We start from the raw sequence: 69,455 nt of genomic DNA on the forward strand, positions 1-69,455 counted from the left end.
CACCCATCCAGTTACTGCAGTTGGGGAGAAATTGCTTCCTGACCCCAGCAGCAAACAGCTCGTGCCCTGGAGCATGAAGTTTGCTTCCATCTGGCTGAGCTCACAGAACTAAAATGCTAACCTTGGCCACAAAATTATCCAGCCCTTTTGTGTGTTTGACTCTATGGCCTCCGACAGGAGCAATAGTGCAGCTACCAAATGAAACTCCCTTCTCAGCCCTATTGCACCCACGCTGTGCTGTGCACACCTCTTTCCTTTCGCTCACCAGATCAACAGCACCATTGCACAACATGCTTAGTGAACAAAGAGTGGCCTCTAGGGGTTACGAGGGAGTTCAGCAGCCATAAAGAAACTACTCATCAAGGCCTTGTCTCCATGAGAAAGGGGCCTTAACCTCAGATGTCATTTTAACCGGATACTGTGAAGCTGGTTCAAAAGGCTGTGTAGACACACTTACTTCAGTTGGAAAGTCGCTTATTTTGATCTCACCCTGATCAATTTAAGCTAAACCAAAATAAGCCTGGTTAAAACGCAATGAGTGTCCACACAGCCTTTGAACTAAGTCAGTTTAAAAATCACATCTTTAGTTAGACTGGTGCAACTCTGCATCTAGACATGTCCTAAAACAGGTTAGCTTGGAGAGCGATCAGGAAATGTATGGGTGTAGCTGGAGCAGAATTCAGCCCTAAACTTCAGATCTGGGTCTAGATGTGGATCAGCCCAGAGCTCCGGCTCCAATAGGAGCCAGGAAGGGTGGATTTCGCTCACCTCTAGTGGTAATAAGGCTGATGATGGAGGTGAGAATTCTGCATTAATACAATAAAACAGGGCAGGAGAGGATTATTCCACAACCCAGCCCATCCAGGCTTGTAGACCTACACTTTGTCTTAAAAACTGCCGCTTTCTTTTCGGTGTTCTTCTGACCCAAGAACGAGCATTTATTTATTAACTCAACAAGCATCCATTACCCTCAGAATAAACTCTACCCACCTCTGGGGGCGGGGGGAAACATACTCATGGGACTGCATGTAATACTTTCACTTCCACCGGGTTTGTCTGCTCTGTTTCTGATCGTAAAGTAAAATGGGGCTACTGCTACTGACCTCCTTTATAAAATGCTTTGAGAACTACAGATGAAAAGCACTATATCAGAGCTAGGTATTAGTATTATTGTTATAGATAAAGTGAAATTTTATACAAGCATAGAAATTAAAGGGGAAAAAGACCCTCCCCTGCGCCATGCAGCCCATCTCTCTCCTGGTTACTGCAGGATTGTGCCCTGCAGGCCTTTTCTAGTGCTTTGTGTGGCCCGGAGCATGAATGTATATGAACGAGAGAGTGTGTGTTTGTATAATACAAGTGGAGTCTTGAACAGCGAAAGCCACAGCTCCGCAGCTGGGTCAGGAATCACACGGGTCAAGGGAGACTGAAGTTGGAGTCAGTGAAGGTTGCAGCGGTCAGACTCAATGTCTAATGCTGTTGATGCAGGTTTGGGTGTAGACCTGCAGACCAGCTGAATGACGATGCTACTCCAATGACGGTGGAGGGGCCTGCACTGCAGTCTGCTGGGGGTTGGAGGTCAAAGCTTCATCGGAGATCTGCTGTGAGGTTCTACTACGTGACATGCTAGAGGGTGGGTCAATATCACCTGATATTGGGATGGCAACTAAACAAGCGCAGGGCAACAGCTAACTCTCTGAATAGACCAGGGTCATTCAAGGGGCTTCGCCACAACTACTGAATGGGACAGAGAGGCGTCACCCTCTGCAAAATCTGAGACCTCCTCCGTGCTTCATATGAGACGGACGCCTTAGTGAAGGTGAGCGCATTCTCTACACCTAATAAACAGTGTTGGGAGGAGAGTACATGCAGGATCATAAACAGCACACTGGAAGCACTGGTCAATGCTCAGCATGGGAGCAGGAGAGCAGATTTTTATTCCTAGCTCTGTCTGTTGTGGGACCTTGGGAAGACATTTCACCTCTGTACAACTCAATTGCCCCAAATGTAAACTGGGAGCGGCTAACCCCACAGAGGGGGGTGAGGCTTAATTTATTAATGTTTATAAAGTGCTTTAAGATGCTCAGCTGGGAAGTACTCCCCAGCGATGGATGCTAGCTGGCAATGCAACCAACGATGTACCCTGCAATTGACGCTCTGGACACAAGAGGGCGCGCGCGCGGTGGCTGCTCCCATGTTGTTAAGGTGTGCAGCTGGTTGTGTGTGCAATGACCCCTCCCTTGTGTGAAAGGCCCTAGTGCAGGGGTTCTCAAACTTGTGCATTGGTGACCCCTTTCACCCAGCAAGCACATGAGTGCGACCCCCCCCCCCCCTTATAAATTAAAAAACACATTTTTTATATTTAACACTATTATAAATGCTGGAGGCGAAGCGGGGTTTGGGGTGGAGGCTGATAGCTCGCGACCCCCCAGGGAATAACCTTGCGACCCCCTGAGGGGTCGCAACCCCCAGCTTGAGAACCCCCGCCCTAGTGTCTCACGTCCGGCATCTCAGAGACCAACTCAACGAGTGTGTTAGCGCGTGACTGGTGGTACAAACCGAGCACCCCGCCGGAGAGCTGGTGTTAGAAAAAGGATCGTATCCAACGCACACATAAATACAGGGGCTGAGGAAGCCATGACAGGGCAGGAATCTGCATTTCAGTCTTTGCTGTACAGCCCAAATCAGTCGCACCAGAAGCGGCTCGGAGCCTGAGGACTCCAGATGGCCCATTGCACGCACTCACAACATGTGTGCACACGGGTACCGCATGGCACTACACGGGTGATTCACTATAGTTCAGGTGGGTCCTGATGAGCCCCTCAATGCTGAAACAGGACAGGCAGTGCCACCTCCACTCCCAGGCAATCCCTGGAATTGACGAAGGGTTGAACTGGAGTAGTCACAACCCTAGAATGGCCAGCGGGCAGAGGAGAGGCTGCAGAGACGTGCCTGTCCAGGCTTCATTCCAAGGCAGGGGATACTTTCTGGTAGGAGCACCTCTGAATCAGTTTGCAAGGAACCCTGATAACCCAGAAAGACCATGGGAAGAGCTGGGGGCACTTGGTGGCACCTCCAACAGGATCCAGGCCTGAATGTAAGCTCTTAGAGCACTTGTATGTCCCAGATCTGCGTGGGTCTTTCCTCAGCTACGTCCCAGAGGATGGCGTGATCTCGGTCATACAGTCTGCCCCCTGCACAGAGAGAGGGGAGAGTTTGATGGAGAAAAGATAGGAAGTATTTTCTCTCTCCCTCTTCCCCGCCCTCAACTCCACCCTCTTCTCCACGTAGTCCTGCCAATCTCCCAACGAGGACCCAGTGCTTTTAGTCACTATTTACAGGAGCTGAGTCATCGCCTCTCTGGTAGCTCAGTGCCCTTATTTTGCCCCTTGGGCTCTGCCACTCGGCCATGCAGCCTCTCCTCTGAGAAGTCTCCAGTGAGGAAGTAAAAAGCCTCAGGTTTTCCCCCTCTGCCCCACCTTTCGAAGAAACAGTTTTCCACCCAAAAACATTCATAGCAGTCAAACGATCCATCTCCAGTGGGCAGGGCTGTCTCTGCCACAGCCCAGAGATTTTGAAAGTGGATCTGAGGACCTGGGAAACTGCCCTCCCTGCCCCCCGAATTCAGAAAGTGGGCAGGCCCAAGCCTCACCTTTCACATCCAGGATCATGTCCTCGAACATCTGGCTACAGATCCGCCCGAAAGAATCGATTCTCCAGGTCTGGCGGGGAACTCGGCTCTCAGCCCACAGCACCACCTTGGCACCTTTCCCGGCCAGACCAATCACCTGCAGGCTCATGGTGGGGGCAGCCTGAAACCAGCAACAGCCAAATGTGAAAGTGAAATGAATTATATTAAAAAAATAGAATGAATTAAAGAATGTTGTATGTACCTTTAAGTAGAAATGAGAAATGCTGCAATCCATGTGGCAGGAAAGCAGACATTAACTGCTTAATGAATTGCCCCACTTAAGGGCAATTGGTGAAGCATTAACCTTAGATCGATAAAAGTTAATAAGGAAGCAGGATATGCATATTGTGCCCCATGCAAATTTTACAATTTTGCTCTCTCTGTCCCTTTGTTTAGTTCGCACCCTTTTATCTGTATAAATAAGACTGTTTGAATCTTGCATGGGGGCTCACATTATCTGAATGTATTAGCAGAGCGCTGTGCTAATAAAACAGAGTGGTCTGACAAACTAGGAGTCCTGAGTCTAACTTTGACACAAACCAGTCAGCCCCTCTGCAACCTCCCATGCCCGGCTCAGGCCTTCCAAGCTCAGACTTGCCCTCGCAGTCCAGTGCAAAGTGCCAGGGACATTCCTCCCTGAGATACCAAGTGCAGAACCGATGAAGGGGGACGTCAGTGCTGGGGGAGCCTTTTTCCAGGGGCACACACTGCTCTCTGCTGGCTGCCCCGCACCATAATGGGCTGGGGAGTAACCCCAGAAACTGAGTCCACAGGTGTGACGTCCCTCCTGGCAAGAGGAGAGCCATGGGTCCATTGCAATTCACCTCCCTGGGGAGCCATGATCCAGGGGGACCAGCCCCAAACAATCCCTCCAGCTCTGGGGGTAGGGTAAGAACTGAGAGATTAACAAGGTTGCCATGGTAACCACTCACGGATGTATGCACATACGGACATCGTGGCCATCAGCGGGGATTGAACCTGGGACGAGGGGTGTGGATCTGGGGTTCTGCTTTGGGCCCGTCTCAAGCCACCTACAACCCATGCAATCCAGGGCTCACGACATCCCCATGAATCCCCTCTGAGTCTCCAGTCACCCTCACGCACGGGCCAGGCCTAACCTGGTTTTTGATGAGCCCCTCCTCGTAGTACCAGATGGAGCTGCTCTGGTCACTCAGGTCCGAGACTACCACGCGTCCTGCTTTCATGTCCTCAATGTCGTCTGGGACAGAGAGGAAGAACTGCAGCTCTGCATTTTTTATCCGGAAGTAGATCCGTCTCTGGAAGAGACAAACCATGAGCTTCTGCTGCCCCATTTCACAGCATCGCTCACCGTGGCCACCCTCCTTCTGGTACAGCGCAGCAGTTACATGGCTTGGGTCTGTTCACAGGTGAGTGTAAAGAGCCAGCTAGTGTCCCTGTGCACCACTGCCCTCTACTGGATTGAATCAGAACTGCTCCAAAATGTGTCATAGGCTCTATATTGCTAACAGCTAATGGAGATCCTCTTTTAGCTCAAGGGGAAAAGTGCTGGGCTTTAGGCGCAGGAAGAGCTGAGTTTTGTTCCTGCAGTTGATATGAAGTTCTGACCATGGCATAAACCATGTAGAATAAATGTATTGCTCTGTCCCTTCCTCTTGCCGCTCCAGATGTCCTAATGACTCTCCGCACCAGCTGAGCAAATCCCCAGACTAGTGCACATCCGTCTACTCCAGCTCGAGTGTAGATGTACCCTGGGCCAAATCTTCCTCTACCAGCTCCATCCACGGAGTGTAACTAGGAATCTCCAGCAAACCCCAGTGAATTCCTAGTAAATCCCAGGACATCTTCATGCACTCCCGGTAATCTCAGCACATTTTCTCAGTCCCCTGGGCTCCTGGCCCAGACAGAGAGGGAACAGCCCGCTGGCAAAGTGTCAGTTCAGTAGGAACAGCATGGGCTGTGCTGGTGACACATGGCTGTCAGCATCACTTCTGTTACTCCCCCGTTGAGAAGGTGGGCTAGGAAAGAGCAGGGGACTTCCTCTCGGGTCTTCCCTACCTCCAGCACACACAGCAGCGAGGGAAGTTTGGTGCCCAGCACTCACCTGCCGGATGGGGTAGAGGGAGCCTATGTGCTGAAGCCCGCTGTAGGTCAGCCAGTTGGTGATCTCCGTACAGTCCAGCAGCCACTGGCGGCCTCGGAAGTTGCTGTGTTCACACAGCACCCATCTGGGGGGAGGAAGCAAAGACGTTCTGGTATCTTCCCCGTGCAGAAGAATGCTCCAAAGAGTGCACAGGCCAGGAGGGGTGTCGCCTTAGCGCAGGGGGTCTTAAACTTCATTGCACCACGACCCCCTTCTGACAACAGAAATTACTGTACCACTCCAGGAGGGGGGGCCGAAGCCTCAGCCCGCCCGAGCCCTGCCACCCTGAGCAGGGGTGCCAAAGACGAAGCCCAAGGGCTTCAGCTCCGGCTGGGGGACTGGGGGCTCAGACTTCAGCTTCGGCCCCAGAAAGTCTAAGCCAGCCCTGGCGACCCCACTAGAACAGAGTTGCGACCCATTCTGGGGTCCCGACCCACAGTTTGAGAACCGCTGCCCTAGAGACCCCACCAAGCTCTATGGTAGTTGCATGTTCGATTGGGTAGCAGCGGGGATAGCCAGGGACTGGGAGTCAGGACTCCTGGGTTTTCTCCCCAGCTCTTAGAGGGAGCACGGTCTAATGGCTACAGGAGGGGATTGGAAATCAGGGCTCCTGGTCCAGGGCTCCTGGGATCGGTGTGTGACCTGGGGCAAGAAGCTCAACTTCCCTCTTCCGAGCTATTTTTCTATAACTAAATGCACGGATTGACAGCAGCGAATCTGCTCTCAGCACCCGGCCTCGGGGAGCTAAGCCCGTCTGAAAAGGGGTCTCCAAGAATATTTCATCCCATCTTTAATTCAAGGCCAGCCTGCTCTGAGTTAACACCCAGAGGGTGTTACCTGGGGAAATTGCCAGGCCTGTGCGTTTCAGGTTATTCTTTAACCTTCACGTTCTTCCACAACTGGGGCAGGGCTCAGCCACCTGGGAGTGTTTGTCAACCTATTGTTTCGGCCTGGAAGCTGCACAGCCTGGCTTCCTGCCAGCATGGGGGCGGAGCCAAAACACACCTGCGTAGCTGACGTGTGGGGCGGGGCCCTGGGTCAGATGGGGAGAAGCAAACAGAACGGGTCTGTCCTGGTTCTGTTCCTTAGCAGCACCCGTCTCTGGGGAGGAGCCATAGAGGGGGCACTGAGCACATTGTGAAGGGGAGACCTGGGAGAGGCTTCCCCAGCCTGGCTGGCCTGGGGCAGCTGTGACCAGGCTCCTAGTGTCAGCTGTGGGCTGGGCTCTGGCACAGGCTGGGTCTGACTGTCCCAGGCTCAGGAATTGGTCACAGCAGTCAGGAGGCAGGCGGGGCTTTCCCTGCGGCTCTGAGCATGGTGTGGAGTGATTCCCTCAGCGTCTGGACACTTCCCTCTGTGTGACACGGCTCCTATCAGTCACTGTCCTGGGTACGTGTCAGGCATCACAGAAGGATGGCTACCGTTCCCTACTGCAGGGGGGTGACAGAGATCCGAGGTGGGTCACGACTGAGCAGTACCCAGGACGTGTGGTGGGGTACGGCACTGCTGGTCGTGATGGATGCGCACCCAGTGGGCGGAAGGTCACTGCTGGGCACTCTTCCTGGTTTATCCAGGCAGATCGCTATTTCCGGATGTCAGAGGGGGCCCCTGGGAGGACGCTGGCCCCTATTCTTGATGTGTGCTGCTGGGGGAAGTTTGTTCACTTACATCCCGCCTTTCACGCGCACAGACAGCACATGGTTATTGAAGCCCTCGGCCTGCAGGCTCCGCACCTCGCTGGTCAGCTCTATCTCCTTCCCTTCAAAACACTCCAGCCCATGCAGGAAGATCCAGGGCTCCGAGAAAAACTGCAGGGAAAAGGGAAAGGGATGGAGGCAGCAAAGGGGCAGGATGGGGTAGGCAGGGAGAATACACATGGTGATACGCATCCAAACGGACAGACGCGCTGGGGGCAAAGCCAAGAAACTGCTAATGGGGAGGAAGAGGCAGCATTGGGATTTGAAATACTTACAATTGGGACCTTCTGCAGCGACCGGATGGCCGTGGATGAGCCGCAGCCCATGGCGGTGAGCGACGGATACTCGCCGTCCGATAGAACGTGCTGTTCCCCCTCGAACTCCCGGCCGTCGTAGAGAATCCAGCTGGAAGTGAGATGCACCCACAGGCATGATTCTGTCCCCAGGGGCCTTCAGTGCAGGCAGGGGGCTGGGGTGCAGGCTCCCAGGGCTCTTCCCAAACCCTCCTCCAGTGCCAGTGAGAGGAACCCCCTGCAGCCCCCTCCAAACACAGAGAACCTCACCCCCTCCTCCCCTCCTCTTCCCCAGCACACCCTGCCACGCCTCTATCCAACCTGCAAGATACCTGCATTCCTCCGGAACCTACCAGCCCCCACGTCCTTCCCTCCTTGGAGCCGGCAGTCCCCTGCAACTCCCGTCCAGATCCTCCCCACCCCAACCCTCAAAAGCCCATGTGCTTCCCAGCCCCCTTGCCAAACACACAGGGCCCAACCCCCCAAATCTGGAACTGAGGACCCTACTCTTCAACTCCCCGAAGGGCCCGCTGGGGCAGAGCCCCCAGGCATTCCTGGCATGATCTCCCACCTTCCCAATCACCCCGTCAGAGCTCTAGGAGGTTCGTGCAGCTGCCAGCGTTTCGACGCCAGCTCGGCAGTCCCTGCTTAGTAAATATGGCGTGCGGCTCAGAGCATGTGCGGCAGCTCTGGCAGGGCTGAAGGACGCATTACCTGCCTCCGTGGACCCTGCAGGACTGGGGAGCGAAGGCCTCCGGCAGGGACACCTGATCGTCCTCAAAGGAGATGTGATCACCAAGGTAATCAGGACCTGAGAACAGCTGGATCTGGAGAACCCAAAGAACAAAACTGAATGAACCGGGCCTGGGCCTGGGCTTGGGCCAGCAGGGTATGGGATCCGGGGGGGAATTTAATGGAGATGGGACCCGGGGAGGGATACACGCGACTCCTCCAGCAGGCAGCTCATGGCACCTCGCGAGACAGCATCTCCCAGCAGCTCAAGCTTGTGCGTCCAACCCAGCACCAAACCAGTGCCCGCTCCCACTGACATCCCCTTACCAGAGGAACCCAGACCCCAGGGGATGGGCACGGCAGAAAGGCCTAGACTGCAGAGAGACAGATTACACCCCCGCCCCCAAGGATCCCACCTCTTACCCTGGAGACAAAATGCAGACTGTGCTCCCCGACCTGGAAGAAAACAAGCCACACCGGTTACTATCTCACCCCGCCTGAGCCGGGGCACACGCCCCACAGCGGTGAGCACTGCGCTCAGACGGGGCCTCAGCAACCCCCATTAATGTCTCCCCTCGCCTGTGCCAGGAGCACATGCCCCACACCAGCTCCCTTCACGCCCCGGGGGGCTTCCCATGATGTGCTGCAGAGCAAAGGGCCCCGATTCGGAGCAGCTCTGTCCCCACACCGAGCACGGGACGGGCGATACTCCCTTTGCTGGGAGTATTGCCCTGGGGCCATCTCCCGCCACTGGCCACTCCCTGTACAGCAGGAAGGTCGATGGCAACAGAGAATCAAGCCCAAAGAACATAGATTGAAGGACTTCTTTCCTTAACACCCGTTGGCCACAGGGCAAGGACAAGGCAGGGTGGGACACTTTTGCCCAGAGGGGCAGGCAATTGGGGTGATGTGGGCTCCCTCACAGGGGGCGGGTGTATGGGGAGACACAGGGCTCCCTCACCTGGAGGACAGGTTGCACAGAGGAGATCCGGCCAGCACTGGCTCCCCAGTCCTCGCAGTTCCGATACACTCCTTTCTCCAGGATGTACTGCTCGCCTGAGAAGTTTGTGTTCTCGTAGGCCACCCACCTGGCCAGAGAAATGGAACAGGGTGACTTAGGCACCCATCTGGCTCTCAATGCGCCCTGCCAATCATACAAGGGTTGCATGTGGGGGAGTATTACTTCCTGACCCCAATGGTGAACAGCCCTGAAGCATGTGGATTCCTACCCCCAGTCCTTAGCACAAATGTTCCTGCCTGTCACTAAGTTACCCAGCACTGGATTTGCCAAGACCCTAAACTCCTTTTCCCTCTTCTATACTGAAGCCGTCTCCCTTGTTCCCTGTTACAGCACTGTCCCCGCCCCCCACAGTCCAGCCTCACCCCGCCCTTCCCCAGGGTGCTCACACTCCACTCAGCACATGGATGGACTGGGTTGTGATTCCATAGCCGGCCAGCTCCACGTCGGGCAGCGCTTCGCTTAGCTCCACACTGGGCCCATCCTGGAAGTCCATTGCCTCGTAGAGCACCAGCGCCGGGTCCGAGAAGTCCTGTGGGAAGGGGGAACCCTCTCTCAGTCTGTCTGTCTGCCTGACTCCCTCCCCGGTGTGTCCCTGCTTGGCGGTGGGTGCCACTGGGGCACGGCGGGCTCCCTCCACAAACACAACCTGGGTCCCTAGTGGTGCTGGATGCTGCAGGTGATGGAGAATGGGATAACTGCTAGCTCACCCGGTTCAAATCCAGCCTGAACAGTTGTTACCAGCCGGTGCCCTGTGTGTAATGAGTTTGGTGGGTCTTCTGAGTCCCAGCGGGACAGGTGTCACAGCACAAAAGCTACTGGCACTGACTGGCACCCTTCTGGACAGTGGCCTCAGAGCGGGCAAGGGCTGGCTAAAGGTGATGAAGTCCCCTGGCGCTCTGACTTCAGCTAAGGCATGTGGGCGGGCAGCGTGGGAGAGCCTGCCCTGCCCAGGCTGGCGTGGGTAAAGGAGATGGCAATCCAGCCATCTGCCGGCCCCGCCGCTAGCTCCTCTCACCGTCCGGATCAGCCGTAAGGACATCAGCTCGTCGCTGTAGCCTCCCCACTGCGCCCAGTCGTGGTATTCGCCTTCCTCCAGCAGATACTGGTGGCCCCGGAACCCCTCCTTCTCGTAGCCGACCCAGCTGAAGGAATGGAGACAGACAAGCAGTCAGTCCCGTCATGCACCTTCTGGACCCACGCTCACCCCCAGGCTATTGAGATGCTTTTCCTATTGCTAGGGGGACCCCTTTCCCCTTTGTGTATAGGGGGCGCTTCCCCCAGAACAGCTCCCGGGCTTGCAGACCCCTGGGCTCCTTCTTCACCTTGGACTTCGGCCACCAGGGCACTTTGCAATGACGACAATCTCACCCTCCGGTCCCTGCAGTTCCTCCAGACACTCACCAGCCCCCCAGGATGCGCAGAGACCCCACCGTGGACATCACAGGGCCCAGGCTGTTCTCCTGCTTCTTCAGAGCATAGATGTCTCGGTTCACTTCGCAGCTGTGGCCCTGGAAACATGCCTTCTCGTAGATCACTGCCTGGAGAGACACAGGAAACACATGCGGGGGGGAGGGATAGCTCAGTGGTTTGAGCATTGACCTGCCAAACCCAGGGTTGTGAGTTCAATCCTTGAGGGGGCCTTTTAGGGAACTGGGGTAAAGTTCTGTCTGGGGATTGGTCCTGCTTTGAGCAGGGGGTTGGACTAGATGACCGGAGGTCTCTTCCAACCCTGATATTCTATGATTCTATGGCGATTGAGGAACCTCAGATCCAGACCTAGTGACTCCTGCTGGGACTGGAGTAGCTGGGAGCTCCCCCACAGCCTGTGCTCCTGCCCCGTTCCCTAAAGTGCCCCCTACTGGAAGAGGCTGGAGTAGCGGGAGCACTGCCACAGTCAATCTTCTGACACCGTTCTCTATAGTCACTCCTCCTAGCAACAGCTGGGAGTGGGTTGTGAGCAGTCCCCCAGCCCATCTCTTGGCGTGATCCCCAACAGCACCTCCCGGTGGGAGTGGCCGGTTCTGCAGCAGCTGTGAGCACTCTGGACACCCTTCCCTTTGGGAACTGACCCTTCACCTGATCAGTTTTAGGGACTTGGCTCAGCAAGTCCCTTCCTCTCTTACCTTGGGCTCCCCAGGTTTCTCTACAGCAGGGCAGCCCTGAAACAAGAGGAAACCAGAATGAGAATTGCCTGGCAGAGAGAGAGAGAGAGAGAGTGAAGCAGAGCACAGATTCAAGGCTAGAACCAGACAAGGCTAAGGGCGTGGGGCTCAAAAGCTACTAAAATCAGGCTGATTTATAGTCTTGTCAGGAAGGAGGGGGCTGTGTGTGAGCTTCAGCTTGTCTTCTGCCCTGTGCAGCCCTGGGGATTCAGAGCGTTCCTGCTTCATTCCAGTCCCCACAGTGCACTGGCCATTTCACTAGGTCCCAGACACCTTTCCGAAAATGCAGCTCGGGACAAACATCTCCATCAGGGGAGGTTCAAATGCCAATGGTGGTGGCCATCCCTTATCAGATATACTTGATCCTGATACAAGGCTGTCTATCTTAGAAGGGACGGAGTGATTAGCTGGTAGCATCTCCCAACGGGAGGGTGGGAGGCACCAATGCAAAGCACTCACCAGTTTAATAGGATGCATAGAGCAGACGGAAGGGTCCTTCGCACCCCAGGCTTTTAAATTGGGATACCCGCCAGGCTCCAAAACATAGGGGTCGTCATCAAAGAATGGTTTGGAGTAAATCAGCCACCTGGAGGACAGCGAGAAAACAATTACATACGGACAAGCTTTGGGCCTGATCCATTGCTCTCTGAACTCAATGTGAGTCTTTCTACTGATTTCAAAGGGCTTTGGATTGGGCTCCTTCTCTGGTTTTCGTCGCACTGGGAAGCCAAAGCAGGAAGAGAGGAACCCCGCCCAGACCCCAGCGCCACAGTGCGCATGTCTTACAGGCCAGAGTGGACAATGATGGAAGAGGCCTTCAAGGGCTTGCCACAGACCCGGGTGTCTTCTGAGGAATCCATGAACCTGACTTTTGTGCCTTCTCCATTCTCCTCGGTAAACAAACTGATCTCGGGGATCCGGTAATCCTGAAACAGGAGACAGCAGCCTGCTAGCCAGCAGGGACCAAGGTACCCTTCATCTCTCCCCGAACTTGTGCTAAGAACCACCCCAAGGAAACCTATCCCGGCCTCCAATCAGGTGCCAGCTGCTTCACTCTCTAATTTAGATCCCAAAGGACAAGTTAAGATCAACGTCCATCAAGGGCTTTTTCTCAGGTTGCGGAAAAGGAGTTCAATGACACCTTAGATTCTCCTTCAAATGGACCTGAAAGCCCTAGAGATTCCAAGAATCTGCCTTGTAAAAAAAATCCACTGCTCCATCCCTGACATTACTCTTATTATTGGCCTCATCGTTGTCTATGTTGACCTCCTACAACGAATGCTTCCATGGACAACGATCTCATCATCACTCCATTGGCACTGCCCCACTGCATAGCCCTCCCTCACACTCTGCTCCCGCACCAGCTGCCATGCAGGCCCTTCCGCTGGGCTTGGGCCACAAAGTTCACGGGAGTTGGGTCTAGAGCTTGGCCCCAACTCTACTGGGCATCCCATTGCTTTGGAGGAGGTGAAGTGTTTTCTAAAAGGATCAAACCCACCCGGAGACCAGCCTCGATGGGGTCCTGCACTTACCCTCACCACCCTCTTGAAGGAGCCGATGAGGAAGGGCGCGTTCTCAGGCGCCTCCCCGTCTTTCCCATAGGCTGTCCATGGATTGTTGATCTCCACATCCCCCTCGGCCAGCACACACTTCCGCCCATGGAACCGCGGCTTCTCGTACATCACCCAGCTGGAGGGAGCACAGCGTACGGGAGGGGGGCTTGCACCGAGAGCACTGCAGGGTAACCCTGCTGCCTGCCAGCACAGCCTCTGAGCCTGTGCCCATCTTGGGAGTCCAGCACCGCTTGCCTGCCCACTGGGACCCTGCCCGGGCAAAGGGAACCCTAGTGCTCATGTGGCGTCCCAGTGGTTCAGTGGGACTCTGTGTAGGAGAAAGGGTCTTACCTATGAGGATGACTTTGCAGCATCAGGGCCTTGGACAGTAACCCGGGGTCAACACACAGCAGGGAGCAAACCAGGGGAATAACCCGGGAGCCCCGATTAAACAGTGAGCTGATAACTGAGAGACTGTTAAATTCCCAGCAGAATGGGAGAGCCTGGACGATAATCAGAGAGATGAGTACAAGCCCAAGCTGAGCCAAGTGGGGCACTGTTTAAAGCCTCCCGTCATGCGGTTCCCAGAGTGACCAGAGCCCTGGATTCAGTCTTTGGCTGAGGGCATGTTACCAGTGACCAGGGCACTAGTTTCTAACCACCAAGATTAGGGCCCCGGCGTGTTAGGTGCTGGGCACGCCTTGGAGCTCACAATCTAAATAGACACGGTCGACAAAGGTAGGAGAAAGGAAGGATTATATGGTAAAACGAGGCACAGAGATTTCTTGCCCGAGATCTCACTGGGAACAGTGGCGGAGCCCTCATCTCCTGAGTCCCAGCTCAGTGCCTTAGCCTCCCTCTCCAGCTTTGGAGAGTCGCCCGAATGTGGGGATTTGGGTTCTCATGCAAGCTGAGCTGGGCGGCTTCCTGCGGGTCACAGACTCATAGACTCTAAGGCCAGGGGCACCATCGGGATCATATAATCTGACCTGCACATGGCAGGTGACAGAACCTCCCCCACCCATTCCTGTAGTAGGTCCCTCTGGTCGAATTACTTAAGTCCTCAGGGCTTGATTCAAGAGAACCACCAGTTACTCGAGTTCAAACCAGCAAGCGAACCATGGCCCACACGGCAGAGGAAGGCGAAACCCCCCAGGGGTCTCAACCAATCTGATCTGGGAGAAAATTCCTTCCTGATCCCAAATACGGCAACCAGTTAGATCCTGACCCACCACCAGCCAGACACCTGGGAAAGAATTCTGTGTAGTAACTCAGAGCCCTCCCCATCTAGTGTCCCATCTCTGGCCATTAGAGATATTTGCTACTAGCAGTTGCAGGTGGGCCATGTGCTATTGCAGGCAACCTTATTGTACCATCCCCTCCATAAACTCATCGAGCTCAGTCTTAAAACGAGTTAGGTTTTTTGCCCCCACTGCTCCCTTTTCAGTGCTGTCATTCCCCCTGCAGCCCTGGGCGGCTCTGTAGCCTCCATCCTTAACCCTTGTGTCTGCACGAGCTCACGCTAGAGCAGAGCAGCCGGCGGCATGCTTACCCCCCTCGGACCACCCGGATGGAGATGGTGTGGGAGAGCTCCCAGGACGTAGCGTCGGCGATGTCGCCCCAGATCTCCCTCTTCTGGCCTGCGAAGCCCGACTCGGAGAACAGAATGATCTGGAGAGAAATGACACCACCGCTAACCTCACCTGCCTGCCCTGCCCCCGCGCATGGCTGACGCCCCCACCCCAGCCCTGCCCATAGCATCAGTACCTTCCCAGGTCTCCCGTTGAGCTTCGTGGAGGGGTTCTTTGCCTCTTGCTGGAAAAAAAGGAAAGGAAAACTGGGTAAGAAGTGGAAGGAAATGGCACGTTCTCTGGAAAGAGCCCTGCACTTCGGGAAGGCTCCCTCGGTCCCTTCTCGTCTTCTCTGGTCTGCCCCAAGATTCCTTCCTTCCACACCCCTGGCATGCCATCATCTCTGTTCATCAGTTACCTCACCCACTTCTCTCTATCTATCCAGCCCCTGTCCCACACAGCCGTCTCTCTAGCTAGCCTCAGACACATCCAGCTAGCTAGCTCTCATACACAGCTTTCTATCTATCGAACCCCATACACCTCTGTCGGTCTACCCCTTATACACAGCCCTTTATCTAAACATCTCCATTCTCATCTATCTAGTCCCTACATCTGCATTCCCTGGGCATAGCCATCTATATACCTAATCCCAAACACACCCATCGATCTCTCATTCAGCTCTCCAGCTCATCTCTCACTCCAGCTGCTCAGTCTCTCTCTGGGCCACTCCAGATTCCGTTACTCACCTTACTCCACGAGCAGAAGGCAATGGAGCTACTCGTGGAGTAAGCGCTGCACAGTTTGAGGAAGGGGTGTCAGAATCGGCCCTTCTGTCTGTCACAGAGTGGCTCGTTCCCAGCTGGGCTACCCTGTGTGGGGCATGATGCCAGCGTCAGTCCTGCCTACGCCCGAGAGCCTCGTCCTGATGGGCGTCTGCACTCCCGCCTCCTACTCTCCACGCTGCTCCGCATTCTCCCCAGGGCTCCAGAAGGATGCAGGTCCTGGGACCTGCCGGAGTGGTACTCCCTCACGTCAACTCCTCCCCAACCAACACTGCAAAGCTTCCCCCCCTCCAAAGGCCAACCTCACAACAATCACGAATATTACAATGGCCAAACCCTGCTGTCCTTACTCACAGGGTGTTTTGCCTGAGTAAGGACCTCCTGAGTTGACCCATTATTGATGATCATTATGATTATCAACACTCTGCTTTGGGAATCCAGGTCCCACCAGCGCCATCAGTTTCCTTGTAGCTTTTCCCCCCCCATCAGCTGTGGAACGCAAGCTGCCGGGTCAGAGCCGCGCAATGGGACTGAGGGAGTTTCTAGGGCCTGGAACCCCTGGTGAGTTTTGATTCCCCTATCACCAGACGAGGCGCTCAGGGGCGTGGCATTATTGGGACTGGGGTGAGGACAAGCTGAGCCGGCTTCCTGCTCAGAGCTCGAGACTCACCTGACTGCGTAGTGTGGAGTTACTCACCCCAGCTGCAGGGTGATCCAGCAACGGGGGAGGAGTATTTTTCTGCTCAGCCTCCATGAAGAGCAGAGGATTCTGGCCAGTGCTTTTGTCTGTGCCTGGTGCTTTCTGTGGGTCCAGAGAGAGGACTCTTGTCATCTCTTGGACTCCAGCGGGGGAAGGCTCAGAGGTCAGCTGTTCGCAGGGTTTCAACTGTGGCCCATTGGGTGGCATCCAACTCTGTCCGCTGGCATTTAGCAGAGCCGGGTCAATTGGCGTGGGTGAGCTCCTTCCTTCTCGCTCCTTCTCCAGAGCTTTGAGCGGGGGCGTCACAGAGGAGATGAACCGTCTGTAGAGGAGGCTGCTGTCCAAGCGGGAGTAGGGCTTGTCTTCTGTGGGGACTGCCTTCTGCTCCTGGAGATCTTTCAGCAGGGAGGTGCCTTTGAGGATGTTAGCGTTGAAAAGGATGCTTTGATTCCTGGAAGCCTTCTCATCCCCTGGGGGCTGCCTCAACTTCCCCAGGAGAGACAGCGTCTTCTCCTCTATTTCAGATGACATGTTTTCCCAGGGGTAAATTTTCCTGGGCTCCTCTTTGGCTTGTGGCTTCTCATCCTTACTGAGATATGGGTTCTCTATCTCCTCTTCCTCCTCCTCGGAAGGATCCACGTTCTCCTGTTTCAGTCCATTCTCCTCCAGATGCTTCCGTTCCGGCCGACCAAAGAGCTCGCTGAGGGCCTCCGGGAGGGGAACCTGGGACTTGGGAGCGACGTGATACTCGTCAATGGGCGGCAGGGTGGCGTATTTTCCACGCGAGGAAGAGCGCGACAGCCGGGGGATCTTGGGAGGCTTTCGGATTTCGGAGGGTTCCATGTTGCGGAGGGTGTCCACCAAAAGTTCCATGTCCACAGACATGTCGGGGTCCTCCTCTGCCGTCTCCTGGTGACTCAAGGCTTCAGGGGAGGCCTCGGTCTCTTCAGATGAAACGTTTGGCTCTTGTGCAGATCCCTCGGAGTTCCCAGCTGGTTCATCCCCCTCTCCCCTGACCGTAGCCTGGGAGACTGACAGCTGCACTCCAGCTAAAGGCTCTGGATTGTCACGTTCTCCTTGGGCGCTATTTCCAGGCGCGCCGGCAGCATTAGATGTACTCTTTGTCCCGGGTGCAGCTAAAACGGCACCCTCTGTGCTTGGCACGCTGCTATCCGTTTCTGACCCTGTTGTGGCTGCGCCGCCGGGATCTGGCAGGCTGCCGTCGGTTTCAGGCGTGCCCCTGTCTCCTTGGGATTCACTCACAGCAGCGCCGCCGGCTTGCGCCGTGCGGCTTTCTCCCGGCGATCCAGCGTCACAGCTGCCAGCAGCCTCATCAAGGGCCATCAGGCTTCCACCAGCACATTGCCAGCAGCTTTCGCTTGGGGATCCAGGGATAGACGTGCTGCTCCCTCGTGCCAATTCGCTTACACTGGTGCTCTCAACGGTGGGCACAACGACTTCTCTTCCGGCTCTAAACCCAACAGTGCTGCCGGCTTTGAGCATGAGGATTTCCCTTTCGGATCTAAATACAGTAATGCTGCCAGCATTTGGGACGGGCCATTGGCTTTGGGAACTGGTTACAGTAGCGATGCCGACAGCACTGGGGCCGTGGCGTTCTCTTGGGGAACAAATGGGCGTATTGGTGCCAATTGCACTGGGCACGTGGTTTGCTTTTGGGGACCCAACAGGTGTAGTGATGCCAATTGCACTGGGCATGTGGCTTTCTCTTAGGGACCCAGTGGGCGTAGTGGTGCTACCAGCACTGAGCAAGTGACTTTCTCCGCGGGATCCAGGGGGTATAACGGTGCTGGCCGCGCCGGGCTGGCAGCCATCCTTCTGGGATTCAGTGACTGTAGTGCTATCAGCAACCTGCTTTCCCCTTTCAGTCGGCCTCGTCTCCTTTTGAACGGGAGAATAGACTTGTGAGAACACGGGCGTGTGTTCAGAGAAATCCTTCCGCAGGCCGGGAGATCGGGAGCAGCTGCTGTCTGTTGGAGAAAGCAAGTCCCCAGATTCCCTGCCTATTGTCCCCTTCTCCCAGGCCTCCAGCAGTATCGACACCCGGGAGGGGCTGGCGGCGGCTTCTAATCTCCGTGACAGCAGGGAGACCTTGCGGGAGCAGGGCTTGGCCTCTTCCTCGGGCTGATCAGCGGGCGCTTTCTTCCAGCTGAACCAGTTGCTCTGGGTCGACTTTCCTGGCTTGGGGTGATGGGCGCGGGAGCTACCGCCGACCTTCTTCATCTCGTCTAGCCCGGTCCCAGCGTCACGGGCTCTCTCGGATTGGGCCTCCTTGCCGTCTCTGCACAGCCCGAAGGAGCTGGGGGAGCTAAAGAGGGAGGAGAGAAGAGACAAGAGAAGCTGTCAGTGCTTGGGCAAGACCCAGAGCTCCCTGCTTTGGCTCTGTTCTCACTCACCAGCACTGAGAGCCCGTCATACACCCAGGGCTGTCCAGAGGGGGGGCAAGTGGGACAATTTGCCCCAGGCCCCGCAGGGGCCCCCACGAGAATATAGTATTCTATAGTATTGCAACTTTTTTTTATGGAAGGGGCCCCCGAAATTGCTTTGCCCCAGGTCCCCTGAATCCTCTGGGCAGCCCTGCATACACCCACACTGAGCAGCTACCGTCTTGTAGAAGTCACAACCCGCAGCGAGTTCCTCCCCCTTTCATTAACTAACCTCAGATCAGCCCAGCCCGGCCCCCCATGCCCTGGACTTTCTACCCGGCTCGTCCTTGTGACTCGTTTTCTTGGGAGTCCTGATAGGAGGTGGTTATAGTGCAAGGCAGGCTTGGCTTAATAGTTGGTGTCACATAGAAACTGCTCTAGAGGGCCCGGACCCGTACCTATAGAGGTTATTGCCGCTTCCCCCTCCCCCCACCCCGGCTCTGAGGAATGGATCACACCCCAGAATCTGGGTCATTGGCCTGTTATGCAGTGAGAGTTTGTACATCAGGGTGGGCCCCAGTGGAAATCAGGCGGAGTCCATTCGACGTCGCTGCCTCCCACTGGAGGAGCAGTCGCCCTAGGAGCCAGCCAAACATCAGAACCAAGGTGCTGAGCGACACCTGTAAAAACCAGCTGGAGAAGGTTCAACTGGCATTTCCTGTGGGAGGGTGGAACACAGCCAGCCCGGCCTGCCCTACCTGGCAGAGCAAAGTGTCCATAATCTTCAGGGTGAGTCACCTGGGTGTCTGGGCCAGCGACTCTGCAAACATAGGAGCCAGAAACCAACCAGCCAGGATACTCCCCTCCCTCTGAGGAAGCAGGAGCGGAGCTGCCTTTCCTCTGTTCTCTTCCCTCCCCTGGGAAAGGACTGGCTCGCTGGGAGTTCCAGCTGTAGACTCCTCAAGAGGAAGGGAAGCATTTTTATTAATATTGGGCCAAACGCCGCGTTTACTCGTGCCGAACGTCTGAGGAAGTCAACGGATGAGTCCCTTTGTTAGTATTTCTTGGCAGCAGAGGTGCGGCTCTTTACATAGGGATCACCAGACTGGAAGTCCATCTAGCCCTTGGTCCTGTCTCTGACAGTGGTGGCACCAGATGTTTCAGAGAACCCCACAGTAACACACACACATTCGGTCGAATCCTGTTCTCTAATACTCAGAGATTGGTGTAAGCCCATCTCTTCCAAAACACTGCTGTCATTTATTAGGATGTCTTATATATAAATATATCATTTTTCATTATATAAGCATATATAAATAGCCAATCCCACATTGAATCTTGCTAAGCTCTGGGCCCTGTTAAGTCTGTGTTTTTTTATGGACGTGCGGGAAGAGTGAACGACAGGATTAGACGTTCCTCCCACCTGCCCACTGCAAAGACAACGTCCTCCTAGCTAAGCGCTATCTTCTGTTGGGGAGACTCTGTTATTATGGAGCGTGGCTTCCCCAGAATAGTTTTATTATGCTCTTCAGTTTACATCTAAGCAGCTGACAAGGCATCACGATCAGGCACCTCCTGCATGACTGAGCCGGAAGCATTTAGCATCCTTGGCTTCTCATCGTGTCTCTCCATAATGAGTTTGTTCAATGTCACTGGGTCAGACCGGGGGTCGGAGGTATCCTGCGACTTCCTTGGTTGTACAGCAATGGGGCCAATGGATCCGGGGGCAGAGAGAGGAGAAGGGGATGCTGCTCAAAGGAAATCTTTGAACCAAGAAGGCCAGCAGGGGGTAGCCCTTCAGACCCCCTGCCACAAGAGGAGAGCACTACCCTGAAGTCTATGGGCTGAGGCCCTGTCTACACAGGAATTTCAGCCAGTGCCGACCCCTTGTGCAGACATGATTTGCCCTGTTCCAGTTTTCCCCGGGGTAAGACAAGGTCCAGATTCAGGATCCCCCATGCTTGAAGGCATTTGGTTCTGAGTGTTTGAGTCCACCCTGTATCGACGGGTCCTCCTGTGCCCACCACCCTCTGTGCTCCACCTGATCACAGCCAGCATCCTGGCACCACTTCTTCGGGGTGGGCTTCCCATGCCAAACTGCCTTTGCCTGAGCACCCAGACCGGTCCCTCCCTCTCTACCTACATCCCTCGGTGCATTCCTCCTCTCCGAGAGCCGCTCTCAGCCCTTCCCCCAAAGCAGCAGCCAGGGAGTCTTCGATTTCACTGCGAGAATCAAAGGGGCAGAGGGTATAAGCCTAGCTCGGGTGCAGTCTGCCATGCTGCCCCCCACCCCTCCATGAATCCCCAAAGCCCTGGAGGCTATTCAATCCCTTTCCTCATTCCGATCACTCTCCAGAAGTCCCACTCCCTTCATGCGATGGGGTGGGATTTTCAGAGCTGCCTAAATGCTTTTAGAGCACAGGTCCCACCTACGTTAATAACAAGGGAAACGTCGTGTCTCGCCTTGGGAGAGACAAGGTGCCCTTTTTAGTGTAACCCGCCTCCCACCTTGCCTAGCATCATCCTAACCTGCCTCACAGCTCATCATAATTAACCTAGATTGCAAGCAGCTCGGGGCAGGGACCATACAGCAATGTCCTACTTTCTGAGAATCGGTATGTGCCTGTCCCTGTCCCCCTTCTGACAGCCACCACTCCTCCTCATTAGAATCTCAGATTCTGTGGCTCTCTGATCAGCTGTGGCTTACTCCCCCTTTGGTTTACCTTCTAGGCAGGTTTCCTTTTCATAGTCACCCCTCCAGGAGCGCCGCCGGCTTTTCTGTCGCCCTAGGCAGCGGAAGGTCCCAGCCCGAAATACCACCGCGGTCGCCGCCCCCCAAATTGTAGTGCCCTAGGCGACCGCCTAGGTCGCCTAATGGGTTGCGCCGGCCCTGCACCCCTCTCTAAGGCCCCACAGTTGCGCTAATTTAACTAAGTCGCTTTAGAATCTGATGCCCTCAAATCGGTGCAGCCCTTTGAAATCGGTCGAAGAGGCCCTAATATCTGTTTAGTTTAAGTCAGTACGGCCTTGTCTACACATACAAATGGTACTGCTTTAGCAACACTGGGATCGTTAAAGAGGTACAACTGCCTTCTAGACTGGATACAGTTATACTGATATAAAGGGGTTTACACTGGTAGAACTAGGACAATTATATCAGTAAAAATTCACCCCCGTAACCATACAAAACCTGTCTGTAGAGCAGGCCTAAGCAATCAATTTAAGCTAAATTGATATGGGAGTCTGACTGAGTTTCACTAGCTAATCAGGTTCAACCAAATGAACACCAGTTTCTAAACTGATTCAATTTTGTGTGTAAAAATAACTAATAATAAAACCCTAGCTCTTATCTAGCACTTTTCATCTGTAGATCTCAAAGCACTTGGCAAAGGAGGTCAGTGTCACTATCCCCATTTTACAGATGGGGAAACTGAGGCACGGGGCAGCAAAGTGACTTGCCCAAGGTCACCAAGTCAGTTGGTGGCAGAGTGCCATTCCAGTGCTCTGTCCACTAGGTCATACTAACATGTAGCACCTCCCCCGGCCTCCTCTTTCGGAGGGGGTAATTTGTATAGGCACAAGTCCAGCATTCAGAGAGACACATACTGGAGTGTGGGCATGAGTCACGTCCCGAGAAGCCCGAGTGCTTGAATTTGCTGCTGCCATTAGGCTTTTAATAAAGATTCTTAACGAAGTTCCTGTGATTCACATAGGAGGTCCCAGGCCATTAGCATCTGAATACTGACGTTACAGTAACCTGACCAAATGCAGTTTGGGTGACCCCATAACTACGCAGGACCTGCATGTTGGCAGGTGACTTCAAGGTGTTCCTTCCCTGCTCTAAGCAAACACGGATTTTGCCTGAGCTCTTTAACTATTTGGATGGCTTTTCAACCCAGAACAACCCTTGTCTGCTACAGCCAAATCTCAGTTCCCTGCACCACATTTCCAAAAGAGCTCAGGGCCAGATTGCCACCCACAACCTGCAGCTGAGCCTGACATCATCAGATTCTTTGGACCCTGGCCAATCAGGCTCCAGACCAGACTAAGGCATGGGAATGGGGTTAATCTCCTCAGAGCAATGGACAGAAACCACGTGTCCTGGCTCATACCAGTAGAGCAGTGGCCTTCCACCATGTCGCCCATGAGGTGCTGCTAATTCTGTCTGAGGTAGCTATATGGCCCCTATTCTTCTAGTATCTGAGGACCTCACAATCTTTAATGTATTTATCCTCACTCACCCCTGTGAAGCAGGGCAGTGCTATTATCCCTGGTGTACAGGTGGGGAACTGAGGCACACAGAGGCTAAGTGACTTGCCCAGGGTCACCCAGGAAGACTGTGGCTGAGAACTGAACACTGGTTTCCCAAGCCCTACACTAGTGCCTTAACCACTAGACCATCCTTCCACTTCTGAAGACTCCAGTAGGGGACCCAGCAGGTCTGGACAGTATCACTTTAAACCAGTTCCATTCACTCCTGTCAACAGGGACCCAAAGTGTGGCACCGCCAGATTGTCCCATCTCACGGGGACTCCCAGCTCTGGAGCCCTGCAGTCTTTGTTTAGTGGCTACGGGAAACTGCTTGGGGCAATCGCGAGGCAGTATGGGCTACAGAGCCATCAGATGGCACTCCGGTCTCCATCTGGCCCCAGACGGAGCTCTCTCTCTGCTCCCCCAGTGTCTGGCAGAGATGAGTGCCTGGAGGGAAGCATCAATCAGATAAGATGGAGCTAACGCTGGCTGGCAAAGGAAGCACTGAGCAGCTGGTTAAGCCTGTGACCACTCCCTCAGCTGCAGGCATCTCCCTCTCTATTGCTGAGGTGGCTCCCAATCTCTGGGGTTTGGCAGGTGTCTGCCACTGCTCCTAGATGCCCAGATTGCTTCAGTGGCCAGAGACACTTTCTTTCCCCCACAGCCGGTCAAGGGCTGACACATTCCTTCCTTGGGGATGCAGGCCTCATCGTGGTCCCCTTCAGAACGGACCCCCAGCTCTACCTCAAAGGCCACCTGGAAGCTTTGGCTACTGCAGAAAGCGTCTGGCCACCTGCCGAGCAAAACGAGCTGGCAAGAGCGCATCACAGCGATGCGCCGCTTCCTGGTGAAAGTGAAGGTGCTGGTCACAAGGCCCAAAATGACACAGGCCCAAGTTACCTAAGAAACTGACTCTCCCCCCTGACTCACCCCACCATCGGAAAGCTCGGGCTGTCTGTCCCAGGAAGGAGTCACAGGCTGGGAATTCTCAGCAGCAGCCTCCTAGCTTCTGGAATTCATTCCCGCCAGAAAAATGGCTCATCCTGGACCTGGTGACATTTAGAAGAGGTTGCAAGGTGCAGCTTTGCGTCCAGCCCTCCTGCTGACTGTGATCACAAAGAACCCTGGTAGGGGAGCTAATAGCTTTTACTGGACCAACTGAGAGCCCTGGCATTTCACCGACTGACTTAGTTTCTCCGGGTCTGTCCTTTACAACTGCAGTACCATGAGATGCATTTACTGACCTCCTTCGTAAAGGGCTTTGAGATCCACGGATGAAAAGGGCTGCGTACGAGCTAGGTATCGAAGTCTTTAAACCACGATTTGAGGACTTTGGTAAGTCAATCAGAGGTTAGGGGTCTATTACAGGAGTGGGTGGGTGAGGTTCTGTGGCCTGCGTTGTACAGGAGGTGAGACTATGACCATGATGGTCCCTTCTGGCCTTAAAGTCTGGGAATATTGCTATTACTGTTATGATTCCCAATGTGGATAGTTAAATGCTCCTAATCCAAACTGTGTAAAGGGCCCCGAAATACCATGCGCCCTAGAGACACACACAGGTGTGCTGGGGTACAGCACACCCCCTGGCTTGAAGTGGTTTCCATCACATACAGGGTTTACAGTTTTGGTCAGTGGTTCTCAGCACCCCCACTATAAAAACGGTTCCAAAGCCACTGGACACCCACAACTATAAATTGCAACTTCCGCCGTGCCAATCAGCATCAGCCGAAATGGAGGCTTTTGTGATGTGGATACTTGAACCTTAGGAACTAGATGGAGACCTGCAGACTCATGGCACCCAGGCCACCGGACAGGCATCAGATGGTAACAAGTTCCAGCCACCACTTACTGGGGCCAGCTTTGAACCGGCGACCTCGAGGAAGAGCCCCAGCTGCCTTCTGCCTGTTTCTGCTCAGCTGACATTTCATGACATTGTTGTCTACATTTGGGGGCTTCCCCTGGCCCGAACCCCAATAGTCCGTCGATGGAGCCATATTTTCAACAACAGCAAACTCCTGTGACTACCTTGCTCCTACAAAATACACGTCTGGACGCACAAAAGACCGAGCTGCCCAGGTAACACCACCAGACAGCTGGACACACAATGATGGGCTGGTTGCCCAGTGGGGCCTATTGGAAATCCTGGCTGCAGCCAGCGCCCTGTGGTCTCTAGGTCATGATCCGTTGGATACACGGGTTGGAATGTAGCCATATTTTTGTGTGTGATCCAGGTTGTTTCTTTATGCCTCTGGCAGGTTGAATTCTGCTCTCCGGCCCCAGGAGTAAATCCAGAGTAACTCCACTGCTATCAGTGCACTCGCTCTGCATTGACACCCATGGAACTGGGAGCTGAATCTAGCCTTGCAATTTTAGAGCTGAGACCCCCAGATCCAATCCCCACCCCACCAGGATTTATACAAGCCCAGAACTCAGGGAGCCCCTTTCACTGTTTTTATGAATGGCTGAGTCCCCATTCCCCCCCCCCATGATGTCAATGGGCACAGGGGCCCTCTGCGATTCCGGCCAGAGGTTCCCCTTCTCGGGTCCCTTCCCAGCTGCTCAGGGACAATGAGTCAGGCAGAGGGAGAGAGAGCTCAGGTGCCGGGGAGGCTGAATGGATACAGCTCCCAGGGTGGGGAGCAGAGACATTCTGGCTCCGGTCTCTGCTGAGACATGCCTCCCTCCCCAGTTCTTGCCGACCGGCCTGGGCTGGCCCAGGTTCCTTTCAAAACCTGTTTCCTCACGTACCTGCTGGCCGGGTCTCCTGCCGCGTGGACGGCTCTCCCCTCCACTGCCGAGAGGTCCCTGCAGTGGGCCAGGCTCTGTTCCTGCCAGTCCTGTCTCCACCTGGGGTTGGGCTCTGATCCTTGCAGCGGTGTCACCAGGCACCCTGGGACTGGGCGGACCTGCCCGGTCACCCCAGCAGTACCCTCCCTTTGCAGCGTGAAGTTTTGGAATTCCTTGCGTGCTGCCAGCTGGGGAGCCGGTCTGTCTGGTTCCCCATGACATTGCTCATCCATTTTCTGCAACTCAGCAACCCCCTGAGAAACTCCTGCCTCCCCAGCTGGCTTCGCGTCTCCGTGGGAACCCCGTCCATTCCCACGTACCCTAGGCAGATCCTCTGCTCTGCTCTTCGCACCCTCGTCCTGCTCCTTGGTCAGAGTGATCGTTACCTCGTAGCGGATCTTCGCAGGCCTGTTGGCAGGGGCGGGTTCAACCCCCGGGACGGTCTCCAGAGGCCGTTCCGGGCTTTCCCTGCCTATTGCAGGTTCCTCCATCCTGCTGATCCGATTATAGGAAGGACTGGCGAACAGACAGGTCTCCGGTTCAGAGGTGGATTCCCCATGGCTATGGCTCACATGGTCTGGCTGTCCCGCTGCCTTAGGGCGGAAGGTCCCTGAGTCTAAATACTCTTGGAAAAGGCTTTCAGCCCAATCTGTCAGAGGCTCCGGGGCTCTGCTGGGTTCCTCCTGGGCAGCTGGGAGCTTGTAGTCTTCCCCCTGCGTCTCGGGGCTGGCAGGGAAGTCCAGGGAGGTGCTGCCGATGGAGACAGATTCTCCCCAGGAGCTCCCATCTTCTTTGTCTAGCAGAGAGTCAAAGGATGCGAAGATTTCCACCTGGCTGGGTGTGGCTGGCTTCGAATTCCCCGTGTCCATGGGCCAAGCAGATGGTTCTAGAGTCTCCTGCTCTCCGGCCAGGTTCCCAGCAGAGCACAGGTCACGCCGGTCTGCCATATCCAAATCACTGCCGACCGCAGGTCTCCGTAGCCGCCCGCAAGGCCAGGGCTGGTCCAGTGAGCTCCCCAGATGACCCGTACCACCGGCGCCGGTGCCTGAGAGATCCAGATGGCTGTTTTGCCGCCTCCGCCAAGGCAGGGTCCCAAACGTCCGCAGGAGGCCGTTCCTCCAGAGGTCGGACTCCGAGTAGCTGAGAGCATGCGGCTGTGGGGGGAAGGAGAGGGAATCATGAGCCCGTGCACGGGCAGGAGGCAGTGGAGGCCGGTAAGCAGCCACTTGAGCTCTCCCTCCCCACACAGCAGCACATCGGTGCTGGCTAGCAGGAGCATCAGCGAGAGCCCCTGCCCTGAGCGCCAGGGCTCGCAAGGGCGGGTTCCTGCACCTGACTGGCTGAGAGGCTGGAATTCTGCCCCCCCCCCCCAACGCTTGGTGTCACCCGGGCTCCCCTGGTTCTAGAATTGATTCACGTCCACACTGCTGGGTTCGATCAGAGCAATAGGAGAAACTTCAGATACGCTCAGCATCCTAGTGCTGGTATCCCAGCCCTGCTGAGCGCCTATCCGCCGGACAGGGGCAGCACGGCCACCCTCGTTAGTTGTGATGTAGCTTCTTCACACAGCACTGGACTCACCGCCCCTCTCCCCCCTCGCAATTTGCTTCACACCGATGGGGATGAGATTTGGTTTCTGGCAAGTGAGAAAAGATCCAGAACCCAGAATCCGTCTCCTGAGCCACCCGCTCCCCGATAACTGCATTTCCACAGTGCCTGGGGCCTGCCAGCTCCTGCCTGTGGGTCTTCTTCAACTGTGCATTGTGATCCCTATGCAGACAGCTCCCACATGGGGATCTCTGTTCACAGGGGCAGGCGGGCAGACCTGGGTCTCAGCCAGATTCTCTGGCTGGTGAAGGAGGGAAGTGGAAAGCGTGAGCCCAGGAGAGAGCTGGTCCAGCAGTGGCAAGATCAGAGTGTCCTTCCCTTGCTCCCGCAGCATCAAGGCAACACCAAGAAATAAATGAGAACTCAGGCCCAGCAGGGGAGGGGATCCAGGAGGCTGGCCAGCGCCCGTCACTTTGTCTCTGACTGGCAGTTTTATGCAGCTGCCCTGGGAACGGCAGTGCCCGTGCAGATCAGCGGGGCCGCATCATCGCAGCAAGAGGAGGGAGGGCCTGGTTCCAGGGACATAAGAGAAAGCCCTTCTCCCAATTGCTGGGGGAGTGGAGGAGACCCCACGCGCTAGGAGATCTTGGTGCTCCTGTCACTCAATAAGGCCTGTCCCACTGGGTTAGGTCTGGGACTCCATGTCCCTGGGCTATGGGAGTTCCTGGTCACTGAACGAGATCCCACTCCAGCTCTCGGGGAAAGTCCTAACCTCTGACTCAGCAACTTAGGCGCTGGTCCCTGCGTCACTGGATCAGGTCCAAGTCTCTGTTATAGTAAATCCTGCTCACTAGAGGAGATCCGAGTCCCTGGGCCAATGTGGGCGGCTCCTGATCCAGCAGATAGGAGGTGGCCCCCGTGTCCCTGTCTCTGGGGACGTGCAGGCTGGCAGCCGCAGGGATCTGACATGTAGCAGCAGAGCGAGCGCCAGCCTTACATAATCCCCATTAGCCCCTACACCGTGGTTTCACTTGCCCCAGCTGAGCCAGGCTCCAGCCTTCCCCTGGGGCAAGGGGCTGGCTTCCGCGCAAACAGCCAGAGGGGTTCCACCCTCAGGAGTCACTGGTGCAGCAGGAAGGAGCTAAAGCTATTAGACACAGGCCAGCAGAGCACACGTGTTCCACAGGCACCTGGGGAGATTAGATCCACCACCTTCGCACGTTCCCTCACCCACCCGATGGGCAGCTTCCCACGAGAACTGCGCTAATACCGGGGGTGACTCACGCGGCCCAGAGCAGGGACCCGGGGGCAGGTTTCTCTCCTTTAATAGGCACTGGGTTGTTTTCTGTCCTGTAACATTCCTAGGCGTTCACTGAGCTGATGGGCTAGAGCCAGGCTCTGCGCAAGCCCCTCAGCCCTGATGAACGGGCCGGCGTAGCAGTGTCTCTGCTGAAGTCTGGGGATCCCTGCACCGTCCCTGAGCAAATTCTTCTCTGGAGTCGCAGACCCCTGCTCTGACGGAACGCAGGGAGCAGAGGAGAGACACGCAGGAGCCCCAGAGCGGGTGTGTTTCTATCAGAGGCCTCAGGCTGTTTGCCATGGGAACAGGCCAGGTTGTAGATACAATCAGTGACTGCCATAGAGTGTTGCCCACTCTCACGATTTTATCAGATTTTATCACGAAGCTTGTGACATTTGGTGGTTTTCTTAAAGCCCAGCTCCTGAAGTCAGGTGATCACCCGAGACTCTCAGCTTCCATTAAAACAAAAGTAAGTTCCTAGCCCTCATGATTGCTGAGAAAAGCCCTTAAGCATGGACAGAGGGCCCATAAAAAGAACCCATCATTTACTGTTTTTTAAAAATCTCATAAGAGTTTAAGCCCATCTCATGATTCTGGGGGGCTGATTTATGATTTTTGGACACTTGCAATTAGCAATACTGGTTCCACTCTCTGTGCTCCAAACCAGCTGCAATTACCAAACTACTTCCCATTCAAATCTTCCCCTGGTGGCTTCTGCTCATCTGTTTGCACTGGCATCACAAACACACACAGAAGGAACATCATGGTGGGGGATTTGGGGGCCCAATTCAATGATGGGGAAAATCCCTTCCTCTTACAGCCGTGTCCCTGCAAAGAACAGCCTATCATAGAAGATTAGAGTTGGACGAGACCTCAGGAGGTCATCTAGTCCAATCCCCTGCTCAAAGCAGGACCAACCCCAACTAAATCATCCCAGCCAGGGCTTTGTCAAGCCGGGCCTTAAAAACCTCTAAGGAAGGAGATTCCACCACCTCCCTAGGGAACCCATTCCAGTGCTCAGTTCCTGCCGCAGGGCCAGACGAGGTGTCTTGCAGATATGATCACTATGATGGATGGGCAGACAGGTGAGAGACAGAGGGAAACACTGACAGAGAGCTGGAGAAAATATATAGATGTGCATATGCTTTCCCCAGTTAGGAGAGCTCGTCCCTCCCCAAAGCTGTCAGTGGGGTTTAGTGATGGGCCCATGTGTTTCCCTCCCAGGCCTCCCTGTTTATGGCTTTCAAACGCCAGCAGGATCAAAGCGCAGACAGAATTACATGGGAAACAGGACATTCCAAGGTATTGCTCTTATTGTCGTGCAGTACTCCCGAGCTCCCAAGAGGGGGCACCCTCACCCCACGGCCTGCTGCTTCTGCAGAAGTCAGTGAAATCAGCAGGAAGGAAGAAAGGCACCAAGAGCAAAGCTACAGTGAATCCCAAGGGGGTCTGGTAACCAGAGTAAGGGATGAATGGGGAGCCAGGACTGCTGGGTTCTGTTCCTGATTCTCCCCTGCCTTGCGCCTTGTGTCACCAATTTGCTCCTGTGGAGAGCGAGTGTCAAACACAACCCGGTAACAATGGTGTACATGACACCACGCGGCACGAGGCTTGGGAGAATCTGACCCTGGCAAGTCATTTCCCTTCCCCGTGCTTTAGTTTCCCCATCTGTCACTGGGGAAATGAGACTGCCCCACTTCCATGGGGACAGGTCTGGGGCATCACTCAGTAACTTTGAGAGCCTGGAGCATCTGTCTCTCTTGAAGTGCAAAATATCATTCATCAGTGATGCCCCATGCCCACATGCCTCACTGCACCAACCCTCGCCCGCGGAAAGCAGCCAGACAAGCCTCCGGGATATTCCCCTCCCTGGATGGAGGAGGCCTCTGACGGGAGAGGCACAGAAGGCTGCAGTTCTGAAAGCAGGGTCCCGCCTCCTGGGGATTTCAAGCACTATTATCCCCATTTACAGGTGGGGAAACTGAGGCACACAATGATTCAGCGACTTGTCCAAAGTCCTAGAGCAGGTGAGTGGCAGAGCCAGGAAAAGAACCCAAGTCCCTGGATCCCCGCTTTAACCACTAGACCACACTCCAGCCCAGCTGGAGAACCTGTCTCCTTAACCCTCACACGTGCCAGGGCGGCCGGCCCCAACAGCAGGGCCAGCCTCAGGCACGTTCAGTGGAGCAGACTGGCCATGGCCTTGCGCTCTGAGAGGCCCGGTGCCCGGGGTCCCTGCTGCCAGCAGCACAAAGGGCCAAGCGACCCCATGGTTACGTGTTGGAGAATCGGGCAGGCCTCTGGGTATCAGTTACCAAAGGAAGGAGAATGCTACAGCGACTGACCTGCTGGCTCTGCACAGGGGATGCTCACAGGCCGCTCCACAGCTCCTTCTGCCCCAGGAGTTGAGCAAGCCCGCACGCCCCAGGCCAGACCCAGGTCCTTTCCACAGCCATTCACGCCACAGAGACCTCACCTTCGAAGATGCCTTCTGGGGCCTTCTGGGATGGGGGGGCTCCTCGCTGCGGCTTCCCCCAGCTGAGATCTTGTCCTCCACGGCCATCCTAGAGTGAAGCGCAAAGTCCATGGCAGACATTGATGCTAGTGACAGGCCCAGAGCCCGGTCTGCCTGATCTTGGGGAAAGCTCTGAATCCAAACTGCCTGGCTCAGACCCCTCTCCAGGTGGAAAGAGGGGAGTACCTGGGCTTTTCAGTTGTCTCCCAATGATCTCAGCCCATCATGAGAAGAACCATCTCAGAAGGCAGAACCCTCCAGTCTATGCGCACAGGCTCCCTCGACTCTATCTTGAGGGACTTTGCCTCCCAGTTCCCCATCCCGTAGGGTAGGACAGGAATGCATCTTGTTTGGACTGGGTGTACTAGGGTAGGGAGTTGGCCTCCTGAATCTACAGCCCATTTTGAAGGGTACAGGCTGGACACCTTGACTTTGAGGGTCACATGAACCGAGCACCATGGATTCAAGCTATGTACAGACCAGATACTGCAAACACAGATCATGCTGACTATAAGGTGTATATGGACCAGGCAGTGGGACTGGGTCCCTTGTGTATGGACCAGATACTCTGACTGTGAGATGCACGTGGACAGGATGTATTGATTGCCGGGTGTATATTGACTGGATGTGCACTGATTAGATTCTGAAACCACCAGGTTGTATATGGTCTGGACATGGTGACTACAAGCTTGGACCCATTAGCGACCCGTTCACACAAAGGAGACACAGGCAAGAATTCAGCCCCCGTCCTCAAGCGCGCCAGCCTAGGGGCTGCTCCCGCTTCCTTATGGGCTGGGAATGAAAGACAGACCCAGATCCTAGTCTCCTATCAAACCTCCCCAGGCTGACTCAGCAGTGGGCCTGCTTCCTGAAAGGGCTCCTGTAAACACACCAAGAGCAAAAGAGACAAGTTGTATAGCCACCGCTCAGCATATCCCTGGGTGGGGAGCGTGTGAGGGGGATAAACATTCACAGCTGAACGCGGAACATGCCCCTGGCGCGCACACACGCAAACACACACCTGTGCTCGTCACAATCACAACATGCACATGGACAAACGGGCCCACCACTTGTCAGGCACATGCGAAAACACAGCGGCCTGTCACGGTCACTCACGTGCATGCACAGATCCACCCGTCGCGCTGATGGGCAAACCCCACCCCCCCCCCCCCCGTGCAGACGTCTCCAGGTCCAAGCTAGCAGACCCCTTCCCCGCAGCCAGAAGCTCCACCTCACCCACTGCCCGCCTCTGGGGAGCTCACCTCTGCAAGGACCCCCGCAACTTGTTCCTCTTCTCTTTCCCTTTCCCATCCTGGTGGGCTGCAGCTCTAGGGGCGCTGGGGCCATCCCTGATGCCCTCCTTCCTCTGCAGCTCCGTCAGGCTGATCTCACTTCGGGAGAAGAGCTGGGCGAGCCGCCTCCTGATGCCCCCTTTCTTGGCTCGGGGGGGATCCCGCTGGGGGGAGCCTGCCTGGTCTTCGGCCCTGAGAGACATTAGCAACCGGAGGGCTAGAGGCCAGTGGAGGGGCGAGCCGGGAGCACCGCTCCCCACTCACCCAGCCGGCTTTTCTTAGCCAGGAGCCAGTGTTGGCGTCCGACCCACCTGGGAGAATCCGGGTGTGTGTGCTGGGGAGGGAGCGGGGAGTAACACCTGCTGCGGCAATGCTGACAGATCCAGCCGTGCCCAGCTGGGAGCACGGCCAGAGCGGCCCCCAGAGGACTGTGGGGCCCAGGCAGAGGGCCTGGTTACCGGGGCTGTTACCTGGCACTGGGAACTCGAGCCCGGTCACGTGAGCGTGACCGCAGCCTGGAGACAGGTGTGCAACGTAACCGCCCAGGGAAAGCGCCCAGCCAAGGCCTCGGACGGGGGGAAAGGGGGGCAGGGATTTGAGACTCAGTGGCTCCGGGAAAGAATCCGACCTGCTGCATGTTTGTTTAGAGAACAAACAAGGCAGATCTCAGCAGCCTGAGTCCTTGGGGAAAGTCTCACCCCGGCACTGTCAACAACAAACAGTGAGACAGCAAGGGACCGAGAGCGAGAGCGTGGGACCGAGGGCCCAGGGGAACTGCAGCCTGGCCCATAGATTCACCGTTGACACAGCCCCCAGTTCCACCTTTCGGAGGCTGATCCAGGCCCCTCCAAAGGCTGGGGGACTGGATCAAGCCCATCTCTACTAAGCAGGCCAGGGGAGACCGAGTGGGTGGTCTCATGGATCTTTCACATCCCTTACTTGGGTAGAGGAGCCCCCTCTAAGGAGCCCCCCCCGCGTTATCAGGAGGGGAAAGGGGTAAATTTGATCATCGCCCCCATTTTCCAGATTTTGGGGTGACTTCCCAAGTCTAGTCTGAGATGCAGTACCTGAGAGGGGCCAGGGGAACCCTGGCTCCCAGCCCCACTCTCATTCCACTAGCCCGGTTTTCCAAACAGCCTAGCTGTTATGAAGTGGCAGAGCCTTATAATAAATCTTCAGTCCGCTGCTTCTCCATATTCCCCCTGATTGGGGGGGGGGGTGTTGTGCCCTAGATAAAGTCTGAGGAGGGACCTTTTGGGCATTGTTAATAATAAATAACAACTTACATTTACATATTTACCTGAAGGAGTCTAAAGCACTTTATATACTGATCACTTCATCCAACGTTAGAATGCAGCCACCTCTGGGGTGGAGCACAGCAGCGGTTTAGCAATACTGCACAGCAGTTTAGGACAGGAAGTGAGGAGGAATACTGTATCCTTTCCAAACCCTAGGGGGATTTCGGGCAGCAGATGGCAGTTCCCTGAGTTGGAATTTAGCCATAACAATGGGGTTAACATCTCCACGCAGGCAAAAGGTGCCTGGGATCTTTAATGACCATAGCTATGCAAACGATGGCTCCTCCCACAGCACGGCACCCGCTCATGGAGGACGAGGCACTGACTCACAGGAAACAGAGTCACCAACTTCAGTGTCTGCTGCCAGGTGGGTCTCCCATCCAGGGGCTGAAACCCAGCCCAAGCCTCCTTAGCACATGGCACCCGAGAGGGTCACACCCCAAGCTGATGCTGTTGCACACTCACTGTATGGAACGACTATGTGGAAATTGCCCCATGGGTCCAAACCATTGGATCTCAAAAATGGGGCAGGGGACTGGCAGCACGGGAGCCCCAGAAAATGAGAGCTAACAGGCCCAGGTTAAGGCAATCCAGCTCCCTCGGGCCCCTCTAGTGGACCCCACCCCTTTGCCATAGCTCTGCCCCAGTTGGAGTGGGAGCAAGGCCCTGGGAAGCCTGTGGAGCCCAGGCAGAGGGACCAGTTACCAGGGCTGTTACCTTGAGCCCTATCACATGGGTCCCCTAGGGACACCCCACATGAGAGCCATTGGCCGAGCTGGTGGGGAGGTTACTACCACTCCACTGTGGGTAGGCTGGGCGTTCCCACCCCTGCACTCTTGCTCCCAGCATTCAGGCAGGCTGGGGTCTGCCGTAAAGGTGGAGGATTTATCTCCCACCCACCTGAGCAGAGGACTCTGCATAGCATACCAGGGCCCTGCCAACTTCACCCCTGCAGGTGACAGCAGTGAGGGCCCCCTCCCAGAGCAGTGGGTCTGATAGCAAACAGCCCATTGAGATGACTGGTGCAGCTCAGCCTTCTCAGAGCTCTTGGTTCAGGCTCCCTGCAGACTCAGGAAGCCGCCTCTGCGCTGGTTATATTCATGTCACAGCTTCAAGTTTTTCTTCGCCCCCGTGAGGGCTGGAAACATCATTCTTTTACAAATGAAAGCTGAGCTTTGGGCATCAGCACTGCCTCTAGTCCCAGGCACAGGCCTATGGGGCCCATGGCTTAATCCGGCCCCGAGTGCTGGGCATGTCTTTCATGCCAAAGCATCCCAACATCCCCTTGCAAAGGCAGCACCAGGGAATGAATGCACCAGACTGAGAGTCCTAGAAACCTGACTCCTCGGGTAGAATTATTATTATGTATGAGGTATACTGCAGTCGTGCCCAAGAGCCCCGCTCCTGCCCCAGGACTCCATTGTGCAAGGTGCTGTACAAACACAGAACCAAGAGACACATGCTCCCTTCACCAAAAAGCTGCCCCCTCTCTGCCTGGCCAGCGTGCTTCAGCCCTGCATTAGGGGGACCCCATCTCGGACCTAGAGGGGAGTTCAGTCTCCGAGACCCGCTCAATCCTTAGCCTCTCTGCTGGGTCTGCCCACGAGGGGGCCAGGCAGTGCCAGTTGAGGGTGGGGATTTGAGATGTGGACACACCAAACATTTCACACAGGCCAGTGGCCTGTCACCGCAGCCACCAGACTGGCCTGGCACTACTGACCGAGTCGCCTTCAGCAACCCAGATGGGAAAGACCCTATAGGTCAGTGCCGGTCCTCTGACCCACCCAGAGCCTTGCTAACCTCTCTGGACTCGTCCCTGCTGCAAGTCCTGGGGTGGGGCTTGTGAGCCGCGGCCTCAGTCTGTCACCGGGTCCCTGAATTCTGGCCCGGCAGCTTGAAAAGAGGGTCTGAGAGTCCAGCTGAGAGATGGAGGGAGCCAGGAAACATCAGGAGGCCAGGCTGGGGCTGGGGTGGAGGCCAGGCTCCATACACCCCAAAGGCAGGACTCAACAGGGGCTGAATTAGGCTGGGGACGGGCTCCTGAGGGAGGTGTTGGGAGCGCCACTGCTTGGGACTTTCGGCTGCCTCCTGCCCCTCAGAGCCAGCTCACGCCGGGGCTCTGCTGTACACGTGGGCAATACAAGGGCATCACAGTGTCTGCAGTCGGGTCACTAGAGCCGCATGAGACAAGCACAACAGTCAGCGTCTGCTAAATCACTGACAATCCCCGGCGCTCCTGCGACTGAGTGACCATGGCGCTTAGAAAACCCTTCGCAGCGCCAGCCCAAAGCTCTCAGAGCTGGGCTGAGGGGCAGTGTGAAGGATCAGCTGGGGGTCGCCTTCCCCTGAGCCGGGGAAAATAAGGCGCGAGAAGTCCCTGGAGATGGGGCAGGCCAGCAGGGTGCGGACACCCACAGCCCAGTGAAATAATGGGAACCAGTGCAGGGATTGTAAAATGGAGATGACCCCAGCCTCGTTGCAGCAGCCGGTGTGTTAAGGTGAGACCCGCAACTAGCACAAAGTAAAGGCAGGGTGTGGCTGTGAAACCCACCTCGCTCAACATACTGTGCATGGGGGGCAGCTGTGACTCCCACCAGGCCGAGCACTGGGCACTTTTCTAAAGGGACTGAGCAAAGACATTCACAGGACTGCAGGCTGGGAACTCGCCGCTGCTCTGGACTACAACCCAACAGAGTGTGGGAGTGGGAAACCCCACTAACCAAACAGGAAGTAAGAGCAAGGCAGAGCATGGCTCCAACCCATAATACTGTGATTAACCCAGTTAACCCCGTGATGACCACTTGACTTCAGGCAGATTGCCATGGGCTATCAGCAATGCGGGCTGGGCTCTGAAGTGAGCGTTGTCCTGTGGACTCACTTTATTCCGGTGGCTCTACCTGGAGGCTGGCAATCTCTCTCTCTCCAGACCAGGGGTTCTCAGCCAGAGGTCCAGGGCACCCAGGGGGACTGCAAGCAGGGCCAGCAGGACTCACTGGGGCCCAGGGCAGGAAGCTCTGACGCCTAGGCTTGCAAGCTTTCTAATGGCACAAAACTGAACACCCCTGCCCCGCCCCTTCTCTGAAGCCCCGCCCCTGCTCGCTCCATCCCCCCTCCCTCCGTCTCTCGCTCTACCCCACCCCCACCCCCACCCTCACTCACTGTCACTGGGCTGGGGCAGGGGGTTGGGGTGTGGGAGGAGGAGTGAGGGCTCTGGCTGGGGGGTGTGGACTCTGGGGTGGGGCTGGGGATGAGGGGTTTGGGGTGCAGGAGGGGACTGGGGGATGGGGTGCAGGGGGGGTGAGGGCTCCAGCTGGGGGTGTGGGCTCTGGGGTGGGGCTGGGGATGAGGGGTTTGGGGTACAGGAAGGGGCTTGGTGCTGGGGCAGGGGGTTGGGGGGGTGCAGGCTCTGGGAGGGAGTTTGGGTACAGAAGGGGACTCCGGGCTGGTGCAGAGGGTTGGGGTGTGTGGGGGGGTGCAGGGTCCCGATGGCCCCTAGGCACATGGGCGGCCAGGGAAGCTCCATGCACTGCCCTCGCACCAGCAGGTGCGGCTCCCGCAGCTCCCATTGGCCGTGGTTCCCAGCCAATGGGAGCTGCGGAGCTGGCACTGGGCCCCCAGCCCTGAGCCCCTGCTGCACCGCTGACCAGACTGACCTGATGGGAGCCACCAGGGTCCCTTTTCCACCAGGCATTCCGGTCGAAAACCAGATGCCTGGCAACTCTGACAGCCCCGGGGCTGCAGCCAAAGCCTGAGCAATGTAGCTTTGCGGGGGTCCCTGTGGCGTGGGGCCCCAGGCAACTGCCCCGCTTGCTACCCCCTAACGCCGGCCCTGGCTTTTCTATGCAGACAACCAGTACTTGTGGCACTGGTGGGCAATGGAGTTTTTATAGTGTGCTGGGGGGGCTCCGAAAGAAAAAGGTTGAGAACCCCTGCTCCAGACCACGGCAGGGAGCTCCGTACCGCACCAGACCAGGCCGGCTACAGCAGATCCACCCTCCTTGTGACAGACTGAGCAGATGCCAATCTCAGAGACAACTCCTTCTCCACGCCCCCCTCGCTGCCCTGGCCTTCCTGGTTGGCTTGCGTCTGCTCTGGTGCTGGCCGCCTTCCCAGCACTGATGTATTCAGTAGTCGCTCCGCCACGGTCTCCTCCCCGCTCCCTTCTGCGCTGGCTCTGAATCTGAACGCACCGCCTCCAGGTCACAAGCGGTGCGGGTACAACCCCAAAGGCTGGACCCAACAGTTCTCACATGAACCACAAGGAGGCACCAGGGGAATGTCCTTCAAGCCCCGTCTTGTAGCGAAATGCTAAGCAATGAGCGAGGTGCTGACCGTGGGCTCCCTGCTTCAATCCCCATGCTGCCCCCTGACTAACCCAGGGGACCTGGGAACTCAAACCTGAACTCTGCTCCACCAGATCATGTCTGAAGTTCGCCCACCAGGGGGCACTCCCGCTGCAGGCTGAAGGCAGGGGAGCTGCAGGATGATGTATTAATTTAGATGAAATGAACGGGCTAAAGCTGTCAATCTCACCCAGTCACTGTCCAACCTTACACGTTAAACAAGGTCCGGGGCTCGGTAGTCAGAGCCCTCCGCCTGCTCAGCCCCACGGCAGACGCGGCATTAACAATCCTTCCAACCTTTGATTAAAGATACCGAAAAGGAGGGAAAAACAGTTCAAGCCTTTGGAAGGCAAAGCATTAAACTGAAGTAAGGCGTCCATTTCAGCCCCACAGGCAACCCCCCTGGTGTCTGACAGTCTCAGATGCTGGGTCCCCTGGGCAGACACATCTCAGCTGCTGTGGAGGCGGAACTGAAGACGGATGGAGCCCGGCCAGGTGCCTTTCCCTTCTCCCAGCCTCGCTGGTTTCTTCTTCATCTCAGGAGGAAGCTTGTTCCTCGAAACGCTCTGCTCAGCTCTCTGCAGAGTTTTTGCGTCGGCAGCGGGCGGGCAGCCGTCCGAGCAGGCAGAGCTCTCAGCGCGCTGCACCCGGGCAGGAGGGGGGATCAGAGGCCTTTCCCCACTGAACAGGCACCTTGGAGGAGCCTGCTCCATGACTCAGCTAGGGAAGGAGGCCCACCCGCCTGGCCTGCAGTCCCCACTTCCAGCCCCAGCTCTGTGACCCAGGGAGGGATGTATCTGGTGGGGAAGTCACACACTTCTTAACCTGAGAGGACAGACCAATCCCTCCAGCCCAGCCCCTGGCTAGACCAAGGGAAATAAATGGCTTGTCTACCTCTCACTATCCCCATTTTAGAGGTGGGGAAACCAAGGCATGGAGCAGTGCCATGACTTGCCCAAGGCGACACAGGAACTGAGCCCAGATGTCCTGGCTCTGAGGCCTCTGGCTTAACCACAAGACCATGCTTCCTTTGGGCAGGGCCGCCCAGAGGATTCAGGGGGCCCGGGGCAAAGCAATTTCAGGGGCCCCTTCCATAAAAAAAGTTGCAATACTATAGAATACTATATTTTCATGGGGGCCCCTGCGGGGTCCGGGGCAAAGTGCCCCACTTGCCCCTCCCCCCGGGTGGCCCTGCCTCTGGGCCTGATCCTGAAAGGTGCTGAGCCACCTCAGCTCCCAAGGAAATCTGAGGGGACCGCAGCACCTTCCGGAAAAGGCTCTTCACCCCACAGGACTGGGCCACAAGAGAGGACACAGGCCCTGCTCCTGCTCCCGTCGAAGTCCATGGCAAAACTCCTGTCGGTTTCAAAAGAGCAGGATCAGGCCCATAATATGGCCACTACCCTGAGCGCTTCGTACTGTGTCACTGGGGAATGATGGGTTAATTCCCCCCACCCCCAGCCTGCAGCCTTGAGTGAGTTCTAGGAAGGCCCCAGGCCCTGTCCTTAGACAGCTGGGTACCTGCCTGCCTGCCCCCCCATGCGCCATGCGGTGGGGATTAGTCACCCGGCCTGCTGGTAAATGAGGGGATTTCTCAGAGCGCAGCAAAGGCGAGAGCTCGAGGCTGCTGCTTCCTTCAGCTCTTCCTGTTGAAGTGACAGGCAGAGGGGCTGAGAGGCCAGCCCAGCCCTGCACACAGTATCTTCCCCCTCAGCCGGGGCTGGGGTGGGCCATGGGGGGGAAGTCAGCGAAACATGAGTCACGCACCCGCAAGACTCTTTAAACCGCAGCTGCTGGATGGCGAGAGCTGCCTCCGGGGGAGAGATGCTGGTGGGGGTTATACAAAGGGGTGGCATACAGCACGGGGAGCCTGTGAGCTGGGGAGACGCCTCCACTTCACAGGGGGACCCATGGAAAAAACATTTCATCCAGGGCCGCCCGGGGGGCGGGGGGGCAAGTGGGGCAATTTGCCCCAGGCCCCGCAGGGGCCCCCATGAGAATATAGTATTTTATAGTATTGCAACTTTTTTTTCTGGAAGGTGCCCCCAAAATTGCTTTGCCCCAGGCCCCCTGAATCCTCTGGGCAGCCCTGGTTTCATCCCCCATTAGGAACCTCCTGCTTCAGTTGGAGTCTGAGGCTGGGACTGGAATAGGTGTGAGTCCCCCCGCAGCCACTGCTCCTGCCCCATTCCCTACAGCGCCCCCTGCTGGGAGAGGCTGGGACTGGAGTAGCTGTGAGTCCCCCCACAGCCACTGCTCCTGCCCCATTCCCTACAGCGCCCCCTGCTGGGAGAGGCTGGGACTGGAGTAGCTGTGAGTCCCCCCCACAGCCACTGCCCCTGCCCCATTCCCTACAGCCCCCTGCTGGGAGAGGCTGGGACTGGAATAGGTGTGAGTTCCCCCACAGCCACTGCTCCTGCCCCATTCCCTACAGCGGCCCCTGCTGGGACTGAAGTAGCTGGGACACTCCCCCCACACAACCAGAGCTTTTGCCCTGCTCCCTAGAGAGCCCCCTGGAATAGGCAAGTATGTGGGAGCTAGTGTCATGGTGACAGCTTTGTTGCAGCTCCTAGGGGTGAGCACGAGGCTTGTCGCTGGGGTTCACAGCCTGCTCCCTGCACAGCCCTGGAGCAGCCCGTCACGTGACAGATTCCTTGTCACCATCTCGCGGGTGATGTGCTCGTACCAGCTGGGCAGGAAGAACTCCCTTCCCTGGGCCGCAATGGGGAACCCTGCTGTTTCCCAGGCTTGATGAGGAAACAGGAAGCCAGGTCATGAACAGAGCACTTCCCCTTGGACTTGAGTGGCAACCTCCCTCGTCACCCTCTGCATGCAAGACCCCTCACCTCCCCACTTGGATTGCTCAGTGGTTCTGGAAACACTTCCGAGAGTTGCTGACAGGGCCTCCCATCTGAGACCCCCAAAACCCTTCACAGATACCCATTGATTAACCCCACCCCTCTGATGCAGGTGAGCATTGTAACTAATCCCCGGGCAACCGGAAATTCACATCAGCTTTGAGGTCAGAACCGAGATCCCCCTCCTGCTCTAAAAGCACAAGGCCCAGTCATTTGAGCTAAAGAAGAATCCCCAGAGTTGTCAGCAGTATAGGGTCTATGATACACAGTTGAGCAGGTTTGATCCCAGCCAGCAGAGGGCAGTGGTGCACAGGGACACTAACCAGTCTATTACATTATGCCCATATTACTGGTGGAAAAATCAAGGCACAGAGCGGTAAAGTGACTGGTCCAAGGTCACTCAACGGCATAACCAAGAAAGGAACCCAGGAGATCTGGGTCCCAACCCAGTTCCCTCTTCCAACCTCTCCATCATGGACTACTTGCTATAGCAGATCAGAACATTGGTTCACCTTAACCAGTATCCTGTTCCTGGCAGCAGCCACTCTCTAGTGCTTTAGAGGAAGGGGGTGGAATACAAACCAGAATGCACCTGGTAACCACGCAACGCTGTATGCCAGCTAAAAGTAGATTCCTTCCTGACCCTTGCAGCAAACAGCTGGTACTCTGAAGTATGTCTGATTGCTGTTGGCCTGCCATGCAACGTGGCATGCTGGAGGCGGTCATCCATGCAGGCCAAACGTCTGTATTATTGCCCGGTGGCCATGCCTTGACCACCCGTGGCTGTGAAGAATCTATTGGTCAGTGGTTGGGGATGTTGGAGGAGGGGACCGCTGGCCTGAAGAGAGCTCAGGCATCCCCGTGGAAATACCGCTCCCCAAAACCTCCTCCTTGGGTGGCTGAGGCCTCTACACAGACCCATGGAAACCAAAAGGCCCCAGAAAACAGGTTATTCCTCAGAGAAATTTGTAAAAGTACAAAGGCAGAAAGTTTTATTGACTAGAAACATTGGAATCACAACCCCCGGCCCTGGCCCCTTCCACGTTACCAGGCGTTTCCGATCAGCAGACGTTTCTGCTGTGGCACCTGAGGTGGGGGTTGGTGGGGGTCTGTCTGCCGGCTCCAGAGTGGTATGTGACTCGCCCTGGCTTGTAGGCTGTGAAGGGAGCTCAGTGGGTACCAGGGGGCAGGGAGTGGAGAGCCGGGCCTGCAGCTAGGAGGGATATAGAGGACAACGGGTTCCAGGAGGTGCAGAGGCAGGGGGCAGAATGCAAGGGGGATAGAGGAGTGAAGAGTAGTGGGTCTAACGTGAAGCACGCAGGCAGGCTGCTGGCCATGGAGGGTGCTGGGGAAAAGACACGAAGGAGCTATGGGGTGAGGGGACAGACCGGTGAGTGGGGAGCAGGAAAGTAGTGGGGTGTCCCATGGGGCTGGGCAGATGTCCTAGGGTGCTAACGGGTGCAGAATGTTGGGCATGGGCTAAATTTCCCCCCGCCCCAGGTGCCACCTTCCTGCCCCCAGGATCAGGACCCCGCTGGCCCCACTTTCTCACCCCCTCCATTTCAGCACTCGACACCAGCAAACGGCCCAAGAAATACACAAAGGCTCCGGCCAGGGCTGCAGCCAGCCGAGAAATAAATAAAAAAACAAGGGCACAGTCAAATGTGAGGGTGGCGGCCCCATCGGGGATACCTGAGGGGGTCACAGACCAGGGAGGGCGTCACAGCCCGAGATCGGGGAGGGGAGGGGGGCACATGAGAAGTTAAAGCTCTTTCCATAGGCCAGGCGGGGTCCCTGGCTTGTACTGAGTGCAGCTCCCTGCCCCCACAAGAGGGGCACTGGAGAGATTAAAGCTTTCTATAGACAGGGGCAAAGTCTTGCTCTTATACACCCCCCACCCCACAGGCAGGGCGAGGGACCTGAGAGGTTGAAGCTCATTCCATAGATCAGAGAGAGGAGCCCCTTGGTTTTGTACCTTCATGTCGCTTGGATTGCGCCCTCAGGGGCTGTGGGCACGACCAGACATGTGGCACTTTGAGGATTCATCACAGATTCCCAGGTTGTGACCCCGGAGAGGAGACTGCAGGAGCCGCCTTCGGGCACTGAGGTGCTTTGGAGTTGGGATGGGCTTGGCGGATCCCAGTTTTTGGTATCTCTATACAAGGCCTGGGGCCTGGAAGCCGCTGTGGTGCTGAAGGAAATCAGGTCCCACTGGGACGGCAGAGCTGACCGGAGCTGGTTCCTGGCCAGCCCGGGGTTCCTGCCACCCTAACCTCCTGGTGGGCATGGTGGCGTCACGTTTAAAGGGGAGGTTTGGGCCATTCACAGAGATAACCCAGACCGGGCAGCTCCCGGAGTTCTGGGACAGTGAGTCTTGACCTGCACTGGAGAGAGATCCCAGGAAGCCAGGGAAGGGCTGGGCTGGGCTGTACAGGGCACCCTACAGGCCCCTAGGCTGAGGGCACTGCTACGGGGCCGGAGCTCATTTAAAGCCCAGGTGTCAGCCCCCCGGGCAGTGCTGAGACTGGGGAGGCCAGTGCAAGAAACAAAGCCCCCTCCCAGCACTGCCTGCAGAGCAGGAGGCGATACCCACAGCTCCCTGGCACCCGCTTCACCCTGCGGATACGTCCATGGCCGCTATCAAAATCCCAGGCTGCTGTACCCCATTCCAGGCCCTGGCACCCAGGGCTAGTCCGTGGGACCCGGAGGGGAAGATACAGAGCCCATAGGAGGCTGTAAGGGCTTAGTCTGTTGCCTAGCCCTGGCCCAGAGGAAGCCAGGGGACCACAGCTAGCCAAAGCCAACCAGTGGGCGTGGGGTCCAGTCCAGTCCCAGCAGAGCGAGCGGCTCAGGCCAGCTTCAATGGGAAGTCTTCCTGCTTGACAGAGACACTGTAGTGGGGCAGAGGCAGGAGCGGAAGCTGTTTGTGGAGGCCAGGCAAGCAGGGGCCCTTGTCCCTGGGGAGCTGCCCACGGCTGCCTGACCCCAGCTCCCTCAGGATGAGATTCTCCAGGAGCCCGGGAGCCCGGGCGGGGTCGGCCCCTTCCCCCTCCAGGCGCTCGGCGTCCAGACTGAAGTCGAAGTGGTCGATCATGGCGTTGAAGTGGCCGAGCTGGGCGGGGGGGCCGGCGGCGCCAGGGGCCAGCGGGCAGTAGCCGCGGCGGTGCAGCGCCAGGCTGAAGGGGTGGATGTAGGTCTTGGGGCAGCTGGGGCAGCGGTGTGGGCGCTTGCACTCGTGCAGCCGCTTGTGCAGCTTGAGGTGGACGTACTGGGTGAAGCGGCAGCGGCAGAGGCGGCACTGGTACGGCCGCTCGCCCGAGTGCAGCCGCAGGTGGGTCTTGAGGTTGCTGGTGCTGCTGAAACGCTTGTGGCAGACCTGCGGAGGGGCGGACGGACGCATGTCAGACCCACAGCTGGCCGCCTGCCAGCCACCACAGCCCCCGGGCTCAGCCCCCGGCCTGTCCCCCAGGCACGGGCCTGCTGCGAGGATCAGCTTTGCTGGGGGGGCTCCAGCCCAGACAATGGAGCTGGCCTCACTCAGCCCAGGGCAGAACTTGGGTCCTGTGCCTTGGGCTCCGTGTCCAGCTGAGCCCTCGTTCCCCCGACAACCATTATCCACCCTCCCCGTGCCCAGGCCCCGCTGGGTCTCTGCCCACCACGCTGATGCCATTGCCCCTCCTTCGATACCACTCCATCAGGCTGCCCCAAGGGACAGTGCCCCGCACTCTCAGACCTCGGAGTCAACCGCCCCCACGCCGTCACGGGCTCCAATGGGCCCGGGGGCCCCTTTCCCAGCGCCGGGGCCTTTAGCAGGAGGAAGGAGGGCGCGTCACCTACCAGGCATTCATGAGGCTTCTCGCCCGTATGCACCAGGTGGTGCTTCTGCAAGTGAGCCAGCTGCGTGAAGCACTTCTTGCAGATATGGCACTGGAAGGGTCTCTCGCCGCTGTGCACCCTCAGATGGACCTGCAGGGGGCGCAGGGGGCGGGGCAGGCGTGGGGAGGGAGGGAAAGAAAGAAAGAAACGTGGGAAAGTGCAGGAGTAAGCGCATGGGAGGAGCCCAGGGGGTTGAGAAAAGCGAGGGATTGAAGGAGAGACGCGAGAGACATTTCCATTAGGCGATGGAGCCTCTTGCTCGAGAGGCGACTGTCCCTCTGCGTTGGGCTCTCCTCATCTGGGGGATGGATGAGCAGGGATAATGGGGGCGCCTGCCTGTCCCTTGCTGACCAGGAGGGGGGGGCCCTTTCCTGGGCTGGCTCTTCCCTCCTGCCTGGAACTTTTGGGGCAAGACGGGGAACATCCTGGCTTCCCCCATCTGGGTTGTGCTGTGCTAATGAGAGAGAGAGAGCCTGGAGAAATTCTCCTGAAATGTGATCCAGGTGCCAGATCCCGACAGGGGACCTGCCCCGAGCTGCTGAGATAACACAGAGGAAGGGCAAAGACATCTGAGGGGACTCTAGTGACGTCCTCCCAGACCCCACCCCTATTCATCAGGGGCACCCTGATCAGCTTGAGACTGAAGCCCACCCACGAAGCACGATCCTGGGTAGCCCAGTGTCCGGCTATTAACAATGGAACATCTTCAGCCGTAATGATTTGTGACTGGGAGATCTAGGAGGCGGGTGAGACGTGACTCTAAAGCAGTGGGTTTCAAACTCTCTGAGTGCCACCCCCCTTATAAATTAAAAACACTTTTTAATATATTAAACACCATTATAAATGCTGGAGGCAAAGCGGGGTTTGGGGTGGAGGCTGACAGCTCGCGACCCCCCATGTAATAACCTTGTGACTCCCTGAGGGGACCCAACCCCCAGTTTGAGAACCCCTGCTCTAAAGGCTGCTGAGAGGGTTGGAGATTGACTGATTAAGGAAGAGGCACAGGAGGGTATTTACCAAATGAGGAGGTACTTTTCCTCCAGAATGCGCAAAGCAGATGTGAGTCAGTATCATTATACCCATTTGACAGATGGGGAAACTGAGGCACAGAGCAGGGACGTGACCAGCCCAAGGTCGCGCAGCAGGTAGAGTCAGGAATACAACCCGGGTCTCCAGACTCTCAGCCTAGTGCCCTAGCCACTAGACCATGCTGCCTTTGAAGAGGCTAGCAGGAGCATACTGATGTGGGTCGGGAGGGGCGAGGCTGCGGACAGAGGAGGGTGGGAGAGTGGCCCGAGGTGGCCCTTTGGTACCTTGAGGTTGGAGAGCTGCCCGAAGCTCTTGGCGCAGATGTTGCACTCGTATTTGATCTTGCCGTTCTGCTTCTTCAGAGGGTAGGGCACGGGCGTGGTGCCCAAGCGGCCGGCCGGCGGGCAGCACTTTGGTGTGCTGAGATTGATGGCCTCCGGTGGCTGGGCAAGCAGGGAGGTAGGTTTCTGTTGCTGAACTTCAGAGGTATATGAGGTGCCCCCGGCAGGGGACGAATACTGCTTTGGTCCATAGTCCAAGCCCGGAGAGGAGAAAGCGCCACTTTGGAGGGAGATTAAAACATCCTGTGGCTTCCGGAGCTCGTGGGCTTCCTGTTTTCCATGAGGCAAGACAGTTGCGTAGAGGCCTGGGGATGGAGATGTCCCGTCTCCCCGGGCACGGTCGTATACCTGCGGCTCCGGCGAAGGCAACCCCAAGGGAGGGACTTCCCCCACCCTGCTCATGGGCGGCGCTGGCAGGAAGGGCGCGGCGGGGGGGGGCAGCACAAACCGGGGGTAGTGGGCAGGGATGGGGCCGCAGGCATAAAGATATGGCTGGGGCAGGTGGCCCGTTGGCAAATACAGAGGGGAGGAAGGGTAGAGGCTGCTGAGACAGCGCTGCAGCTCCTTGCACAGAGAGGTAGTTGGGCCGTACGGGCAGCAGTTGAAGACTGGCTGGTTCCTGGGGCTCGCGGCTCTTTGGCATGGAGGGCTGGACTTCTCAGGCGCCCCTTCCTTGCCAGGGGCATTGGGGAAAGGGCTAAACCCCAGGGGCCACTGCTTGACGTCCTGGGGGAGCTGCCCACGCAACGCCACACGTCGGCATCCTGATGGGCTCGGTGGCAGGCCCCTGTCCAGCGCTTCCAGGTCAACGCTCTCATCTTCATCGCCCTCTTCCTCCTCCTTTTTCTTTGTGAGCTTAGCTGTGAGGTTTGGGTTGGCGGCCGAGCCCCCCTGTGGTGGCTGAGGCCCCGGTGTGGTGGGGGCTTCTGCGGTGGATTTCCGGATACCATCGTGCTCTGGAGAGAAAGAAGCAAGCACACATGTTACCACACATGTCTGGGTACTGGCTTTGCCAGGAAGTGTCATGGGCAGGGGAATCCCACCCCCACCCCCTCCATCCAGGCATTGTGAGTGACTATTGATTTACCTGGCTGTTTATTCATATCCTATCCAAGGCTCCCATCCCAGGCTCCAAGCGCCTGAGACACTTTAAATGCAGACAAGTCCCCAGGGCCCTGCAGCTGGGCCTGCCGTATAGACAGAACCCAGCTCCTGTCCTGAGGCGGTTGGGTCCATCTGGTGGAAATCCCATCATCGCCAATGGTGATCTCCCAAGACCACGGGTTGTGGGTGAGATTTCCACCCTCGTGGGACCAGCTGCACCCCCCACGTCTTTCACCAGCACTAAATTCACTTTTTGGGGTTAGCTCCTCAGCTGGCCTGGAGCGAGGCCGATGACTAGAGATGGACAGAGATTACTAGAGATGGACAGGTCAGTTTGGGTGAAATAAGGATGGAACTGGCCCAGACTCAGGCTGAACCCTGATTGGAAGATCAACATTGGTTCAGCGAAGGTTGTCCGTTTCCTTGGAAGCAGCCGTGGGGAGAGGAAAGCCAGGCTGGGAGCCTGCGCCCTTCAACCTTGCCTGCTCCCCTGTCACTCCATCACCTGCCCCTACTCCTCCCCCCCTTGCAAGAAACTCACCTGTACTTGGTGTCTCTCCCCTATTTCACTGGGGATCAGCTGGCACCTGGAGCTCACCTCCACACCCACCCACAATCAAGGTTCAGGGCTGGGCTGGGGATGGGCCAGCCAGCCTGTGATCAGCTGAGCTCCAGAGCAGAGTATCCGCTATCCATGGGCCTGGCTTAACTGGCAGGAGTTCTGTGCAAACCCAGACACGTGCAGGATGGCAGATACACGTGCACAACCCCACACGCCACCCCCTCCTTCGGGGCACAGCCCCCTGGCATGACTCCCCCTGCCCCCCATTACAGCCAGACTCTCTCTGGGGTCGCAGGACATCTCAGATACGGAGGCACACCAGCCACCCCAAGATCCCGTCCCCAGACACTCCTCACCGAGCTCCTCGGCCAGCTCCCTCGGCAGCGGGCACTGCAAGCGCTCAGCAAACTCGTAATTGTACCACACCAGGAGCTCGGCACCCGTCACGATGGGCTTCAGGGTGTAGAAGTAAATCTCCAGGCCGTTCTGGCAGGCCACCAGGTTCTGGGCCGGGGCGTCAGGGGTGGGGTTGACGTAGTGCATCCAGTTACTGCGGCAGGGGTCCCGGGCGTCGATGAAATGGTGAAGCTCGCCCCCCGGGGAGTAAATCTGTAGGAGGCAGAAGGGAAGAGACAGTCCGGTTAGCCACAGAGCTGGGGGCACTTAGCGAAAGGAACATCCCCTGCCGGTGCATCTGTCAGGAGGTTTATGCTGCCTCTGGGGCCCCCTGGGTCGTGCCCACTAGGTTTGTCACTGATGGTGATGGGCACATGGTCACCCAGTTTTGTTATCCCCTTTTAACAGATGCGGGATGCTGAGGTAGAGAGGAGGGAAGTGACTTTCCCCGTGTCAGGTCCACATGGAACAGAACCCAGGAGTCCTGGCTCCTAGCTGCAAGTTCAGTCCACTGGAGCGAGCTCTCTCCCAGAGGCAGGAATAGAACCCAGGAGTCCTGACTGTCCCCAGCCAGGAGTTCCATCCACCGGAGCACAGGCGCTCCTTTCGCCAACCGCTCGCTGCCGGGGGTCAGCCCCAGAGGACCCTCCGCAAAAACAGGTCCCACTCCAAAAGGTTGTAAGAACCGCTGTTCTGAGCACCTCGGCTGTGGAGCGTCTGCGCCGTGACCAGCTGCTGAGAGTGATGAGGTCCCAAGTACATGCGACACCTACAGCCCGTCTGTGATCTCTCGCTCTCCCTGTGGGGCTCTCATGAGTCACTCCCAGAGAACTGGGCGCAGGAGGAGTTTTATCCCAGCCCCTGCTGACATCACCCCACGTGGGGAGAGGTTTGGTTTCAAACTCAGCCGCCTCGACCTTCGCCTCTGTGGCTTTTCTGGGCACCAGACTCGGTTCTGCCTCCCGGCAGGAGGGACTGGGCAGGCCCCCAGAAAGGGCTGGTCTGTTCCCCTTGTCGCTCCGGGAGGCAAACAGCTGAGAGCTGCCTGGTGCTTTGAAGGGCAGGAAGAGCTGACAAAGGCCAGAGGGCTAAGTACTGGCTGGCTCGCAGCCATGGGATTATTTTCTTTTAAGAAACAAGAAAAACGAACCAAAGCAAAAAAAAAAAAAAAAAAAAAAAACACTCCCCAGCAAGCACTGGGGCATGCTGACGCCCACCCGAAATTCCCAGCACAGAGGGGAATGCAGAAAGGGGCTTTTGCTTGCAGTTTGACCAGCAAAAGTTCCCCTCTTCTGGGCACGGGGAGGAGTTACTCTGTGTAAATAAGCTAGGGCAGGGTTGTCTAATGGTGAGAGCACAGGACAGGGAGCGGGGGGGGCTCCTTTCCTGAGTTCTGTTGCTGTGCCTCCCAGAGTGGCATCCTTTTCCTGCCCCGTGCCTCAGTTTCCCCATCTGTAAAGGAGGGGTAGCCATACTGATCCACCTTGCACAGGGGATTGAGAGACTTAATTCCCTGAGGTATGTAAAGTGCTTTGAAGGAAGATGCAATAAAAGAGAAATGATCACTCAGAGTACGTTGGTATTGCGGGCACAGGGCATGACCACAGCTTGGGCAGACGTTCCCGAGCTAGCTTTAACCTCAGGCCCTGGAGCAGTGAAGCCGTGGCAGCATGCACTTCAGCACAGGCTGGCCCTGCAAGCAATGACCCGGGGTTTGTACTGCCGCTGAAGCACATCCAGCCGCGGCTTCGTGGCTCCGGAACCAGAGGTAGCTAGATTCAAGCGAGCTCGGGTGTGGTGGCTGGAGCTGCAGACACATCCTTAACCAGCAGCCCCAGGATGGACTCCAGACCCTGGCCAGGTGAGGGGCTCTGGTCAGGACACATGATGGCACCCAGACGTGACGCATTCTCCCATTAGGACTCTGTCCTCAGCCACACTGTCTGCCCAACAGCATGCTGGGGCATCGATACAACACCGGCTCGAGGAGACACTGCTTCCGGCAATGCTGTAGAGCGTTCCCTGGCCTCTTCCCTGGCAGCCATGAGATCCCAGCCACCCAAGCCCTATATGGCTACATGAGTGGAAGACAGTGCCCCCAAAGGTCCAGCTATGGCGCTGGGGGACCAGACTGGGGATGGAGGCAGAGTGCTCTGGAGATAGCAAAACCTTCCCGCAAGGAGGTTCCCTGATTCCAGTGTCTTCCAAAGACTGCACCAGAGGCAGGCCCAGGCTGTGCCCGGCTCTGGAAAGATGCCAGTGACTCTCTCTCCCAGGCACTGGCCCCCCCGCTGAGCCAGCCTGCCCCCAGAGAACCTGGCAGGTGACTGGCGGAGGCGTGGAGTCCCGGGTCAATAGGGCAGGTTGGGGCCAGTGGAGCTGAGCAGGGCTTGGGAGGAGCGGAGGGCCTGGCAGAAGCCGGCTGTCTCATAGTGCTGGTGACCCAAGCCTTCTAGGGAAGGTGCTGCTTGTCTCCGCCCCGGGCACCCTTGGTAGCTGACTGTTAGAGGAGCCTTCCACCCCCGCAGGAAGCCGCCCGCTCTGGCTGGCTGCCAGGAGCAGAGACATGTCTGGGAGGAAGGCTGCGCAGATAGCCCTGAGCAGTGGGTGAAAGCTCTAGGAGGGGCCGGCCTTGGGGCTGGGAAGAACACACCGACCCCGTCACCCTCCTAGGAGGGAGCCGTTACTCACTCTCCAGAAGTGCTTCCTGTCGGCGTTCTTTGGCACGTTCTCTTTGGTGTAGACCTCCCCGACCAGCGGCCCGAAGCGCGTGCCCGACGGGATGTACTCTCGGCTCAGCACTGCCACCACCTGCAGGGGCACCAGCATGTAGTCAGCACCGGCCAGCCCTCCTCCCACGCCTGGGAACGGGCTCCAGGGACCATCCCAGCAGCCTCCTTGGATCGTGAATCTTTACAGCACTCCTGACACACACATATACCCCCAAACTACCCATCCCCACACAGCCATCCCCCTTCCCCCGTGCCATACACTCTGTGCACCCTCCCACAACTGCATCACAGCTACAGCCCAAGGCCACCTGCCACCTCCCCGCTCCCCTGGGGCAGGTCTCGCTGGCACCTCCAGTGCAACCCAGCTGGGGAGACCAGATTTTGGTGGCGGTGCAAACAGGTGATGGACAGCACGGCCCTGGGATCGGTCTGGTGTTAATTAGCCCAGGCCCCTGACACGCTAATCCCAAAACGGGATTAGGCAGACGCTTCACTGTGGGGGATCAGCACAGATGAGCTGTGTTAGACTGTGAATGAAAGTTCTTCCGATTCCCATCAGAGTGTCAGAAACTGGCTCCCGCTGCCCCTTCCTGGGGCCGGAGCCTCCCAAAGAACCCCAGAGTTCCCCCCAAAACACTCCAGCCTTGCTACACCCAGAGACACCTTCAGTCCTGCCACGAGGGGAGACGGCTGCACACGGGGCAGCGTGTCTGTTCCGGCAGGCCCAGAGACGGGCCTGGGCTGGACCAAGCCGGGTCTGGCCTCCCCTTGGCCCAAAGGCTGGTGACATGCAGGGCTGAATGCAAACGCTGCCTGTGCGAGGGGGCGAGGAGGAATTCCAGCTGCCAGCAGGCCCACGCTGCGATGGGATCTGGCCGCTCGCGCCTGTGGCTGGCTCATCGCACGAACGCACCCTTTTCTGCCTCCTCCCGCTGGGCGAGGGCAGGCGCTCGTGGCCTCAGCATCGGCTGCCGGCAAACGCAGCGTCCGTGCAAGCGGAGCCTGCAAAGGCAGCGGGCATGGGGAAAGCTGCCCCTCCAGCCTAGCAAACGGGCAGCACGGGAGTCGGAACCCCCTCCCGTTGCCGCACCCTCCCTCTGGCTCATTCCCGACCGGCACCCTGCTCCTCAGCCCTATTCCCTTCGCCCTTGGGTGCACAGAGCGGGGGGATTTCCTCCATGCTCGAGGGAGATTGTACAGGAGGGAAGTTTGTCTTCTGCTTTGCTTCCCCATCCCCCGTCTCTCCCCTTCCTCCTCCTCCTCCTGCCCCAGCAATGCTCCCCCCCCCCCCCCCGCCCCAGCACATGAGAGCTGGGAAGAGGAGCAGGCATATGTGTTAATCAGAGTGCTCCCCTGGTGGGTTCCCAGCTGCGGGTCCATGGAGCAGCAGCATGGCTGGGGGCAGGGGAGGAGTGGGGGCACGCTCAGGGGTGGGGGACCAGCAGGGGTCTGGCTAATATCTCTCCCCCGCTTGTCACCATGGCTCATTGCCCCTTCTTTCCCTCCCCACCCCTCAGCTCCCTCCTCCTCCCCCACAAGCCACGTGCTCTCTGCACAATGGGACCCAAGCTTGGTCAGTCACCTCCTTTTAGCCTGGGAACCAGCAGCGCCCACAGCCCATGTGGGCTCTGCTCATCTGCACAGGGTGAGCACGGCTGCCAAGAGGGAGGGGCACCTGCCCAGGCAGGGGGAGGGTCCCAGAAGAAGCTGATGGGGGACCTGCCCCAGTTCACTCCATGGTAATTTTTCCCTTGACTTGGTTGGGCCCAAGCTGCGTGAGGCTCCCATCGGCTTGGCTTGGCATGCCCAGGGCTATCACCAGCTGGCAGAGGAACTCCGGCCCAGGGGAGTCTCCCACCGGAACCTATCCCAGCCAGGCACATCAATGCACCTCCTGCCCCAACTGCGTCAGCAAGTCTGGTGTAATACACCGGGGCCTTTCTACCGCGGGAAATGCAAGAAAACCCCAGCCTTTCCTTGCTTGGATCCCAGGGCAGGCCTGGTTAGCTCACCCCTCCCACCCGGGACAGCCTGCCACAGCAGGAAAACCCCAGTCTTCCCTTGCTCGGATCCCAGTGCAGGCCTGGTTAGCTCACCCCTTCCACCTGGGACAGCCTGCCACAGCAGGAAAACCCCAGCCTGACCCAGCTGCTGGGAATGTCCCTGATTCCTCACTTTCACTTCCTCTGCTCTCTGCCTTTCCCAGCTCCTTGGAACCCTTCACTGCCCCCTCGACTCACGCTGTTCCTCCTCTGCATTTCCTTCCTTCCCAGCAGCAGCCCCCCGCCCCTCCACACACACACACCCCCACGAGAGCAGCCACCCGGCCCATGTTCCCACCAGCACACGTGTCAGGAGATGCCCCTCCCCACCCCAACCCCCTACTCTGCCTGTCCCTAGCTCCAGGCGTGGCCTATGCCCTGGGCTGGCGCTAGGCACCTGGAAATCTGCCCCCTCCGACTCCCTGGGAATGGCAGCAGGGTCTAGTGCTCACACCCCGGGGGCGGGGGATGCACTCAGCTCCCCCCACACCCACCCCAGTTGATAGCTGCCAGGGCCCCCACAGGTCCCTGGGCCTTTGTGGGGACAGAGAAAGACAAGGTGGCAAGTTCTCAGGGCATTTCCTGGGTGCAGGCAGAAGATTAACACTGAGGGCCCGGGAGAGTCAGAGTCAGGGAGCCTGTGAGACATAACCAGGCTGCCCACCGCCATGGCATGCCACCCCACCACCACATGAGCACACTGCCAGCGGCGACAGGGCCTAGGGGTCTGAGCACCGGCCGAGGCCAGGCAGGGCTCACTGTCGGAAGGGAATGACCCCCCCCCGCACACACACCACCAGCTGGGCACCTGCCCCTAGAAGGCCAGGCTGCAGGGAGGAGAGGGCTGGGAGGGAGGGGAAGGTTAATGCCTTGGTGGCTGCGTCTCGCTCTCCTGCTTTGATGGGAGGAAGCTGAGCCCAGAGGCTGTCACTTGGTGAATACCACAGGCAGATACAGCCCTCGCGGGGCCTGCCTGGGAGCTTCCTCCCTCGCACTCACACCCAGGAGGCTCAGGCACCTTCGGCTCTCACCGCACCCGCCCAGCCCCTGCTGCTTTCATCTCTCCCCGCAGGAAGCAGAGAGACGGGAGCCGGCCCGTCTGTGTGCAGGCCTGCTGGTGTGCCCCCGCTGATGGTGTGCGATAGGCACGCGTGGCAGCTTGCAAGGGATGAGCATGTTCGAGCCTGCCGACGACTGTGGTCTGTCGGTGTTACACACAGGTATGGGCGTGCGTGTGAGCATGAGCACGGGGGTGGATGCATGTGAGCATGCACACGCTTGTGTCTGCACGTTAGCATGTGCAGGGGTGTGCGCGTGTTAGTATGTTCACATGCATGCATATGAGCACGAGCAGGTGTGTATGCACAGTCGCATGTTCACTAGCAGGTTCACAATGTGTGTGTACGTATGTGAGAACGTGCACAAGTGTCTTGCAAGTGTGCAGTTTCTCTGCCTAGAGGAATGGTGAGGGGGCACAAAGGATACCTCGGAGCCCCTCTTCTTGTCCCATTGCCTCTTGCCTGGGCCGGGGCTCCCAGGAACAGACAAACCCTTGGTGCCTGCGACTCACCTTGTGGTTGCTGTTGCACCGGAAGGCCAAGTTTCGGGGTAAGGAGGCTTGTGCGCGAGGGACGTCGGGGCGCGTGAGCATTTCGCACGGCTGGTCCTTCACGATGTAGGTGCATCGTTCCTGGAAATCCACCTCCCGCCATTGCAGCATGGCACGGAGCTCCCCTCGCATCGCCGCTCGCTCGCTTCCCTCTCAGTCTGGCCACAGCATGGGGGAGCCTGGCACAAGGAGGACAAGAGCAAACTGCTCACTCACAGTACCAGGGGCTGGGGCCATGCAGTCACTGGCTGGGGGGGGAGGTTACTGTCCCTTGGGGCTCGGATCAGACTCATCAGAACGCTAGACAGGGGGCTCACACGTCACACCCTACAGGACCCGAATGCAAAGAGCCGGAATCTCCAGGTGTAAATCAGGAATAACTCTACTGACAGCAAAGGAGTTACCCTGGTATAAATCTAGTGGAGGTCAGATCAGAATCAAGTTCTCCAGCCGAATTACACACTTGGTGTTTCTCTCTCTTGCCCCTGCCCCGCCCTGCAATTAACCAGCCTCACCTGCGAGTGACTCAGTCATCTCCAAGGAACCAAGCTCAGCGATCCCCAGGGACCACACTGGGGTCGGCGATGGAGAATCTGGGCTATGCAGTATCCTCACCCACTGCTAAATTAACCAGAGTGGGTCCCTGTGGCTCAGATCAAGCATGGTCGCTTAATAGCAGATGCACCCGAAGGGAACCAGCTCTGTGATCTGTGGTAACATGGGATGGATTTTTTCCACCTCTAACATCCCTGCCCCTAAGGTGCTCTACACCCCTGTGAGTTTGCTTCTTTTTAGATTTTCCCCTTCATTCCTAGGGCCAATGGTCACTGGGATCTCTGGCCAGGGGTTCGTTAGCGCCAGCTAGGGGTGGTCTGCGGTAGTGGCTGGAACTTAAGGGCAGTTTGTGCTGTGCAGCAGGAAGAAAACACAAAAGGCCTGATCCCACTCTGAGCTGGCAGCCTTTTTCCGGCCCCTCTGCGCTCATTTTGCCCCTGGGGAATGACTGCATAGGCCACACGGCAATGGAGAATCTGCAACCTGCAGTGCCAGAACTTGGGCACAGTCCGTCATCCATCCCTCTCTCTAGCCCGTGTCCATCCCTGTAGACAAATTCACTTGGACCGATGCTTTTGTCCCCTGCACTCTTACAAGTATTGGCTTAGAAAGGCTGCAAAGGACACTTGAAAGTACCCCAATGCCAGCGGGTTGCTGACCCACCATGATATCTCACAGCTGACGGCCTGCATGGCTAACGCACACCATGACATGCAGACACTGGGCAGGAGCATTAGCCCCCGGGACTAGGGGGTCTGAAAACAGGCGCCGTAGCTGCCATGGATGGAAAGTGCTTGTGGGAACAGAATGCAGGCAGGGAGCACCAATGACAATTGAACCGCCGACGGGCGCAGAACCCGTCCCGGGGCCAGCATGACACAGCTGCCCCTTTCCAGCTGTCCAGCTTACACCAAGCGCGCGGATCATCGTCAGCTCTGCACTGGGCAAATAAGAATTTTTTTTTTTTAAAGGGAGCGGGGCCAGGGGAGTGGAGTCTCCGCCAGAACAGAAGGGAGGGGGAGTATTTGCTCATAAAAATGAACTCCTCAGATCCATCCGTCCAGCCAGGGCAGGACTGGTCCATACAGTGAACATTTTCTTCTGCTGTATCCAGTCGGGTTATAATTGTCTGCAGTTCTGGGGCTTTCCCCCTGCCCTTGGGTGGCTATTCCACACTCTATCGGGAAGTCCTGTCTGACAGTCCCCCTCAGTTCTCCTAGTTACACCCCCTTGTTCTCCGGGCTCAGATCCGAGACGGTGATTGTCTCTCATGCTCATGCACACGGAAGGGCCAGATTTAGGCACCAAAATAAGGCCCATTGACGCTGGGCTCTTCTGAAAATCCGGCCCAGGCATCAGTGTTGAGAACTGAGAGCTAGCTCTGAGCTTTCCAGGAAATCTGTCCTCTTGCCAGGCCTTTGAAATAACCACGGCGGGAATAGAACTGATTTTGTTATTTTGGAGCGAGTTTGGGAGCGGACGCTCTTATTGCAGGTAAAAGCATCTCAAGTCAATTCAGGCAATGCCAAGTGGCCAACTTGAGCCCCTTCTAGGCCAAAATCAGTGGGTCCAGACTTGCTATACCAAGCTAAGTGGAGTACTCAGGAAAAGGGGCAGATGGGGAAAATTCCTAAGGAAAGTTGCTCCGAAACAGCCAGATCAGGGTCTTTGGGGCAAGCCCATCGTATCTAACAGATCCTGGGGCTGCCAAAGTCAATTGATTGTAACAGGGAGCAGAACTGAGCCTTTAGCTCCTTTACTCTTTCCAGATAAATTAGCCCCTCCGCCCCCTTTGTCATTTTTGTGTCTCTTCTCTGAAGCCGATTCATTTTACCTGCCTCTTCCCAGTCCCGACGTGCCCAGAGCTGGAGGTGGAATCCCAGCTGTGCTCTCTTACAATGATCCCAAATCTTTGTCCCCTGCAGGCTCCCCGGACATTGGGGAGCGTGGATGGGGCTAGCTGGGTCTCCTTTCACGTGGCCATCCTTGATGCACATACCGCTTTGCTAGCCTGACACTGATTTCCCCGCCAGTGCCTGCGTCTCCCTGGGAACCCTCCACGCTGGCTGGCACGTGATGGAGTCCCGTCGAAGGAAGGAGGTGCAGTAGCCGGTTGGCAGGCCTCAACAACTGAATCTCATAGAGGAGAGCGGGGCGGGGGGTGGAACGGGCACTAGAGGGCTGCAGCCAAAGACAGATGGGCAGCAAGAGCCCCCAGGAAATGCCGCCAGAAAGTCAGGTTTAATTCATTTCTAGGACAGCCTCGAGGCACAGTCACAATCAAATCGACAACAGGATTCGTCTCTCAAACTGATGTGGACTCACAGCCCGGAGTGCACCCGTCCCTTCCCCAGCAAACAGCCCCTTCCCAAGCAGCCTCGCTAGGAGCACGCCCTACAGCAGCAGAGCGCCTCTGTCAGACCGAGAGGCCGGCCCAGCCAAGGGCGCTCCTCCCAGCATCTCCCGGCCCTGCATGCCAAGGACTGTCCGATCCAGCAGATCCCAGCAGGAAGGCAGAGATGGGAACCCAGGAGCTGCTCACTTGGCTGGGATGCCTGACTGCAGAGCTGGCTCCAAGTCTCGGTCCCAGGCTGGAAAGTGGCACTTACCTGGGATCACCTCCTCCTCCACCCAGCACAGCTGCGGGCAGCCCTCGCCGGCCCTGCCATGCCCCCCAGCCTCCCGCCTCAGAGGTCCTTCCCCATCTCTTCTGGCCCCGGCTGGTGCGCTCTGCTCTCAGGTCCCCAGCATTGGGGTGAGCCGCTCCTGCAGCAGGATGACAGGCAGCAGCCCTCATTCTGACAACCTGTTTGTGGAACATGAGCTCTCCCGGGGGCGTCACGTGTCGGGGATTACAGGGGATTAGCCAATGGCATGCAGGGAGATGGCCCCTCTTTCACCCCTGCCAGAAAAAGAGAGTCCAGATGGAGGATTTGGTAGCCCTCCTGTTAGGATGCAAAAAGTACCAGGAGGAGTCCCAAAAGGGGGGGGGAGGGTGCGCAAGTGGCCTTGACCCCTGCATAAACTGGTTTAGTGGGTGGGGGCAGCACAGGGAGGGGATCAAGAGAGATCCGTGCTGGGGGGCACCTGGCCTGCTTTGTGGGACCTCAGATTTGGCCTTTCCTATCAATGAACTGGCTCCAAGCTGGGAAAGATGCAAGGCTTTTCCCGGGCCATGCGGGGGAGTTTGTGGGTGTGAGGGAGGTCTTCATGATTCCCTATTATCACGGCAAAAGAGACTCTACCTGGCCGGATCTCCCTCTAGATACAACACAATGGGGTCTCACACAGCTGCCAAGGTGAAAGGCTGGGGTTTATGAGGTTTCCTTGGTTTGATTGATTGATTTAATTAACGGTCACTTTTAATGATCTAGGCTTGGTTCTGCAGCGAAATTTTCCAAAGTGCAGCCCAGCAATATGACAGTACTCAGCAGGCATGCACCTCCAGGGCACGCGAAGTGCAGAGATCCGGGTACCCCAGCCTGTGTGAGCCCCACAGCAGTTCAGCTGCTCAGATCCAGACCTGGGCTACCCCTGCCTACATACAGCTCCAGAACCGTCTGAGTGCAGAGATCCAGGTAACCCAGTAGGCAAGCACCTCCATGACAATGTGACCACAGAGATCTAGACCGGGGATATTCCAGTAGGCAAACACCTCCACTGAAAGCTGCAAACAGCAACCCAGAACTGGAGCACGGACGTGTACAAAGAAATTCCATCGATTTGCTTGGCAGGCAGTTTCCTGTCACAGATCTTCACGCAACCACAAACAGGCAGCCCACCCCTGGCGCTCACCCACTAAGGAGAGCAGGTCACTCACACTCCTGCAAACAGCCTTTGTAACAACTATAGACCATCGCTGTTCTGTGCATGCGAGAGAGAGAGAGAGACCTCACCCCAGGACTTCAGCAAACCGCCAGCGACCCCACTCCTTTGATGTGGCAAAAACCAGAAAACTGCGCAGCACCAGAGTCATTCAGCGCCTTTCTGTTGTTTGACGTCGCTAGGGTATTGCATTTGTTTTTGTGCATTTAACAAACACTACAAATATGGGCCAGGCTTTGGTGGGTGTAACTTACACCGTGTAAATCAACAGAGTAACTTCTGTGCTGGTTTACCCACACCGGGGCTCTGGCCCTGTGTGGGGTGCAGGAGCAACCGCTGTTTGGAAGCTCAAAGGAAGTGCAATTCTAGTCTTTGCCAGCAGGAGTCACTGCAGGGACTGGGACAGGCGCACGGGCCAGAGGGCAGTTCGCAGCTAGTGCAAACCCAGCCTCTCCCAGCAGGGGTCACAAGCCATGAGGAAGCGTCCGGCTATTTGCAATGCATAGATGAGCCCTGGTATAATGCAAAGTACATGGCAGAATTTCATTCAATGGCCTTTTGTTCCCCATGGCCGGTGAACAAGGGCTGGAGCGTGCAAAGGGCTGAGGACCTCACCGTCCTGGGGAAGGCTGGGATGGGACCCTGGGAGTCTTTCCTCTTCTTCTCCAGCACCTCCAGTGACAAGTAGCAGGGAGCTGGGAAGTTTGCCTTCTATGGGGAGATTAGAGACGCTAAATGGGTGTTGCTCTGGTAGAAGACGGCCGAGGATACCCACATGATCGCAGCCCACGTGTATCTGAAGGGTCTAAATGTCGAGGACGGAGAGGAGTCCACCAGGGCCAGCATCCAAGGAGATGCATCCGAGGGTCTCAATCCAAATGGACTCCAGTGAAGTCAGTGGGAGTCGTGGGTGCTCAGCACCTCTTCAGATCAAGCCACTGGTGCCTAATTGAAGCACCCACCTTTGAACAGGTTGGCAGAGGTGTCTCCTCCCAGTTCCCCCACCCCACCAACAGCTGCTGCTACAGAACAGGAAACTCACTCCGCCATGGGGCAGTCGCTGAAGTTCAGAGCATCACTTTGAAAGAACAGTTTCCTCTGAGCTGCCAGCTGTAGCAAGAGGCCTCAGAAGCTGTGATGTCCGTTAGAGCTCTTTGGAGCTCATTCTTTTGTCAGCTCTGCTCCTATTTGGGCTTGGTTCCTCCTGGGTCAGGAAGGTGGAGAGTCTCACCTGTGATACCACGGGCAAAGGGTACCACCAGTCCCAGGTGAGGCCAAGGGGCAGGATCACATGCCCTGATGTTCATGCCACACAGAGCTACAAGATGGAAAATGCATTAGGAAAACTGGGCCACAGATGGATGTGAGCCCAGAGTTCCTGCACAGTGGCTGTGACAGTGAATAAAAGCAACGCTGGGCTGCTTCCATCTAAGCACCCCAAAGCACTTTACCTAGTTGGTTAAGCTTCACGTCAACACTGCAAGCTAGGAAAGGGTCGTTAGAGCCATTTCACTGATGGGTCAACTGAGGCACAGAGAGGTGACGTGACATATCCAAGGCCACATAGTGAGTCGTTGGGACACTGTGGTGATGAGGGGCAAATAAATGCTCTCTTAGATATATAGATTGGATTAGACTAGATCCAGGAATAGAGTCCAGGAATCCTTGTAATTCCCCAAACCCAGAAATTCCTTCAGCCTTGTGAACAGTGAGGGTTCAGATTCATGGGAACTACAATGTTTTCTGAATTTTTCTACACAGTTGGCTAATAATTTTTGGACAAAACGACTTGGAATGGCCCTTCATTGAAGGGGGTGACCGATGTTTTCTCGTGTCCCTCGATCTGCCCAATGCCAGGCGTCATGACACTCAAAACATGGGTAGAGGTTGGCTTTGACTGGCGCAAGCAGCGCTTTGGGACGGCAGGAACAGGAAAGCGTTTACAGAATCGCCATTGTCGGAAAACTAGAGACAATGCAGCAATGCTGCGTCCTAGAAGGTGAAGGAGACAAAACCAGGGTGACAGAGAATATGTTTGTCAGAGACATCTGGACTAGACAGGGCTACTTCACAAAAGTGAAAGGAAACTCTAGGACCTGGTAAAATTATCCCTCCTCTTCCAAACGCCCCTGGGCCTAGGGAGGGGGTGAGCATGGGTCCATGTGGGGTATTTGATGAACAGAGAGTAAGCGACTTCCTAAAGGTCACATAGAGAGCGTACAGCAAACCTGGGAGCAGAACCCTGGTCCTGCAGGCAGCAGCACTGATGTTATCTACTCACGCACAGTATGAAAGCACCAGGGCTGTGCACAGCATTCTTAATGGCCACGCTTCTCAGCTTGCTGAGAAGCATTGAAGCTTGGTGAGATGGCTGCAGAATATGGGGTCTAAGCTTGAGTTGGAGCTGAATTTGCTGTGACAGGTGAGCACATCTTTACAACATGAAGGCCTCATCTACACTAGAAAGTGTTTGCCAGTCTAGTTATACTGATACCATTATACTGACAAATCCTCCTAGTGGAGACACAGCTTATCCTGGCAAAAGCAACTTTTTTGGTGAAATTGCGTCTACCCAGGGGCTTTTGTCAGTATAAAAAAATCACCCCCCTAACTGACATCACTGGACCGGTGTTTTAATGTAGGACCTAGCCTGGGAGCGAAGGCAGGTTGTGCTCAATACGTATCTGCGTTAGGTCCCGATCTTGCAACAAGTTCTTCTGCACCCACGTATGGCCCCACTGAAGTCAATCGGGGGTCTGTCTGCATGGGATTCAGCGCAGGATTAGGGCCGTAGCTATGCAGGGAATGTGCGTATTGTATCAAGCGTGCACGGGATGATCCAGGTGGGAGCCGTTCTTGACCACTCCCTCCCTTTAATCTGGTGAACCCTCGATGCTATTAATTACAAATGTTTTAAATTGTGTCTTCATTCACCTCCACGCCAACCAAAAATAGAAGATGTCGGGGGGAAAATTGAAAAACTTAAGAAATTCCAAAACCAAAAACTTTGTTTCAAAATCCAGGCCAGGTTGCCAAGTGACAGCAACGTCATTACCAATCCCGTCGGTGCACATTTACAAAATCCAAGCGTTTAAAGGGAAAGGAAATGAATAGTCAGGGGCATAAGAAATCTTCCCCCGCCCATGTAACAAACAAAACAAATATAAACTAATGCATATTGCATCACGACCCACGAGTTTCAACTCTGGTCCACCATAAATACGTCTCTTTCACAAGTAATCCCAAACTATAACACATCACACAAAACATTTCTGAAAACGAAACGTCAAAGCGACATCCCAATACGGATACATTAACGACACATATTGATCAGCCCCAGATGCAAGCCCACAAATATCCAAAATGGATAATGTTCTATACTTTCCTATTATCCTATGTTCCTACCATGAGTGCACTTAAAAAACTCATTCTGGGTTTAACTATATTCTCAGTTCCAGCAATATTCCCTGTGCTGAACATGGGGAACACAGATAGAAATGGTAACATCTCTAGAACTGGAATGAACATGTTTAAGAGCATCTATTGGATAACTATAGTCTCAAGAGCCATCAATTTTATGGAATTGACCAAAACATTCTCCTGTCAGCTAATACACTTATAAGTTGACAATATTTCCCATATAACAGTATCTTGTAAAAGAAAACACTTATTTACTGAACTCTAGATAACAAGAATAATACTTATAAAACCCACAAACAATTCACAGATCAGAGATAAGGCTGTTGTATTGCAATGAAATACGCATGTCTTTATACGTGATAAAATGATCATAGAATCATAGAATATCAGGGCTGGAAGGGACCTCAGGAGGTATCTAGTCCAACCCCCTGCTCAATGCAGGACCAATTCCCAACTAAATCATCCCAGCCAGGGCTTGATCGTGTTTTCAGCTATTCTGAGGCAAGAGTTAAGATTTATGATGTCCTTAGCTGTTTGTTTCCTTGCTTTGAAGAACTTGAGTTTTTAAGTGATATGCTGGGAAATCACGCGGGTGTCTCTTAGCAACCTTCGCTGGTTTCTAGGAGAAAGGTATTTAGGCTTCGTATAGAGATGGGTCTGAACGAACAGCCAGAGGGATTCCGACTTCGAGGCAGCTCCGATCCAGGACTGAATTTTGCACCTGGTCCTTCTTCTTTTTTTTTTTTTTTTAACTGGCCAGTTCAAAAACCTGGATCTGCGCAGCCCCTGGGCTTTGGGAAAGTTCTGATCCAGATCTGAACTTTGCATCCCTAACAATCAATGCCCAAGGTGAGCGATTTGGACAAGAGGCAGGTAACAGCATCAGGAGAGGAGGCTTTCAACAGAGGATTTGGCAAGGGAGACAGAGGCAGAGAGTGAAGGAAGGAAAGCAAAGGCGGCAGAGAAAACAGCAAGAGAGACCCCAGGAGAAGGGCATTGCCTACCTGGCCTGGGCAGCTGCTCCTTAACCCTGATTCCAGAGGATGACAGAAGGAGAGAGCGCCCCAGCCTCTGGGAAGTCTCTTTAATGTTATGATTCAGCGGCTGGGCTTGAAGTGAGTTCATTGACAGGAAGCGTCTCTCGTTCAGGGGCTCTTGCTAAATTTGGAGAGGCGAGTCAAAGCAACCTCTGCATCAGCTGCACCACAAGGGAGGAGGAGGTGACAGCTGGGTTCTCTGATAAATAAAGTCTCCGCTCCTCTCTCCTACTGCACCCGCAATCTCTCCTGCCCTTGGGAGCCTTCCTCACCCAGTGGGGGAAAGGACCACCAGCTAGGAATCACTTCTCCCTAGTCCATTCTGTGCTGGGCTCCTCTCCCTAATGCCACCAGCCTGTCAGCCACTCGAGTGCTCTGCCAGCCCTCTCTTTGCCTTGCAGGTGAGCAAGAGGAGCACCCCAAGTCCCTTAGAAGCACGCCCCTGTGACATCCAGCCCCTGACACTGGCTACTCACAGAAATCGAAATCCCAGCCCCCAAAGGAGCCGGGTACCCCCGTTTTCCTTTAACCCCCTGCTCCTGCCTCACACACAGCACAGGTGAGCCTTTATAACAAACCAGTAACAGGTTTATTTAAGAATAAAGATTTAACTAGAAACAGGAGAGATACAAAATAAAATGGTGCAACCCGAATTAAGGCTGACGTTGATCAATGGTTCCCTTTCCTAGCTAATAAAGTGGGATTTCTCTCCCCCTCCCCGCCCCCCGCCCCCCGGCAGCATTCAGTCTGTTGCAAAGCTGGCTGGCTTCACAGGAACCAGGATCTAAACTGTCATGAAAACAGCCCCGCTCCAGGAGACGTCTCCTCGGGGAATGGCTGCAGAGGGCCGCTCCCCACTATGTGTTCTACTGAAGCAGTCTTTACCCATAGACTGGGGGACCCTGTCTGTTGCAATATATCCACCTCCACTTGGTTTCTATCGTTTGCAGTTGTTGGTTTTGCACTGACTTTTCTGCAACGGGGCAACGGTAAACACTTGAACCTTGCATGACATCACGGGCTAACCAGGGAGAGGTGGCCACTCCCTCCTGCATGAATAGGCCGTCACCGAGCTGTATTTCTCCCTGCTGATGCCTCTTAACTTGAAGAGCATAAGGGCGTCAACTTCAGTATAGTCACTTAATGTCTTAACATCACGCCATGATTAGGAACCTTGATAAGTTGCCAGCTTTCAATAGAGACCTTACATGTTACCCTTTATGGCTAAACAGTCTGGGAGCAATGTATTTGATGAAGTGAGTTTGTCAGGTCTGAGACGAAAAGTTGTTTGCAAAGAACAGGGGACCTTTGCCAAGGGTCTTGGTGTCACACCTGGCTGGCCTGAACATCACAGACCTTAAGCAGCTGTAGTTCCCATTGGCTTCAGTGGGAATAGCGGGTGCTCAGCTTCTCTGGACATCACTTATTTTGGTACCTGAAAGTGGATTTATGGGCCTAGCTTTAGAAACCCAACTTGGACATTTGTAGGCCTCAACCTCTCCTTGCTTCAGCACCCCCATCTGTAAAATGGGTCCAATAACTCTCGCCAGCCCCTGGCGTTGTGAGACTCAGTCCATTGGTGCTTTGAAATCCCAGGAGGGGAAGTGGTAGAGAAGGGCAGAATGCAGCACTGGGTAAAGTCAAAGGACTGGGATAAAGCAGGTGACAGAGCATGAGATGCCAACGCTCCATCACAGCATAAAGGAGACTGGGACCCAGGGATTAACACCCAAGGGATCTGTGTCGAACCCCATTCTTAACTCCACTTCCTCCAAGCTGCCTACCAGTCTGGACTCCTGCAGCCGGATGCAGGGGAGGGCAGGTTAGATTGGACATAAGGAAAAACTTCCTAACTATCAGGGTGGTTAAGCACTGGAATAGATTGCCTAGGGAGGTTGTGAAATCTCCATCATTGGGGATTTTTAAGAGTAGGTTAGATAAACACCTGTTAGGGATGATCTAATACTTAGTCCTGCCTTGAGTGCAGGGGACTGGACTAGATGACCGCTCGAGGTCCCGTCCAGTCCTACGAGTCTATGCCTCCACATTAAGGACCGGATCCTCAACTGGTGTAAATCAGCACTGAAGCCAATGGTGCGTGCCTGATTTACACCCGCTGAGGACTTGGCCCTGAATAACATCACCGGTTTGGCTTGTCCAACGCCCAGAGCCATCGAGAAAGGAAAAACTTGCCCCTCGGCTATCATCGTCCCGTGAGAAGCCTCAGAAGACCCAGACTTGTACCAACGAGTGAGTCACATTCTCTGGGGAAGGCTGTTCCCGGAGGCCAGGGAACCTTGGGCAGATGGGCAAAAGTCCCGGTTCCAAGGAACTCTGAGCAGAAACTAAAGAAGCTGCCGCCTCGAACACAGAGGGTGCGGCTGATTCTGGGCAACTACCCCAGGGCGGGGAGGAAGGGCTCAGGGGAAGAGAGGCTGCAGTGTGGTTCAGGAAATGACTCCAGAGACTTCAGGAGAAGAGAGGATGTGGCACTAGTTCTGGGCATCAGCAACTTATGGGGCTTGTTGGCTGTTCTTGGAAAGTCCCTTCACCTCTTCACAATGTGCCAGCCCATCCATGGGTCGCGGTGGGGCTCTTAGCCCTGATACTCAGAGAGGTGGGATTCGGGGGATTCAGTGCAGTGAGTTTGACTGTGTGTTTCCCCAGTGCAGCTCTCTCTCCGGTGTCCTGTCTCCAAATGTGCCAGTCCCGGCAGCTCTACAGCGGGCAGTTCTGAAGAATGAGCCCCCGAGGGCAGGTTCCTTTGATGAAAGGTCCCTTGTCTGAAGGAGGGTTTATTTCAAGGCGTGGTGTTAGATCCTGTTAAAAACTGCCAGGCCCCTAGGCAAGGCAAGGCAAGTTTTGCTTGAGGGGGGGCTAAGGGTATGGCTAAAGCCTAAGCGTTAGGAAGGGTTGGCTCAAAACCCTAGCCAAGGCCAGGCCTAACACTTGGGGGGCCAGGAGGAAATACTGCCTGGGAGCAATATGGACTCTGGCCTCTGGCTCTGAGTCAGTCTGGCAGTTCCCCTGGTCCTATACCCCTCCCCGCCCCGCCCCGACTCATTTTGTGAGAGCCCCCTTTCACTCCTTCCCTCTCTGCCTCCAGCCCCATGGGCCCCTCCTGGCCCCAGACAAACTGGAAGAGAAACAGGGGCAAATGAAGGCTGTTCAGGGCCTGTCTTAACCAAAGCGCTCGGCACCTTGGCCAGGGAGGATGGTGGAGCGATTTTCCCCCTCGACGCGTCAGAGCACTGGGACAGCCAGTGAATCGGAGAGCTCCGGGCCCAGCGGCCTGGGTCCAAATACGATGGAAGGGGGCAGGGTGGAGTGATCATTCTACGCCTCAGGAGTCTGCACCAGCACACAGTTAACGATGTGCCACTTAGACCTCACCCTGAGCTGCCCAGAATCACCAGGACAGGCAGGAAATTCCCAGCGGGAAAGATGAGTAAAGCCGCAGCTCGTCCACACCTGCATTACACACTCATCCCATCACAATCACACTCCCCACTTTACCTGCACAGGATCACAGGCACACTCACCCCCCCACACACACCCCCACCCGTCACCTGCTCTGCGTGCGCAGCAGCGAGCAGAAACGTTCTGATTCGTCCCAGAGCCGTTGTACCCCCTGCCCTGCCCTTGGGAGTTGAGGTTTGTATTTTCCCATCGCTAGACACACTCAGCGTCCAGTGACAGAGCGGTTGTGATGGGAAATGCAGAGCTGGGCAGCAGCTCACATGGACCCGTGGTTAATTTCGGAAGGTGACTAACACCAGCTGCCTCAGTGACACAGTAACTGGCTGGTTCTTCTTTCCAGCTGGGCAAAATGCAGAAGTCACTGGAGATCCACATAGCCTCTGCCAGCAGCAGCCCTGGACTGACCTTCTGCCAGGCCCAGATCCATAGAACATGTGGCCAAATCTCGTGATGTGATCGTAAGTCTCATGAGATTTGGTGTTTTTCTTAGAGCCCGAGCGCCTGGAGTCACGTGAATTCATGAGAATAGATCAGTAGGTTTTCAGGGACCATTATGACCCTCTGGTCTGACCTCCAGTGTAACAAGGGCCAGAGCATCTCAGGTTTCATTTTAAAGTGTTTCTTCTCCAATAGCTCCTGTCACCCCCCCCCCCCCAGAGTTTGTCTGGGCCCTGCCCCCAATTCGTCCAAGAGATCCACTCCCAATAGCTCCTGGTTCCCTCTTCCCCCACAATAGCCCCACCCCACCCCAGCTGGGGCACTGACCTCCGCCTCGCTGCTGCTCCATATGGCAAGGAACCACTCGGGGAGCAGAGAGCAGCCCCGGGCAGCAGCCAAACGGAGTGACAGCCCAAACTCTCCTGCTTGCCCGGAGCGTAGCTCAACGTGCGATGTTCTGGCTGGCCGGCGGGAGTGTGTGAGGCCCAGCCTGTGCGTGTGAGTGTCACACGACATGCCTGACGCTCGGCCGAGCTGGGATCTTGGAGCAGGGGCTCATCCGTGTGGTTTCCACCCAAAGCCACCGCTCTATTTATTCAGCTTACGCTACAGATGGCAGTGGGAAGCACCGCGGTACCAGAGGGCACATGGGAATGACTAGGGCAGAGACACAGCATCAGAGCAGCTTGTGCCTACACCTCCTGCTTCTCCTGGCAGGAGCCGTGCAGCCCAGGGCTAGAGAGGGAGAGGCCGGGGCGTGTTCCCCGGCCTGGCTGCTGAGTGTCTCTCCTGTTGCTGAAAGCACCCGTCACTCCCAAAGCCCATGGCTAGGGGTGCATGAAAGCGGCTGGCAGGAGCCTCTTGAGAGCTGGGATTAGAGGAAACTGATTTTGTTTTTCTGGGGGAAGACGTTTGGAATCTCTCCTGCATTCACCCCCGCCTGGCTCCTCAGAGTGGGGTAGCGTGGGGGTGCACCCTTCTCCTTTCCCCTTCTATCTGTGTTGCTCCCTTCCCCCTCTCACCCCCTCCTCCTCCTGGGGACCTGCAGATTAGATTTTTCACCTATAAATTTTACCCTCGGTCCACTGACCTTAATCCTCGATAATCCATAACCCAATCCTTCCCCCGTAATCACCTTCCATTTATGCCATCAGGCACTAATCCTGCTCTCGCTCCCAGCTGGAGTTCACCCCCTTCCTGCCCCCAATGAAACAGAAGCCCCCGGAGAAGGAGACTTCAGTATCTCTGCTAATGCCACGTTAAGACCAATTAGCCACTTTGTATCAGGAACAAAGAGGGAGTCAATCCGGGCAGCAGGACAAGGGGGGCAGCCACACAGACGTGCTCTTCCCCCCTGCTGGGGCTGCTTCTCTAGCATAATTCCTCCACAAAACAGAGCAAGTGAGAGCGCGGAGGCTTGACGGCTCCAGGGAGGAGATGCACCCATGGGGCGAGACGCAGAGTGCCCAGGGTGAGTCACTGGGAACGCAGGAAGCGTGGGCATAGGCTGAGCCAGAGCGGGTTACCCCGTCCCACGTTGGACCCTGAAGCCCAGCCAGATCGCTGCTCCCCACTATAGCTGCTCTCTTTCCCTTACCCCAAACGCTGCCTTCTCCCAGAGTACATGTCCCATAAAGAGAGAGGGACAAGAGGAGATGACTGGGCATAAAGACTCCTGGGATCTATTCCCATCTCTGCTGACTCACTGTGTGGCCATGGCCGAGTCATTTTGCCCCTCTCTGCCTCAGTTTCCCCCTAATACTTAATCCCCTTTCCCAAGGCGGTTGTGAGGCTTAATGGAACTTGATTTGTATATATATAGTGCATCTCATCCCAGGGTTTGCAGACTTTATTTCCAGTTGTAGGGAAGGTGGAGAGAGAGAGAGAGAGAGGGGTATCTACAAGGAGGGTGGCAGTGAGACTTTTGGGAGCCTCTAAGTCACCCTTTCTAACTCCCTCACAACATCAGAGGGTGCATGCACACCATTGAAGGGAATTCGGGCAGTATGCCAGGTACATGCCATTTGAGGGTGCAGGTAGAGTTAACCCGAGACTTGCTGTGGCAGCCACCCCTGGGGACACGACTGCGCTCCAGAAACTCAGCTTTCA

The 69,455-nt window shown here is 56.2% G+C and overlaps 2 protein-coding genes across 2 annotated transcripts; both read right to left on the reverse strand.

Annotated features, from left to right (window-relative positions):
* Positions 1-2,411: 2,411 nt before the first annotated feature.
* Positions 2,412-32,817, reverse strand: CRYBG2 (crystallin beta-gamma domain containing 2). Its single transcript, XM_034753900.1, has 22 exons — positions 32,372-32,817; positions 31,071-31,158; positions 25,708-26,900; positions 16,295-18,650; positions 15,039-15,086; positions 14,824-14,942; positions 13,251-13,407; positions 12,505-12,644; positions 12,178-12,304; positions 11,680-11,715; positions 10,958-11,094; positions 10,572-10,698; positions 9,943-10,085; positions 9,497-9,623; positions 8,959-8,991; positions 8,518-8,630; positions 7,786-7,915; positions 7,482-7,621; positions 5,775-5,898; positions 4,810-4,968; positions 3,653-3,812; positions 2,412-3,194 (listed from the first exon to the last, which is right to left on the reverse strand). Exons 1-22 carry the CDS (start codon positions 32,602-32,604, stop codon positions 3,106-3,108), a joined length of 5,979 nt encoding a protein of 1,992 aa, XP_034609791.1. The 5' UTR covers positions 32,605-32,817; the 3' UTR covers positions 2,412-3,105.
* Positions 32,818-42,369: 9,552 nt separating this feature from the next.
* ZNF683 (zinc finger protein 683) lies at positions 42,370-63,495 on the reverse strand. The gene is made up of 7 exons (XM_034754353.1): positions 63,396-63,495; positions 54,553-54,770; positions 50,900-51,019; positions 48,169-48,421; positions 46,090-47,102; positions 44,738-44,866; positions 42,370-44,276 (listed from the first exon to the last, which is right to left on the reverse strand). Exons 2-7 carry the CDS (start codon positions 54,721-54,723, stop codon positions 43,749-43,751), a joined length of 2,214 nt encoding a protein of 737 aa, XP_034610244.1. The 5' UTR covers positions 54,724-54,770; positions 63,396-63,495; the 3' UTR covers positions 42,370-43,748.
* Between the last annotated feature and the right edge of the window lie 5,960 nt (positions 63,496-69,455).

This window comes from Trachemys scripta, chromosome 20 (genome assembly GCF_013100865.1).
Source record: "Trachemys scripta elegans isolate TJP31775 chromosome 20, CAS_Tse_1.0, whole genome shotgun sequence".
NCBI lineage: Eukaryota > Metazoa > Chordata > Testudines > Emydidae > Trachemys > Trachemys scripta.

Excerpts from the sequence above, each read along its gene's own strand:
- CRYBG2 (XM_034753900.1), bottom strand. The coding sequence starts at position 32,604 with ATGTCTCTCAGGGCCGAAGACCAGGCAGGCTCCCCCCAGCGGGATCCC. Across the intron at positions 14,943-15,038 it reads TCAACGGGAGACCTGGGAAG|ATCATTCTGTTCTCCGAGTC; the intron begins GTACTGATGCTA and ends ATTTCTCTCCAG. Across the intron at positions 10,086-10,571 it reads CCTTACGGCTGATCCGGACG|GACTTCTCGGACCCGGCGCT; the intron begins GTGAGAGGAGCT and ends CCCTTCCCACAG.
- ZNF683 (XM_034754353.1), bottom strand. The coding sequence starts at position 54,723 with ATGCGAGGGGAGCTCCGTGCCATGCTGCAATGGCGGGAGGTGGATTTC. Across the intron at positions 51,020-54,552 it reads GGTGCAACAGCAACCACAAG|GTGGTGGCAGTGCTGAGCCG; the intron begins GTGAGTCGCAGG and ends GTGCCCCTGCAG. Across the intron at positions 44,867-46,089 it reads GGCAGCTCTCCAACCTCAAG|GTCCATCTGAGGGTGCACAG; the intron begins GTACCAAAGGGC and ends CGCCCCCTGCAG.